The following is a 55,499-nucleotide window of genomic DNA, read 5'->3' on the forward strand; positions in this document are numbered from 1 at the left end:
TGACAGAGAAGAAAGAGGAGACGGCCCAAGTGGACATGTTGTCTTTGAAGGTCAGAAGCTCAATCATGTCAAATGCAGGGTTTTAATATCATTGTCCAGAGGATGCACTGGTGTTAGCTTAACCACTTAAACCCTGTAAACCTTGTTGTACGACGAATACCTAAATGAGCTGATCTGTAACCTTGCAAGTAAAACAACCGCTGGTTGTTGCATGTAACTGGCATGTCCACCGCTATCAAGATGGTGTCCTAGTGTCATAGAGAGGTGGCTGATACATGTTTTTTTATGTTGTAAGGCAAGGGTCTTTAACGTTTTTCAGTCCAAGGACCCCCTAGCTGAGAGAGAGATGAAGCAGGGACCCACACTACATATTGTATAACATTGTGTTGCAGATTAAACTTTTTCATAGATTTCATATAGTTTCATAGACTTGTTTGACAGTACTGTCATTGGATTCATGTTAATGTGTATTTTCAGACATTTAACACTTACACTGTCAATATAGTAAACTTGACCTTTCACTCTGTACTTGGTCTGCTCTTGTTTCCCTCTATACCACACCCTTTTGCCCAAAATAGCAGATCTACAAGCTCACAACGCCTCGCAGTGTGAGACGTTGTGTGCTCGTAGATCTGCTATTTTCGGCTCCCCTGAGAATAGGGATGCTAGGGTTCAAGTGGTTAATGTAAAATAAATGATCCCATCACACAAAGATTTAGCGCCCCCCCTGTAGTAACTCTGAGGACCCCTTAGGGTCCCCTGTTGAAGACCCCTGTTGTAAGGTGATATGTGAACTGGATTTGAAACCAGTGGAATGGGTCTATAATCAATGTCATTTCCATGAGTAAATGCATGGACACATCTCACACAACTTCATTTAATTAATGACAATATGTGTTGTCTTAATCCAGTGGTTGAGGAGTTTGAGTATTTATTCTTGTTTTGGCCAACAGGTCTTCCAAAACAGCTGTATGTCAAGGGTCTCTGTGAGGAAACAACAGATAGGAACCTCATGGATGCATTTGAAGGTGCCATTGGAGCCAACATAATCACAGACATACAGACGGGCTCCTCTAAAGGGTAAAGCTTAACTCTTCACTAGCCTGTTCTGTTATTCTTCTCATGAGCTCTATGCCGTCACACTCATTCCCCCCGACACGGTCAAGGCAGATGGCCGCCCACCCTGGAGTCCCGTTTCCCCTTAAAGAGGAAAGCTTGCTCATATCAGGGCAGGAGGAATAACATCAGGTCTCTGCTCTATATGTAAAGTGTCTTGAGACAACTTGTTGTGATTTGGCACTATGATAAAATAGAATTGAAGTGATCAGTGATGCATATTGATTTGCATGAGATTGGAACCAACCTCTCAGCTTCTGTTCTCTGATGTGAAACAAAGCCTGAATGTAATGGCACGTTATTTGATAATTAACAATTATTAATTATTGCCTTCATACAGATATTTTTATAGTTGTTTTTTGTTTGTTTGTTTTAGTTTTTATAGTTATTTCTTTTGTGTTGTACATGTTGTAGTTTTCATTGAACCAAAGCATCTATGGTCATTGTGAATGCCCCCACCCCTCTGTGTTGTAGCTTTGGCTTTGTGGACTTTGAGAACGAGCAGGCCTGTCAGGCTGCCAAAGAGGCCATGAAGGACGGTATGATCAATGGCAACAGGGTGACAGTCGACTACGCCAGGGGAAGGGCTTTCAGCAGAGGCAGAGGACGTGGTGGATTTGGTGGCCGGGGAGGAAGTGGACATGGTGGAGGTCAGTGTTTTAATATCATTGTCCAGAGGATACACTGGCGTTTTAGCCCCAAAACAATAATATTTCCTAATAGAAAAAGTAATCAAACCATCTACTGTGAACTAAAGAAATGTATGTATTTCTGATAATACAACTTGAAACCACACAGAGGATAGAACCAAGTTCAAGTGAATTTGAACATTTGTTTCCATTGTCTTGCCATAATGCCTCTTTTGTCTATTTTAGCACAAAGACCCTCCCAAAAACCAGTGCTTAAAACCAATTGTTTTTGTTGTCGTTCTAGGAGGAAGAGGAGGTGGTTTATATCTGTTTTATTGAAATATTTTGTACGTAAATAAAAAAAGAGTATATCCTTTTATATTTGTTTGCCATTATTTGGGGGAAAGAATAGTTTTGATGACCACAAATGACCACCGATAAGGATCATTGTACTGTCTTTAATTCCACTGTCCTCATCAACTGAAAACGATATGCTATAATGCCCTGCTCTAATGAAGAGACAGCTCCTCTGGCCTCCTTTCCAGCATCATGATACAGAGAGTTGGTGACTTCCCTGCAGCCTTATTGACTGACTGAGCCAAATATGTTTTGATCCTGTAAAATCACAGCATTTTCTTTTTTTTACTGCACGTACAGAACAAAAGGACACGCTCTCCTTTCAGTAAATGGATAACATGCCACAGTTGGAGCAGAGAGAGAGAGAGAGAGATTGGTTGAGCAGAGCATTCTACTTAAGTTGTGCAGCTACAAAGTGATCAGCTTTTTCTCCATGTTGGTCTCTGCATGTTTTGATTAAACTCTAGGACAATTCCATACATTTGCTCTCATCTAAAGGTTAAAACTCGTCTACAGGCAAGGCTGAGCTTGGTACATCTCAGTGGAACTAAGTGGGAAGTCACGTTTCTGCTCTGTGTGCAATAACAAAATGATGGGAAAAAAGTGGTTTTCCGCGATGATATGCATGTCAAATGTAAAGGTGTTGAAGGGAAACATAGAAAAAACACTAATAAAGTTTAAAGAAATGTGTCAAACAGCAAAGAATTAATCTTCCATAAACCCCAAATGGTCTCTGATCATTCTTAAAAGCGATGGTTAAAGTCTCAAAATGCAGGCTGTGAGTTATTTTTCTTTCTTTTTCCTTTATTTATTCAGGGAAGCCCATTGAGAGCAAGCTCTCTCTTTCAAGGACGCCCTGATAACAACATATAAAATACATATATAATGAGAAACAATGACAAACATTTGAATCACATTACAATGTCACAGATGCAAATAAACATAGTGTTTCATGAAACTGGTGCAGTCACTATGTAGTGTGTCCTCAAGACCAACAGGACCATACGTTCACTGCAATTATACCAAAGCATCATCTTACATCTTGTCCTAATTGTTTAGGAGACCGAGAACTAGTGTGTTGGGTTCATTTCGTGCTGCTTCTCAAATCGTAGATTAGGACTGTTTTTTTTCTTTTTTGCTCGAATCACTGTTTACTGCAGGTGTGGCGCCATCATATTTGTCCACAGTTTTCATATTTTCAAACCATTTATTGTTAATGTTCATTAATGATGCCCCATGTTATGTTTTTTTTTTTTACATTTTAGTGGTTCATACAGCTCACCAGAAATGGTATGTTGTTGCCAGTAAGCGACACTCTCTCTTGACATAGCATTGAATTACTCATTTTATTCTGATCAGGTGAGCTAGTGTAGCAATAGTCTCTCAAGGAGCATGGACAGGGCACTTAACAGGGCAGATCCTTCTTATACCCAAGCTCTTCTTCATGACTTGAATTCCTGACAAGATGAGGCAGGACTTCCACACAAACACAATGAAGGTATTATATGTGCTCTGCCCAGGGTATGTTTAACATCCAAAGCGCATTAAGCTAGTGCAGCTTTAGTAATAATGCAGCTACAGTACATATTCTGGAAATCACAGCAAATATAGGTCATTAATTAATTGGAGAACATTAGGCTTTGCACCCAAATTAACATCAGTCTACTGAGATCTGTTGGACAAAGAAATCTTGCAGGCTAACAGGCCACACAAACCGTCTGTTATCTATAAATCTATCCTGAACAGTATGTATGTGCATAACCACCACTTAACTCACTCTGAGTCTAAACATTGTTAACATTTCACAGCATTATGATAACAGATGAGGTTGTCCTCTGTGTAATTCAAGGCCACTCCGTTGCAAGCAAAAGCAGGATTTCAGTAACCTGTATGGGAATAGGTTTATGTCTTATATAGGCTAATTATGCACAATACTGTACATCACACAATGAAGTGCTGCCATTAGATCCACGTTTAACCCCTGGCCTGTTAACTTGCAACCGCACCTGTTCCCTCAAATTGCATTGTAGCATGTTAATCACCTGTGCAGGACTCTTCTCCCATGAACTTTCCTCTCATATCACCATTAGGCCAAAAAGTACGCTTGTAAACATGGAATCTCAAAATCTACTGGGTGGATTGCTATAAAACATGCTGAGCACATTCGTTCTCCCCAGAGGAAGAGCCCTAGTGCATTATGGTCACCCCATGGCTTTTCCCCCAGCGCCACCCTTTGGCCTAAATGTCCACTTCAGATGTCAGATGTATTGAAAGGATAGCCCCTTGAGATGCAGCATTTCATTTTCGGGGGGGGGGGGGGGTCCCATAAAAACATGAACTACATAGACTTGCAGACAAAATGTAAAGGGTGGATAGTTTTCAGAGGTTGCTATCAAATCCCTAAAGCCAATACAGTCTATGAAGAGCACGGTGCTGTATAGAGCCATGGCTGCATGCATGGAACACACTGCCAGATCCGATTTCTACAGAAAAAACAAAATCAAGTTTCAAAAGACAATTGAAAAGGCATCTAGAAACCCAAAGATTGTAATTACACAAGCTGCAGACATGTTATGGTAAACACAGCAGCAGCACATCCATTCATATAGGTAGGAGTTTTTAAACACATGCAGGAACATGGCACTTTGGCTCACACAGACACACACACATCCTTTCACAGTTATGCTAATGGAGATCCTAATAAACTCAAACACACACACACACACACACAGACAGACAGACAGACAGACAGACAGAGTTTTAAAGTTATAATGAGTATAATGAGTGGCAGGTATAAATTGGTCATGGAGTTGTTATAGTATAATAACTGGTTATTACATTTGTCATATTGACATATTATACTGTGTGTGTGTGTGTGTGTGTGTGTGTGTGTGTGTGTTCCACTGAACGGACGGAAAGACAGACAGACAGACAGAGGAGTGATTCTCCAGTGATTTTCCGCTGGAATGTAAGTGTTGCCAAATTCTGTGAGTGAAACAACTAGCGACCAGGTCTATGAAAACGAGCCCAACAGAAGCAACCAAATAAGCCCAAAATAGCTTATAATAAGCAGACCTGGCAACACTGATTCTACCAGGTTCCATAGATCTATACGTCACGATTTTTGCACTGTGTGTGTGTGTGCGTGCGTGCGTGCGTGCGTGTGTGCGTGTAAAAACAACACCTCTCAAAACAAACTGGTAAGACAAAAAGGCATTCTATACTATACTGTGACCAAAATGTGGAATGCCTTACCAACAGCCACAAAACTTGGCCAATTCCAAAAGCAAACTGACTTAAGATATGATATGGATGTCCTCAAAATATAATAACTTGTTCATATAATAACTTGTACAAATGGTCATAACTCAGTGACCATTTCTCTGATCAGCGCAATATAGGACTGGATTTGAAGGTCGCGTATCGGCCTGAAAATCGAGTGTGGTAAAATGGTGAAATGGCATGAATTTGCAAAGAACATTAACAACGTAGTAGTTTAATGTAAAGTACTGGATGTCATGGTCGTGTGTGTGTGTGTGTGTGTGTGCGCGTGCGTGCGTGCGTGCGTGTATTGTATTAGCATACTCTACTATACAGACGGCACCACCCTCAGGCATGTTTATTTTTCCCCACTATGGACCATAATCGGGGAAGTCGGTGCTGTTGGCCATACGGCCCCGGGTCACACGCACGCCCAAGCCGGGGGAAAACCCCAAGACTCTGCCAGTACCCGCGGTAGTTCAAAGCATATGGAGGAAATACGGAGAAAATGGCCACCGATCGGATTAAAATGTTTTTTATTGAACAATACGGAAGATACGGATACTTAGACCCGCCCGATTCAAATTGTAACATTCGTGGCCATGGGTTTAGTACTTTATATTTGAAATGAACATTTATGTATGTACGGGTAAATGAAGAAAGTGCCAAAAACAGGTTTAAGCTGCACGACTGTCAGTCATGTTTCAGTCCTCCTGACCACAAAGAGTGGTGGCCACCGCTACTCATATCATATTGTGCGTGCGTGCGTGCGTGCCGACAAAACCACAACACCACATATAGTATATATTCACTTCTCAAGGGCCAAGATGATCACATTTGTTTTAATGAAAAATGGTGCGATAGGGATCAGGACTTGTGTGACAGAATAAACAGGCAGACAAGTGCTGTGTGTAAATGGCAGTTGCTGTATGCGTGAATGGAAACGGCTTCTGTGCGTCAGCCTACTATGATAGTAGTACTATCACAGTCTGTGGAACTGTGTTTCTTTATAGGCTATTATGGGGTCTTCAACGTTTTCAGGCCAATGACCCCTTAGCTGAGAGAGAGATGAAGGAGGGACCCCACTATATTTTATAAAATTGTGTCATAGATTAAACCTTTTCATAGATTTCATAGATTCATATAGACTTGTTTGACAACACTATCATCAGTGTTGTGTAAATTAATGTTGTGTTTTTGTTTTGTTTTTAGTTTATACATTATCTTCTATATTAATATGTTGGGTTTATGTGTATTTTCAGACATTTAAACCCTTGACACCTCTTCGCTGAAAATACTGTAGAAGATCTACATGCTCACAACGCATTACAGCATGTGTTGTGAGCTTGTTTTTTTTTGGCTTTCAGGGCAACTCTGAGGATCCTATAGGGGTCCTCAGAGTTGCCCTGATGAAGTCTGAGTGCCCGGATGTCCCATTTTTTATCTGATGTCTTATCCTGTTTGATCCAGGAGCACTTTTTCCAATTTTAACTTTGTTAACTTTTGCGTCTCTGGTGAGCATAGCTCTGGTCCATAGCGTTAGAAGGAGTTCTCCTTAACACTATGGTACTTACGGGCTGTTGCCCTCTCACCCCAGGCTGCGCAGCCTCTCGTCTTCAGTAAAAAGAAAAGAAAATATTTCACCGTAAGGAAAAAAATGTTTTGGCTACTCCACTGCGCCCTCTACAGATCCGGTCAATGGAATTTTTCTATTGACCAGATTTATCCTTCCGGTGAAACGTTTTCTTTTCTGGACAAAAAGTGTATTTTAGACGTGAGGTGGGGGGCTCAGAGTGTTCCCATTAGGGAAAGTATGCTTTCAACTCTATAAAACCATCTTTGCTAATCGAAAATACACTTTCGGTGAATGTGTAGCAAATGTGTTTTTGTATTTTTACTTAAGACTGTGCGGGCAACGGCTTGAAAGTCCCATAGCGTTAAGGAGAACTCCTTCTAACTCCTTCTACGGTGAGCACCTGGTTGTCTCGTTCTCTCTGTTTAAAAAATAGTTAGATATTTCATGGAACTCAGACAGCGAGGATCAGTCTCTCTCCCATGTACTTTACCCACAGTGTGTGGGTATGTTCGTGGGACGAGCACAACAAGTTTCACAGGATTGCGTTTACTTGTCACTCCGCCTGTCAGATTGACCCCACCTCTCACCTCTCATTGAACATGAATATAGCCTACTAGGCACATCACTCACCCCCTGGTCTGAACTCAGGCCCAAGACAGAGGCCCACTGTGTGTGGAACACACATACTTTGGAAGTGAGCTGTAAGCTGCACACCCAATCAGAAGTTAGAAACAGCACTCTTTATTTTCTCTGCCATTATTATTATTTTCTTAACTTTTCATTAGGTCGGATGGACATTAATGGGCTGGGTAGGATGTTCTTCCTTGCCCTACTGGGAGTGTGGGTTCAAAGTTTGATTCTGACAAGTCGGCTAGTGTCTGAGATTAGCTGTACACAGACGGACAGATGGACATAATATCCGCCTCCCAACCTGTCAGAAACAATAGCATAAATCATAATTCAGAATGCCCCATTTCACAAGCATGTTATTGGACCCATGAGATTGTGAATTCAGAACGTTGGTCCAAAGTAGTTGACAGCACTGGAGCCCATGGATATAAGGCAATCAAGTAAATTGTATTCACAACAGACGTTTGGACACATCAGAGTCAAACATAACGGAAACATTCTCTATTATATATACATAATATAGGAGCTAAAACACAACCGGCAAATAATATATACAAATTTAAACAGGTCTCCGCCAGGTCAGGTAGGTTATTGTGGCCTCCTGGTGGCATTATAACAGGCCAATGTGAAAAGGGTGGCATTTCTTCTAGTCTGGGCGTTTCGGGCCATATTTTGATGGAATCGTGCACTTTACGATAAAAGCATCAAATTTGGCACACAGTTAGGGCATGCCATAAGGAACATTTTTGGCTATAGGGCCATCGCAGATTTGTCCTGCCATGGCAGCCATTTTCCAAAATGGCCTCCATCTGCTGTTATTTTACCAATAACTCAGGTTATAGACCACCTAGGATCTTGATTCTGGTGACTAATCAATTTTCAAGGATGAGGAATACAGTGGTACTATTTCGATTTGTCCTGTGGTAACCATGGCAGCCATTTTCCAAAATGGCCGCCACCTGCTGTCATTTTACCAATAACTCAGGTGCTAGACCACCTAGGATCTTGATTCTGGTGACTAATCCTACATAATACAGTGGTACTATTTACAACATGCTACTACCTAACTACATATATCTGGCATTTAGTTAATGAAATAATAGTAAACCCATCAAAATATGTAATGATGTAGTACTGTATGTTTTCAAACTGTGACACGTGAGAGTCAAGAATGCAGTACTTCACTGTTTCTTTTATTAGTAGTAGTATTGCACAATTATTTTCAATGGACTATAAGACACAACAAAGGCAGAGTACTCATGAGTCATAGCCTAATGGCATATTCATTAAAGCCAGATAATCTACACAATGTTAGTTGCACAGTCCACCACAGTAGCAAAGGGCAGTACACTGAAGTGGGGGTGGGAGTTCAGGTGCTGCAACCATCGCCTGTCCCCAGCAGTGTCCAGCTTGGTAGGCTGCCCTCTTTGTATGTTGAATCAGTGCAGCTCGTGTTGGGGGGAGTCCATCAATTGTTCTGCCTTTCTGGGTGAATAGCTGCTTACGTGCCTGATTCACTGATGCCTGGCCGCTAGTGCGGTCATATATAGAGCAATACCACAAATCGCTCCAGAGGCTCCATCCAGTCATCTATTTTGTCTGGGGTGGCAGCTAAGGAACTGAAGGCACTTCTGACGTCACCATAGGTTTTCCAGGTCTCCCATGCCGTCTTCTTGCCTCTGCCTCCAAAAGATGACACTGTGTCACATCCAGTAAATGCATGGAACATGGGTAAGACTAAGCATCGATCTGGGCTTAATGCCCTTGCCATCTCATGAGCTGCTAAGTTACGGAAGCTTTTCCCAGTTCCAAAAGCAACCCACAGCTCAGTCAAGTGGAGGCGTTGGGCTGCCGTTACTGCCAGGACCAGCACATCCGTGTCTACTGTGCGTATTGTCACCTTGCTATACCCTTCCTTCACAGCATCTTCTAGGTGTAATATGAAACGAGTATCAGCCTCCTCATGTACTGTAGTTAGTTAGGTAGTTACTAGCATGTTGTAAATAGTACCACTGTATTCCTCATCCTTGAAAATGTAGGATTAGTCACCAGAATCAAGATCCTAGGTGGTCTAGCACCTACCTGAGTTATTGGTAAAATAACAGCAGATGGAGGCCATTTTGGAAAATGGCTGCCATGGTTACCACAGGACAAATCTGCGATGGCCCTATAGCCAAAAATGTTCCTTATGGCATGCCCTAACTGTGTGCCAAATTTCATGCTTTTATCGTAAAGTGCACGATTTTTGCCCGAAAAGGCCGGACTAGTCGCCCCATAGATACAATTTTGTACTCTCTTTTGCTTCATTATTTGAGATGGTGTCATAACGTGTGTTTATAAGCAAGCTTCAATTTCTCTTCCATTTATATTTCATAGAACTGGCTGCCACCTGGAACTTAACGAGTGGTTTCAAGACGCGCTGCACCCCTGTGACATGGAGGGTCAAGTCCCCCAGATCAGGAACAGGCAAAAGGGTTATCTACAAGGTAATGAACCATACAGCTGTGCCTACCTATACACAATAAGCGCTGAAAAAGAATAGAAACCACACCACAATTTATTCATATTTTGAGTTCATTTGCATTGCCGTATGGCACAAAATAATTTCATATTTATTTTGGTATGACAGCCTTAATGTAAACACAATTATAGAAATGTACAGGTATTTGAAAAAAACTGCTCTGAACTTGCTTACAGAATAGGGATGATTGGGTTCAGTTGGTTAAATGATACATTTGATGAAGTAAGCTGCAAGCAAATTCTTTTCAGATGGATTACAAATGTCAGCACAATGTACAGTACACGTGAGGTCAGACACAGCAAACAGCAGAAAGACATCCAAAAACACCAATTGTCCAGCAAAACTCATTGTGATACTAAAGCAATTTCGTTGGAGAGGGTGGTAAAAGGATAGCCTGGTATCCAGCCTGCTTCGCTACGTTCGGCGGACTTTTTTTTCTCTCTTCGCTTCTCAGTCTGGAAAGCCTCCTATCTCCAAGGGAGGCGGGACATGCCAAAAGCTTCGAATCGAACCTGGGGCTTCTGATTGGTCTGTGGTGGGGGGCGGGACCAAAAAAACAGTGTGACCGTTGTGATTCGTCATTCGTTTGAACAACATCCAATCAGCAACGACGTTGCCCAACGTAACATATGTAGTTCCAGTGTAGTTCTGCAAAACCTCCCAATGGGAGGCTTTCCAGACTGAGAAGCGAAGAGAGAAAAAAAGGTCCGCCGAACGTAGCGAAGCAGGCTGGATACCAGGCTAGTAAAAGGATGCAGTGAGTTTAAAAATAAATAAAGAGCCTTTCAAACCAAGCACGATAACTATAACGATAATTCTGTGAGCATCCACACTGATGAACGCTAACGTTCTGGGGCACCAAACACACGCAGTCTAGCTGTGTCAGAGCCCACATGGAGCCAGAAAGAGAGCGAGAGAGAGAGATCTCTCTCTCTGTGGCGCTGAAAGACACATGCAGTTGGTTACGGATAATCTGACTCTGATTATGAATTATAAATAGGTCCGATGTACAAGCTCAAAACGCATCGCTTTGCTAGCTTGTAGATCTGCTATAGAGCTTCCATATTCACAATATACTTCCAAATTATTATAGTAGCGACAATCTACAAGCTTGTAGATGGCCAATTTTAGGTAGCTGCCCAACTGCTCCTAATAACTAAGTGGTACTGCACACATACTGCATCACAGTACAAGCTGCTTTGTGTTATTGCAATTATACTGCAGTTTAACTGCAGTTTGTTAGTACATCTGGTGGCGTGTGTTGGTAAGATAACAGATTAGATAAACCAGGTGGGTTTGGAGAGTTATCGGCAGATATCATCACTCCGAATGCCTCTTAGCCAATCATCAAGGTTGTAACTCGCTGTGGTATAACAAATATTACACACTGTGTGTGTGTGTGTGTGTGTGTGTGTGTGTGTGTGTGTGTGTGTGTGTGTGTGTGTGTGTGTGTGCGCGCGTTTAAAACGAGGCAGGTCACGCTGTCAGGACTAGAGTCCCCCCGAGCGAGCCGTTAGTCAACTTCTGATGACTCGCCACTGTTCGAGTTGCATGCCGATAGGCAGAGAATCATAAAATATTACGTCCTCGTCAACAGGTGACGTGCCAGGATATCCTGTCATGTCGTCTGACGCAATGGACTCCCGGGCGAGTCAAAGCGGGTGACGCATGGTCAAATCCTATCCCAACCCGTCACCTGTTTGAGGCAACGGCTGTGAGAATGTGTTGGTTTATTGGGGGAAGTTAACATGGGCAGGTTGACAATAAGCATGGGTTATCAAAGCTTCATTTATGACTGGGGTGATCTCTGGAGAGTGAACATGTTTCAAGCACAATATTAATTTTGGCATGTTTAGTTCACTGTCTAGAAGTGTGTATACTTTACATTACTGCTGACAATGTTTTTTCTTTCCCAAGAAGCCGTTCATATCCATTCATTTCACTGTGGTATGAAAATCAATTTGCAGAGACTTATACTGAGACTGAGACTAGATACGTTAAAATATTTTATTATGAGCAAGGCAACAGCCTGATCAACGCGTGTCGACCATAGGTTTTCATTGCGGTCATCAGACCCTAAAGACAGAGTGCCTTGGAATTGCTTTCCTTGCAAGTGTACAGTCCACACCACTTGGGAGTCAAGCTGTACTCATGGATTAAAACAAAATAAATTGAAAACATTTGTATAGCCAAGTACTTTTATGCAATGTGTGAAACAGTGTGAAAAGAGCCCCCCACATTTGCGTTGTTTCCTTAGCAATTAACACAATATTATGTTTATCAAATGATGATGTTTTAGTAATATTGTTCCTACATATTGCCAGTTTGAACACTTCACATGCTCTAATCTATTAAAACAATTACCAAAAATACAATCATCTACAAGCTCTCAATGCGTCTGTCGAGAGTCTGTTTTTGCTGCGCAACATGCTTCCATAGAAGACATGCGTCGTGGCGACTGAGAACCTTCATCCATGTGTACTTCTTGGACTTCTTTGTCATGTGATCTTACCTGTGCCACCAAAGAGCACCTGTCTATAGAACCACTGACCCATGCAGTGCTTCCTCCTTTTGTTTTAAACTGTTTTAAGTTCATATTTAGCTATTTAAAATAGTAATAGTTCTTTATTTCCCCGTGACTCTCTTGCCTTATATTATCTCTGCCAGGCCAAAGGCTGGGGATGGAGAATATATTTTCACCCCTGTGTAGTAAATCCGGGGCTCTCGTGTCAAACTAATCTCAGTAACTAGACCTGGAAATGTTCAAATCGGACTCATGATGGCGCTATGACAGCCCACTTCACATTTTGGCCTATAACTCTTAAATAAAAATATATTTTTCCATGGATTCCAATTTTTGCTGCTACTCCTACAGACGTTATCCAAAATGCATCCAAATGGCTACACATTATCTGTGGAGTCATGTGATAAACATATACTGTAGGCTAACACAGGTTCTTTATATTCCATTCTAATACAGGCCAACATTTATTTCACTTAGACTCATAGATAAGTGTAGCAAATGCCACTGCTTGTTATAGAAGCATGCTTTTTTTATTTATTTGTTTGTTTGTTTGTTTATTTTACAAATCTTCATCAAAGTAGGTACCCTCAATTCACACCGCCCTGGGTAGGCAACTCAGCCTGGCAAAGATAGCAAGGACACAACTTTCTAGTTCAATATCTTTTCATTATGTCCCTACATCCTGACCTTTACTGTCTGCAGCCCACTGGAATAAAATCCACGGATGCACCGTGTAGCAAGACCATGTTATAATCCATTATACCAACTGTTATAAGTTTTACTTTCTAAAGAGGTTTGAAGGTTAGAAATGAAACCACAAACTACATGATCTGTTGTCACTGGTACTACTGTATAATCCGGCACCAAACTCAGCAAATGGTTCTGAACTATGATACGTTCCAGAGACATTTGAGGTCACAAAGAAAACCCTTATTTTAACCTACGGCTTGCATCTCATTCTGAGACAAGTGACAAAACTATTTCTGTTGAGAGTTTTACAACTATTGGATAATAACAACTGAAGAATCCAACTTAGCATTGCTCAAATAATGACCTAAATGTATCTCTGGCAATATTAAAAGCACATTATAATTTTTCAGAGCATTACAATAAGACCACCTCACATGCACCGGTTACAGTTCTGGTTCTGAATCTTCATCCATCCTTGGAGGGGGAAGATTGGAGGTCTTCAACAGGAGCTGATGGTTCATCCATCCTTACAGGGGGAAGAAGATCTTCAACAGGAACCAACACCCGATCTGTTGAAATCAGTAGAAAAGTACGTCCTATAATTGTACATTGTAGAAAGGACATACATGCTGTGGAAAGCGTATGCAGTGGAAAGCAAATATATGGAGATCCCTGATGTTATCAGTATATGGGCATATATGGGCCTGCCCAAATATGGGCATATGGGGGGGGGGTCGGCAGTTGTAGAAAGTCCTTGTGCAGTGGTAAACGTCCGTGGAGAATGTGTGGAGAATGCCTGAAGAGTGCAAACTGACTACATACATACATACATACATACATACATACATACATACAGTATACTTACGTACGTACAGAGATTCGGTGCATTTATTGTAAGATAAGAAAAAAACACTTTATTAGATTAATTAATGTAGGATGAAGGATGTAATCTTATCTATGTGTCATTGTGTGCAGTAGTCTTACTTTGGCGCAGAGTGATGCGTGCTGCAGACTTTCTATTGTAGTAGATCAATCCACTGAACACAAAGACCAAGCCAAGCAGCAAACCAGTTGCTCCAACAACCATTAGATTCCTCTCTGACGCAGGAAGGGAAGGGTCTGCAATGTTGACACAAATGTTGTCTTACAAACATCTGATACTGTTTTCTTTTTTCTTTTCTTACACCGTGCAACTTCACTACCTCTAGGAAATGTACCTACTTTGGTATTGTAGGTTGAAATGTATTTCTCTTTTCTTTCTTTAAATTATTCTTTTAGATTCTTCAGTGTACTGACTCGGGAGAAGCAATTTGTTTTATTTCGTTGCACATGCAATGACAATATAATCATTGAATTGAGTCATACACATGCTCATTCAGTAAACACAAATGATAAAATACTCTTACCCCAGTGTTGAAGCATTGGCTCAGTGAGGTTGGGATGTTCCACCATACAGGTAATTGTCTCTCCTGATGTTGGAGTGTACTCCAGGTAGGAATGGAATTGATAATAGAAATCTCCACTAGCCAACACCAGAGAGTAACTGACGTCTGAAGTGATTTCCTGGCCGTCTCTCAGCCATGTGACTATGATGTGTTTGGGGTAAAAATTGTATGCACTGCACACAAGCATGGATGGATGTCTGCCAACGGGCAGCTTCACTGATTTCACTGTGATGTTTGGTTTAGCTGCTACTGCACCTGAGACAAACAATATGATAACATATTAGCGAGCTAATCCTTTCAGCATAATATGCCCTGATATTTATTTAATTAATTATACATAATGCATTATGTACACACAAATGGCGTTTTTTTCCCCCATTACCTAAGAGTATTTTTGTGGTTGCTATGTTGTCATCGCACAGTAGTCGCTTTTGCCAATCTTTTAATTCTTTTTCATGAGGAGTGCTCCAACGTGTTGCTTTTTCTATACCACAGGCTGTGCATCCTGTCCAGTAGCCTTGGGTGCTGTTGTAGGTCATTACTAATTCCTTGTTAAAATGGTGAACTATGCCATACTCAACTTGCTCAAGATCTTGACCTTGACTGAATAAACAGTAAGCCACTGACTGCAAGAAATATCCATTTGAAGAAACTGTAATAGAAGGACACAAAAGTATAGATGTCAATTATAATAAAATAAAACCATCAAATATAAGCCTGTGTAGCCCAATGATGTGTATATCTTAACATAACAAAATAAATGTTGCCATTTGATATTTCATTATTACATTCAAAGTAAGTAATGCCACTCACCCAGACCGAGAAGAGAAAAATACATTATAAAAAGGAAATTGTTCATGGTTTCAAATTAAAAAAATAGCATGTTAACTTGTACAGTGGAGAAGGAAGGGAAGTCTGTGTCTTAGCTTCCAGTAGAAAATGAATTAAGCTTGACAACTTTTCAACCCAAACGGGTCTTCATCAGGTCTTTGGAATCTATTTCAACTTGTACAGAGGAACTCAACATTAGTTTCCTGTTAGCACCACGAGATCAAGTAGCTTCCTCCTTTTCAAAGCCTCACCCCATGTATGAATGAGTTACAGTAGATACTGCAGCACACTTTAACAAGAAGAAATAATGTACTTTGAAATTATTCTCCTTTTGTCTGGAGCTGTTTGCACCTGTGAACCAAGTAAGTGCATGATCTTTTACTATCCCTGATTTAGTGTATTAGTAGTTTTGAAGTGATCACTTCAGTGAAGCTCAGTAACATACAGTACTAGCATCTTATGCTTCTTTTAAGTGTTTAGATGCAGTTTCCAACATTTGAATTGAATTAAGTTGACTTGATTGATTGAGGGCCTGATGTCAGGTCACTGACTTCATGGCCTATAGGCAAACCCACAATGCAATGCTTTGTTTTCAAGAGTGTTGCGGGCAAACGTAAGTAGTATTCCAAGTGCTATGTCTTAAAGGAGCTACACCATGAATTTAAAAAAAATATTTGATATTTAATATCATATGGTGTATGTCCCTCAAACCTTTTTCAAAAGGTTTGAGCCTAAATCATCACTCAGATATACTCATCCCAAGTCAATTGTCTCTGGCTTATACAGCACTTTCAGCTGCAATACCAAAACGTCCTCTTGGGCAGGGGGGGGCTACTGAGCAATTCTGTCTGTTAATAAAAAAAAGAATTTAAAAAAAAATATTAAAAAAAGGAAAACTTCTGCATAAAAAGAAGCATCTAAGAAAAATACAAAATCGAAAAAAAAACACTTTGAACATTTTTGAACAATTCCACCAAGTGTTTGAGGTGCCTGTTTCACCCACTTCCGGGGGGCGGAGCCAAAATCCGAGCCCAAAGTATTTGTTCGTAGACCCCCACTTAGGGGGGGTAGAAAAAGTTTCGGAGCGATTCGGGCACTTTTTATTTAACATTGGGTTTGCCATCAATAATGTTTGTGACATCATAAACATTTCCATTCTGAGATCGCCTGTTCAGACACGCCCATTCTGGAAATCCATGAAATGAGAAGGAATGACTGAATTAAAAAAAAAAAAATTTTTGGGTACAAGAGACACTGGGGACCCCAAAAAATACAAAAAAACAAGAAAAAAGTGATTTTCATGGTGTAGACCCTTTAAGTAACTCCAGCGCCGCTATTCCAAACCCCTCTCAGGTACATTTTCAAAGTATTTTCAGCAATGGGATAAAAAAAATGGGTTGGTATCTTGTTGAGCTGGTCATTTTAAAAGTAGTTCTCAAGTCAAAAAAGTGTGGGCACCCCTGGGATAAGGAATAGGGGGTGATCTGCCTATTGACTACTGTCAATATGGATGTTTATTTTACATGATATTTTATCGCATTCTTTATCAACAGTTCTATGGCATGTGTGTTTTGAGCACAGTGGACTGACTAGAGTATACTATATATATATATATATATATATATATATATATATATATATGGAAAAAGACGGCAGCCTCCCGACAACCCAGAGAGGTTCGACAACTAAAGCTGTGTCCTGGATTCTGAAGGCTTTACCTCAGGGATTCACAGCTGGGATGTTGAGGTTGGAGACAACAGATCCTGCAAGTAGGTGTGTTAGCAGAGTCTTGTCAGAGGAAGGGAGACAGAGGGGGTCAACTGTGGAGAGTGCGATTATACAACGGCGAATACACGACGGAATCCTCGCCAGGGTCAATCACCGATCTCTCAACGAGGCAGAAGCAACCCTGGAGGATCAGAGTCCAGCTGGACTGGAACAGAGGAAAGCTGTCCTTCTCTGATCTTAATGCTAACATTCACCTCCACACCTTCACGTACACTTTCGCTGACACACTTTTCCCATAATGTTATAATAACGATACGCTCCCTCTGAAGATGTTACCGAGCAAGTTCTGTGTCATTGAAGGTGTTCCTGAGGAGGGAAAATGCTTCGGTCTGATCCAAGAGTTCCCAAACTTCTCAGCTCCAAAAAAAACAAAAGACAAATTTGGTATCTCCCCAGGACCCAAACATACAAAAATACGTTATGAATTAATCACTTGAAGCCCATTAAAAAATAAAAATAAATAAATAAAAATCACTTAAAGGTCGGGTCCATAATGCATCATAATTACATTTATAATGCATTAATGTGCTTATGATGCATTACAATGCACTTATAAATGCTTATAATCATGTATGACAACTTATAACAAGGTTTATGAAGCATTATAAGCTCATTGGAACAGCACATTATAAGAACCTTAACTTAGTTAGTTAAAAGGTGTCTTTGTTATGCATAATATAAACATGTATAACAAGTGTTATTGTCTCCGCCAGGCCGAAAGGCATGGCGGGAGTATGTTTCACCACCGTGTGTGTCCGTCCGTCCGTCTGTGGACAGCTAATCTCTGGCACCGTTCGCTGCGAAACTGTGTCGCTGCGAAACTGTGCACACACACTCCCTGGATGCCAATTCAGAACCTCTGCCCCAAATGTTTCACATGGGCCTGTTATAGCGCCACCAGGAGGCCGATTTGTGCAAAACCATTTTTTAATATTACTCCTACAGATTTTATCCAAACGTCATGCAAATCGTTACACAGTATCTCTATAGTCATGTGATGAACACGGATCTGTCCGATTTCCCATATTCCATCCTCATTGGCTAAAGTTGGCTTCCAAAGTTTGCAGGATTGCTCCGTTTTGAACAAAATGCCTCAAATTATGCACTCAGCTTGCGATTTCGGTGAGATTTCACACTTACATTCCCACTAGGCTGAGGAAGAAATGCCACCCCTTTCACATTGGCCTGTTATAGCGCCAATGTGCCAGCGCAGGTCTAATTTAGCTAAATAAAATTTTGGAAAAAAATGCCTCAAATCATGAATGCAGTGTCCCATTGCCGTGAAAGGCCTAAGAAGAAACGGGCACCCTTTTCACAATGGCCTATTATAGCGGCACCAGGAGGCCACAATATCGTACCTGACCTGGCGGAGACCTTTTTCTAGTTATAAATGTGATTATAATGCATTATAGACCCAACCTGACCCAAGTGTTACCTGGTAGTTATAATGTGCTGGTCCAGTTTATAATGCATTATGACCAGAACTTATCAAGTAAATTATTACAAGTTATACTACTTCATAAACCTTGTTATAAGTTGTGTCTTATATTGCCTTATAAGTGTATTATAACGCATAAAAAATGTGGTTATAACACATTATATAGACCCGACCTTAAAAAGTCTTGATAAAAAAACTGTGAAAATAGCTGATCTACAAGCTTTGCGATTGTGCTGTAGATCTACTATTTTCTCAATTTCTAAAGTCCAATGCAAACTCCACTAGGAGAGCCGAAAATAGTTGAGTTCAGCTTGGTCCAGACTACAATATGGCGTCATCCAGAGATTCAGGTGGACGAGACGCAAACAAAATTTGACTGTCCGGTGCCTCAGGGATGTTGTGACTACCCAAACTTACTTCCGCTACGTTCCGCACAGAGTGTAGCAGTGGCCTGTTTGGCACCGGCGCTGGAGTCAGTCAGAAGTGAAAATCCCTTTCATTTTCGCCTTAGACAATATTTTAAAGTGGGCCCTTATCCAAAAAGAATGTGGGGACCGCAGTTCTATGGAGAAAATAAAGGGATTTTTTAAACCTCCAAATCCAAACTGCTACGCTCTATTGTTTCCTCATTCATTCAGCAAAGCTTCAAGTTCATTCTGTCAGCACTAGCAAGTGAAAAGCTGGGGTAGTTTGGAAGAGACAAGAGCCAACTTCCAGGAGGAACAAACACCTCTGAAATCTCTGTGGTCTCGTGACCATTCATAAATGCATCGCTAGAAAGGAAACACCTCCACACCTCCTGACAAATTCCCCACAGCGTGTCACGGGTGTGATATCCAGGTATTAGCTTAACCACTTCCAGCAGTGCTGCTGGCTGTAGTGCAGCCTTACACACTGCTTGAGCGAGTCTCCACTTGCCACCAACAGCACGAGCTGTGAGTGGCGAGCGCGAGCCACAAAGTGTGAAATCACATTTGTCTTCCCGGTTCGGGGAGCCCAGCCAAACCGGACGTTTTTTAAATTAATGTATTTTCTTTAATTAATTGAAAACTTCTGAATTTCCTTTGGAGAATGTAGACTTTGTTTAACTTCTGAAACATTTCTATTTTGCAGTAATTAAAAGAAAATAGTAGGAAATGTAGGAAAAAGGAAACCACTGGCCTAATCTACCCAGACTATTAACAGACTTACCCATAATATTTGACTCTGTGGAGCAAGCAGTGTGTTAGTTTAAGAACCACGGTGCTACACTGCATGGAACAGAGCCTTAATTGGTATAAGTGATAATTACTGAGTCAGTTAATCCACACCAGGTGGATTAACATAGGAATGAGCCTAGATGCATATCAATTGTCCATTGTGTGACCTGTAGTGTAGGTGTTAAGCGACGTGCGCGTCACGTCATTAAAATAGAGTGCAACCACGTTCCAATCATAGACTGTATAAAAAGAATTGACAGCGTCACGCCATTGGTTTCTACAGACCGAAAATGAAGCCGATTGCTCAGCTGTGCAATCCGCCATCTTTCAATATCGCGTCATATCCTTTGCAACCGGAAATGAATGCTATTGGTTGGGTAGCTTGTCAATCAAGAGCGGGGGCTCCTAGAGCATAACCTACTTTATCGTCAATTTTAAAATAAATGGAACCATAGTTTACCAAAACGCATATCATGATGATTGAAAGGAGACTTTAAACTAGCGACTGGAAGCATATAGTATTTATGACCAGGGCCGGACTGGGACCAAAATTCAGCCCTGGCATTTTGGTCCGAACCGGCCCACCACCCCCCGGGCCGTTTTGGGCGGGGGTCAGCCCGACTACCCTATGTAAAGCTTAGGCCACCACCTAGGTTGCACATGAACTCTGCAGCCGCACTGAGGCCACTGCTGGAAAGCAGTAACTTATAATTGGGCCGCGCGACACGGAAATGACCGTAATAATCCTGAAACGGGAGCAAAAAAAAATATTTTTTTGTTTTTGTTTTTGGCCCAGCGGCCCACTGACCCAGCGGGCCACCAGGCTTTTGCACGGTATGCCAAATGGCCAGTCCGCCCCTGTTTATGACAATTTTTATTAAGGTAAGAAAATCTAGTCTAAAGTTTGTCAAAAACCCATCCGCTTTCATTGAGATAAATTCTTTCTGACACCAGCAGGGGTAAAACAGCGAAACTACAGGCCATTCATATGAACTGTCTCTTCCGTAGTGGCGTCAATGTAAAAATCTCAGGCTGGCCCCTTGGTTCCAATTCAGCATTGCAACACTGGCAGTAAGTGAAGAAAGGGAACTTGGAAAGACACTTTCTGATAAACCATACATCATTTTACCGACCATTTATTATTGTTTGATGTGCATTACAATTTTTTTCATAATTACACACATATATTTATTATACAAACTATTGATTTAATTTCTCTTTGCAGTATTTGAATTAGGGGTCTATAATAAGGTGGCTGACGAAAAGGCTGTGGCTAAACAGATCTGCATGCCCACAATGAAACTGTGTGTGTATATATATATATATATATATATATATATATATATATATATATATATATATATATATATATATATATATGTATATATATGTATATATGTTAGTACAAATGAGTAAAAACATGAGTAAAACATGTTTTGTCAGATTTCACAACAATGATCCATCTGGACACAAGAGGAGGAAATGAAAGAGGGCTTTTCATTGTGAGTGTCAAAACGAAGCTATTGATGGGAAATATAAATATATTTTCGGCTGACCACGCATGCAACAAATTCTTGGAAAGACACTTTCTGACAAACCATACATCATTTTACCAGACCTTTTATTATTGTTTGATGTGCATTACACTTTTTTTCATAATTATACATATTAAACTATTGACTTATTCTCTTTGCATTATTTGAATTAGGGGTCTATAATAAGATGGCTGATGAAAAGGTAGTGGCTAAATAGATCTGCATGCTCACAATGAAACTGTTGGGGCACAGAGGGGGCCCTTCTGTTCTACCCTTCTTGAATTAGCACTCACGTCACGTGTTTGGTTGTAGATCGTTTAATTTTTTCCAGAATATAATTAATGTTTTTTACGGTTCCTTTTGGTTTCCATTTGTACACGCTCAGAGTTGACAGTCATTTTGCTGGGGACCCCCTGAAACGTCCTCAAGGACCCCCTGAGGGTCCTCGGACTCCACTATGAGAACCACCGCTCTAACCACTCCAGCCATGGCCGCCCCCTGTGCTCTCTGAATCTTACTTGACTTTTTAGAGTTGAAAACTCTTAAACTCTCTTAAAGGCAGACCTATCATATCGCTCATTCACCAATAATAAGCGAGTTGTGGTATAGCCCGATAGGGAATCCAAGCTAAAATAAACTGCAAGCTTTCTCTTCCTGGAAAGTTGGCATGATATAATTGTGAAGCCATTGTTCTTGCATTATTAAAAAATGTGGAAAGACAGTAAGGTCGGGTCTATTATGCGTTATGACCACATTTATAAAGCATTATAATGCACGTATAAGGCATTATAACACTTGTTATAAATGTTTATAAGTGTTATAGTAATTGTTCCGCAGAGACCTGCTAGGCCATTGATGAGAACTGCAGGGAATTCTGCGCTTCATTTTAAAAAGCCGGATGCTTGCCGCCTGGTTTAGGCATACAGTAGTTATTTGTAAGGTTAAGGTTAGGGCTTAGTTTTAATGTGCACATTCTGACCAATGGTACTTCAGAACAAAGGACCGTCTGATTAATGCCACGGCTAGAGTCCTTAATCTGTCTACGTCACAAACTACCTCCGTACGCAAGCTTGTGAGTCGAGCCCATGATCGAAACCCATTTTGGTATAGATGCACGCACAACAGCTGTGACGTCACCGTGACGTTCACTCCAAACTGGTCTATTTCTAGCGAACCCAAACCAGAGAGCAGCACAGTCTTTCCACAGCTATACAAGGTAATACTGACCAACTTGAACCTCCTGTCATCAGACTTTAACAAGAACCAGGATTCCCAGTGAAAATAAACTCCAGTATTCATTCTAGAGGGAGGGAGTGTTACCAAGGCTGACTGTGAGCAGAGAATTTAATAATAATAAATTGTATTTATATCACACTTTACATTTGAAACAAATCTCAAAGTGCGAATTTGTAGCTTCACTCAAATTAAATGGCTTCCCAGTCGTCTTTTTCAGAAGAGGATTTTTCCTGTCCCGTGTGTCACGACTTATTTAAACAACCTGTTGTCCTGCCCTGTAGCCACAGCTTGTGCAAAGCCTGTCTGCAGGAATGGTGGAGGCGGAGTTCAACAAAGCAATGTCCGGTTTGTAAAAAATTATCTTCAGTCAACGATCCACCCTGTAACCTGGCTCTGAAGAACCTGTGCGAGACCTTCTTGCAGGAGAAGCGTCAGAGAGCTCCGAATGGGTCAGAGGTTTTCTGCAGTCTGCACGCTGAGAATGAGAAGTTCAAACTCTTCTGTCTGGAGGATCAACAACTGGTGTGCGTTTTGTGTCGCGATTCCAAAAAGCACTCCAACCACACTTTCAGACCCATCAATGAAGTCGCCCTGGATTACAAGGAGAAAGTCCAGAAATCACTGAAGACTTTGCAGAAGAAACTGAAGGTTTTTAATCACGTCAAAACAAACTGTGACCAAGCAGCAGAACACATTAAGGTCCAGACCTTAAAAACAGAGAGGAAGATTAGGGACCAGTTTAAGAAGCTTCATCAGTTTCTACAAGATGAAGAGGAGGCTAGGATCGCTGCACTGAGGAAGGAAGAGTTGAAGAACAGTCGGGCGATGAAGGAGAAGATTGAGGGTCTGAACAGAGATATATCAACTCTTTCAAACACAATCAGAGCCATAGAGGAGGAGCTGAGAACGGAACACGTCTCATTCTTGCTGAACTACAAGACCACAGTGGAAAGAGTCAAGCTCACACTGCAGGACCCACAGCTGGACTCGGGAGCACTGATAGACGAGGCCAAACACCTGGGCAACCTGACCTTCAGAGTCTGGGACAAGATGAAGGACTTTGTCTCCTACACTCCTGTCATTCTGGACCCCAACACTGCCTATCCAGATCTCGTCATGTCTGATGATCTGACCAGCGTGAGACGTGGAGAGGAACAACAGCTTCCCGACAACCCAGAGAGGTTCGACTGCTACTGCCGCGTCCTGGGTTCTGAGGGCTTTAACTCAGGGACTCAAAGCTGGGATGTTGAAGTTGGAGAAAATAGATACTGGTCGGTAGGCGTGTTAACAGAGTCTTTCCAGAGGAAAGGAGACAAAAGGGGACAATTCTGGGCTATAATGTTATATGATGGTGAATACACAGCATGCTCCTCTCCAGGGTCAATCACTGATCTCTCAATGAAGCAGAAGCTGGGCAGGATCAGAGTCCAACTGGACTGGAATAGAGGAAAGCTGTCCTTCTCCGAGCTTGATACTAACACACACATACACACCTTCACACACACTTTCACTGACCCACTCTTTCCATACTTCAATAATAATTATACTCTACCTCTGAAGATTTTACCAAGGAAGTTCACTGTAATCAAAGAGCAGGACCACACATCTGGTTCTTAGAGGGGAATAGCACCTGCATTTTAGAAACCATGGGTGACGAGTAAGCCTACAGCAAAGTGGAGAAAAGTCAGAGGAGAGTCATCACCCTGCTGAATGATGAGACAAAAATCATTCCATCACCCAAACAGCTGCATTCAAAACGTCCCACAAGGGACATGAGGGAGACACTCTATCGTATACGTCTCCACTCTTATGCTGATAAGTGTGGAGAGGATAGTGATAGTTGTCCAGCAATGACAAATCTGAGGAGATCAATATCAAGTGGATGAGCGTTGCTGATGCTTCAGAATGTGGCAGAGATCGTAAATATCCAGAAGCTCTGTGCTGCTCAGCTCCTTCAGGACTAGAACAAACTCACCAATGACCTAAAACAGGAGGTCCATCCAGTCCAGTGAGGAGCTCTATGAAAAGGACGTGAAGAAGTAGCAGGTTAACATGTCGATATAGGGGATGGAGGAGCAGGTCAGGACAAAGGTTATCAGAGTACACTGAAACTAAACTAAAAAAGTAGAGCTAGGTGTCCTTTGTTTTGGTTAAAAATAGACTCTAGACAAAACAAAATACTAACACTAACTGAAATGATATTAACTTACAAATTACAAAAACATTACAAATAAAAATACATTAAAAATATACAGAAACTGTCTTTAGTCTTAAATTAGTTAGTTAAATGAGACTTCTGGTTATGTGACAGAGTGACATAACTACCTAAGCAGTGAGAAGGAACGTTTTTATTTTTGCCAGATTAGATATGTAAACTAGTCATGGGTTTAGAATCAATCACCACTTAAGCCCACAATAGAAGGACGCTAGCAAGATGCCTCCCAGAGTAGCAGCAGATATCGCCAACACTCCACATGCTAATCGGTGAGCTTTATTATCTACGTAAAGGTGCAAGAGATTAAATTACAGACTCTGAACCGCAATGGCCCCAATTCATAGCGGATCTCAAGGCATCACTCCAAAAGATGACAGTCACCGTGTCCTCACACACGACCACCCTCCCAAATGTCTCTCACTGCACATTCAGATGCCATTACTTATAGATGACAACCTACATGAAAGAAATAATTGCAGCTTACTGCCTAGAAACTGGTTTCTCGGTCCAAGCGACAAACCCTCTGCGTTATCGGCATCTTGGATGGAGCGGAGAGGGAATGACACTCGACTCCTCATTACTACGTTGTTCAGAGGGATGACAGGAGACGTTCTAGATTCTGATTTGGAACTGGACTTAGTGGTCAAGTTCACAGATGACAGAAAATCTGGCTCCCAGCGTAAACAAGACCAAAGAGCTGATAGTGGACTAGCCTCGCGTAGCCAGACTATATCACTGCGTGGATATGAGTCTGGTGCTTCTATGAGGACGTTTTTTTTCCAAGGGGGCGGGATCAAAACAATGGCTCTCGATGCAATTGGTTATACCTACAACCAAGTACCAATTACAGACTCCCATATTTGAATACTGGGCCCTGATTGGTCACCCCAGACATTAGAAAACATTAGAAAACTTTCTACTTTTTTTGCTCAAGTAAATTTTGAATTCCGGGCTTTTACTTGTAACAGAGTATTTCTACATTGCAGTATTGATACTTTTACTTAAGTAAAAAAAACATAGTACTTTTTCCACCACTGCTTTGTTGAGCCTATTTTGGGTCGGGAAGCTGTGCGTCGCCTGGTCGAAGAAAACACATCTCACTCTCAAGTGAAACCTATAGGGCGATACTATGCTGAAAATAGCCGATCTGCAAGCTCCTCGGCTGCAAACTTCTAGTCCGTTCTAGTCTGGTAACACACGTGTGTCAGTCTGAGCAGTCAGCCTGGACGATTTTGAAGTAAATTTTCTTTGCTCACAAAGCTCTCAGTCTCAATGGTGGAAAAAGTACTCACAGTTTTTGGGTGGTGAAACCGCCCCTATATGTGAGGTTTGGATATTTGCACACCAAATCCTGCGCTGTGATTGGCCACAAATGTACCCCGCTAACCCTGCACCGTGATTGGCCAATCACAGTCTATTCAGGACTGTGATTGGCTAGGGAAACATGACACATGTGCATAGCCCTATATAAGAAACCATAACTTTAAAAAAAACATAAATTGGTTTTTTTAAAGTTATGGTTTCTTCCATCACTTCTTCCATCACTGTGATGACCACTGTGACCACACCGCCCACTTCACACTGGGTGTGATTTTTTCTTAAAAAGAAAGAAAGGGGACTGTGGCGGCTAGAACCCGCCACAGTGGTGTCCGGTAAGAACTTAACTGAGATGTTGAACTCTGCTGATTAAGAAGGTTGGATCGGATGATCCCTGTGTAACGCAGAGATATTTGGGTTGTAAGGCCAAATATCCTGACTCGTATGGAAGGTGATGGAGTCTCTCCGGTCAAGGTACCCGAAGGTTGAAGGCGAATATAGTCTTGAGAAGTCGTGTCTTAAAGGTAGTCGAAGAGTGGGGTGAATACCGCTGCATCTGAGCTCACTGTGTTATAACCACCCTTTATATAGTGCTAGTGGCTGGATGCTGGATAAGTTAGCTATCTCCATATGGAGTTTACTAGGATAGGTTGGATAACACCGTATGGAGTGCCAATATGAAAGTGAAAGCCTTCGTAAACAAGTATGTGTTTGGGCACCATTTTGTTTTTATATTTTATTTTATATTTACATTTATAAATGAGGGGCCAGAGTTCTCCTGTGCCCACTCTTCTGGTTACCGTATTTGCTTCTGACATGGAATGGAAACGCTATTCATATTTAATACTGCTGCAGCATTAACTGTATTACTATTAATTGTGACTATAATTAACCTTTGCTGCTGTCAGGTGGAAACCTCATGTGTCCATAACTGTTACTTTTCAGGATTCAAATATACAGATCTACAAGCTGAAAACATGAAGATCTGCAATTGTTGTTATTTTTGTGTGACACTGTAGTATAACGAAGTAGGGCATTGATTTATGAAAACAGAACAAAAAAGTTGCCTGCCCGACAGCAACAGCATGCCACATCTACAATGCTTATCGTTGCAGACAGAAACCTCTTAAAGGAGAAATCCGGACATTTTAAGTGTTATCTTTGATGTGTCGTTACTCACCTACCGACGTAGAAAGTGGCGTTGTTTTTTTCCAGCGATTCCCCTGTCGTCATTTTTTTGACCCCCTCCGTTGGCATAATGGGAGCGCGTGGCTAAGGGAAATTCGTCTATTATAACCGATGCAAAGTTATTTTTTTCTCTACTACTACTCATTGTAGAGTCTCATGATACTCAAACATGCACTGAAAGTCCCTGAGAAGCTATCGCTAATGCCGAACGAGCTAACGCTGGTTGCTTGTTTCTCTCCCAGAACCTGGCAACTCGGTGTTGCCAGGGAGAGAAATAAGCAAACAACGTTAGCTCGTTTTTCCCTTAGCCACGCGCTCCCATTATGCCAACGGAGGGGGTCAAAAAAATGACGACAGGGGAATCGCTGGAAAAAAACAACGCCACTTTCTACGTCGGTAGGTGAGTAACGACACATCAAAGATAACACTTAAAATGTCCGGATTTCTCCTTTAAGTTATCTCCATACACTTTTTGAGTTTTTTCATAAATTAACGCCCTACTTGATCATACTGCAGCATCATCACACAAAAGCATCAAAAGTAGCAGATCCACAAGCTCAAAATGCGAGTTTGTAGATCTGCTACTTTCTCTATTTTTGAATTTGAATCCTGAAAAGTAACAGTTTTGGACATAATGAGGTTTCCACCCGACAGAGACGATTATGTTAAAGTTACAAGATATAAACATAATGAAACAACAGGCACTTACGTTCAGAATATCATAGGCTACTTCATAACAACAGAAGGAAGGAATAAGGATGATAATATCCAGAGGTTAGTTTCTCGACTAAACTACAACTGGAGCACGAATGACTCTTGGCCAACCCTCTATCGAAGAAGTAGAGACATATAATGAGACAGTACACGATGAGGATGTAAACACTTTACATTGACGTTCACATCACTACACTTTCACTTTGAATTACCAGAGAAAGTAGGCTGCATTTACTCAAGTAATGTTGGCTGCTTTTAGAGACAATAGAGCAGGGGTGGGCTATACTGACTTCAATAAAGTGAGTGAAGGGCCACATATTGTACAAGTGAATTGAAACTTGAAACACATAGTGCTGAATTATGTTAAAACTGCATGAATTTGGTAGACATGCCAGACTATCTTTACACATTTTTTTCAGCTGTACTGTACTGTATCACTCCGGTGTACTCAAGGTTACAATGAAAAGATCACTTAATAAAACAATACACGTCAATGCCGTATCAACTTTTAAATGAGCCTATACATTTATACAGTATCTTATCTGATATTACGCACCACTCCATAGGTCACTGATAAAACACATTGCATTATGTTATAAATATGGACTCAAGGCTGACTGCTTCACTGTTACATTATAAACATATAACATTTGAGTACATACGGATGGAATATGGAATGCAGGTATGTACTCAAAGGTAAATATTAATTCATATTAATTGGAGTCGAGTTAAATTAATTTGTCTCAAAACCATTAACATATTGCAGCCTTTTAGAATGTAGATTTTTCAGGGGGGTCATCTTGTTTTTCTTTGAGGACTTCAAGGGCCGTATTGAGATGGTCAAAGGTCTGGGTCCGGCCCTCTGGCCATATCTTGCCCATGTGTGATTTAGAGGTAACCTACTCTTATTTTACTACTACTCCATTTTTCAATACTTTGTACTTCCACTCAACTACACCTCAAAGGCAAATATTGTACTTTTTAACTACAAAACTTTAGTTGTATGTTACTTTGTAGTTATAGATTATTATTACAAAACAAAATGAAAAAAACAATTTTATACTTTGAGTATTAAAAACTAGCAGATCTACAAGCTGTTTTTGCTTTTTTTTGCCTTCATTTAGCAACAACAGCAGCGATATGCATAATAACTGAATTTAAAGTTAAGTGCTTACTTACTTGTAGGCTAGGGGATGGCAAGATACCCCAAATAACCCCCATTCATCAGTGAAAGCCCTGTTCTCCCTCCCACCCCCTTAGCACAAACTGACTGTCCTCGTCTGCCTGACGAGCACCCACCCCTACCTGTGACCTCTGGACTGTAGAGCTCACAGGTGTAGAGTCTACAGTGGCTGTGTCCACCAAATAGTTAGTATTGAAACTCTCTGCATGCAGATGAAAACGCCACACGTGAACGCGCAAGCTCAAAATAAACGCTCAGTGTCTCATCGGGCTGCCGGGTTTTCCAAAAACAGGGTGCTACCATTGTGAACAATCTAAAACATACACTAGTGTGCTTAGGAAAAAATAAATAGTCATGTTGGACACGACACCCTTATCGTTGACCAGGTGAGAAGCAGCTGAGGAAACTCCACTCTGGTAAGGCTGCAGGCCCTGCATGTGTTGTCATCCTCGGGGTGCTCAAAACCTATGGGTGGGTGCTCAGAAAGTCTAGTCAAAGTTCAGTGTGACTCACTATGCCACAATGCACCACTGAGCAGCACATGAGGGCATTCCTGCCTCTTCAGTCTGCGACCATTAAAACATACTTAATTTACTTAGTTGCTTAAATGATTTGATGGTGCCCACTTCACATACATATTCCTTATGACGTGTACAGCTGGGTCACTGGTAGCCCATCGACTAGCCCCGGAGCTACCGGAGGTCAGGTCACAGAGGAGCCACCAGTGGTGACATATTATAGCATGTACTGTAGGTAATAGGAGAGGCAGTAGGCCTATCAACTGAGAACGAGGGTGTCTATTCCCAGCAATCATCCCTTGGGAGATGATTGCAGGTGGAGAGCAGAGCAACAGCTACCATCAGCTCCCAGTACTCCCAGCGCACGACTTAACCCAAAAGCTGTGCTACTCACACAATGAGTTGGCAGAGCCCGGGATCGAACCCAGATTGCTCTACTGGATGAGGATGACAGGTGTGAAAATAAAGTGAAATATGCTTAAGAACTGTGCTGTTTGACATGCATTCTCTCATTGATTCACCCATCATGCATCAACAAACCGCAGGATTGAATAAAACATATCAAACAATTATTGAATGTGTAAGTGTTAGTGATATATGTGATATTTCACATATACGTTTATGAGGGTGCAATTTGTGAAAAAGGGCCTATATGGACTACTTATTAAAAATAAAGACATGGCTATTGGATATAGCTGAACTAAAACAAACCTGTATTAGTCTACTGTATGAGCTGAAACTTGCAACTACTACTAACTATAGAATGAACCGTTTCAACTGTTGTATATAGACAGTGTATATAAATTCTCTTCCAGTTTAATCACTCTAATAGTGTATCAAATCACTGACAGACTGACAGTGTAGTGTAAATCATTAGCCTTGGTTCTAACCATCAATAAACACGTTTACATTATTAGAATAACAAAATGTTTCTTCAGCGACAGACAGCGAGTGTCTTGGCTTTTGGATCCCATCTCCCACACAGCGTCCTTTAAATCCCATAGCTAGGGATGAAGGTCGGCTGCAGACAGTATCCACTAACTAAACAGTGCTGATCAGTTTGTCTGCCTTACCCCCGACGGAGGAAGAGAAGATCTACACGTTCTCGATGGGGTGTTCCCATCAAGGCGTGGACGCGTTGTCCAACCTCACAGGAACATAGTAGAAGGTAGACACAGGCCTTTATTGATCCCATGAGGGAAATTCACTATCATGGCAGTTAGAAACACAGGACAGATGCAGAAAAAATTGATACAACTAAGAATACATTTAAAAAAAAAGAGTGAACAGGTTAATGTACACAGAGATTCAGGATCCTGCTTAGCCTTATGACACACTTGGACCACCAGGGATTTGCATGTTGTATGAGCTATTAACAGGAATTAATATACAGCAAATGTGTATAAACATATACACATGTATGAATGTATATATAAGTGTACATAAACAACATAGCATACCTATGAAAACCACTCTATTGAAGCCAGGAGAGATGTCTTCCTTGCATCTTGTTCAGGTCTGGGCCTGTACTGCCACACTGTGGCGGTACACTGTAATGACCTGAGTGTTACAGTACATTTATCTCTGGGTGTTTGAGTCCTTTTGGTTCCACTTGTACACTCAGTGTTAAATGAACACTCACAATTTTGCAGTATAAAGATAAGAAGCATTTCACACATCATGGAAATTAGAAGAAAATAACTCCCAGTATTATACAACATTTATTATTTATATCAGGGCTATTAATGGCATTATCAAAGTACATCTTAGACGTTAAACTTATAAATCTGCATGTACATAGTTACAGTTATGCTTTAGAACAGTCAGAGTCAAGACCAACCATGGTGATTCAGAATGCACAGGAAAACATGGAGTGCTAATTTGAACCTTCTCAGGGACACTTGTAGAGTTTCATTAACACTCCAGTTGGACAGTTCAGAAATGTCCTGTCCACTGGAGGACACACAGTTCAGAACGTCCTCTTCAGAGGATGGGTGACAGTTCAGAACTTCCTCTCCAAAGGGTGAGAGACAGTTCAGAAGGTCCTCTCCAGGGGATGGGAGCAGACGTAGGCTCTCTTGTCCAGCACCTGCTGGGCGATCTTCTTGATGTTGGCATCGTTGTTCTCTGGTGAATCTGGAACGAACAGAGATCATCATGTTACAAAGTATGCCAGACCTTAATACACACTCAGCCATGTTCTTAAATAGAAACTTTAATGAAATCTAGTTTGTTTGTATTTTTTCGACAAAATAGTGGGTAATCGGTGGTCTAGGTCTCTCCTACATCGGGATCGCCATTGGACCCCAAAAAGTGGCATTGGTTGACCAGGTGAGTGCATGAATGCTTCATGTTGTACTCACGCTTCTGCAACTGAGTCATCAGGTAGTTGTTCTTGAAGAACACCTCACTGCAAAATGTATTTGCAAGCAGCACCTGGACGATTGGAGAAAAAAAAAGGAAGTTTAAAATTCACGTGAGTGACGTGTTTTGGAAATGCCATAAAATAGAGGTATTTTGGAAAAGGATAAACAAGAAAATGCAAAAGATACTGGGATATGAGGTTAGAATGGTCTGTAAGGTACTGTATTTGTGTAATTTATTGGAAGAAATGTACAAAGGGAGGACAGGTATTTGGTCAAGGCAGGTAAGAAGACCATCACAAGGAAATGGGGTAAGGTAGAGCCACCAACCCAGGAACAATGGGAGACTACAGGAATAGCAAATGGAAGAAAAATGTACTAAATGGATAATACATAAGAACTCAAACAGTGATGAGGACTAGGGTAAGGTCATCTGAAACAGATGATAGAGCTTGTAAGGATGTAAGACTAAACTATTGAGACTCCCAATCGAGCAGTTGCCTTTTCATGTTTTTCTTTTGTTTTTTGTATTATTTTGTTTTGTTTCGTTTCGTTTCGTTTTTTGTTTTGGACTTTTTGTCTGTAACTAAAAAAACAACACAACTTTAAGTGACCAAAAAAGAAGAAACCTTCACGGGAGTGAAACTATTGCTAAATCCTAGCAGGGTGCACGGCATATCGAGCTGCTCTGGATAAGAACGTCTGCTAAATGCCTACATTGTAAAAGTGTAAATTGGATCCTGGTTCGACATGAGCCATAAGCTTAGTGAAGCCCTCAGCTTCCATAATAGAGATCAGTTGCATTAAATTTGGAAATATGTTCACAGATTCAAATCTACGCGATCAATAGCTCATGAGCAAAACATTGTTAAAACACAGACAACACATCGTAGTTACTGCATATTCTTGAGTATCTCTTTTCATACAGTCCCTGTGCTTTTGTTAAGGAGCTACAGTATTATGTTCATCCTTACGAGCAGTACTACAGTACTACTCTGAGCTAGATAAATAACACTGGTCTCTAGGTACAGTCTGCTGGGAGACCATTGTACACGGACCACCACATCACAAGATGAGTTCGTTTTTGATGTGTGTGTGTGTGTGTGTGTACCTCATGGTCGTGGTCTCTCAGTCCTATGCTGATAGATCTTGTAGCTCTGGACAGCACAGCGGTCATGGCGTACAGGTTGATCAGAACGTCCGCTACTCTCTTCAGCACCAGCTGCTCGTCTACGATGGTCTGACAACACAGAAGATGAGGGAATTAATATACACACCGTCAGTCAAACCAGGATTCATAAGTAACACGTCCATACCCACATTTCCATCCAGGCTGCTGCGACTACAGATCCCATAGCCTATAGAGGGATGATGACTAATAGATCCCATAGCCTGCAACCACAGATCTCATAGGAGTCTGTGGCTAAAATGTTAATACAAAGCTTAAAATTGGACAAAGAGAAAAATCCTTTCTCCCTGCTAATGATCAATGCACAATTGCAAGTTCAGATCAGCTGGTCTACCCACTGAGGAGAAGAAAATGGATGAGGACAGAAGGACAGAGAGTTTCTTAATTTTATAGTAGAAATTATGCATCGGCTGAAACAACAAGTCATCCCAGAGGTCTACAGTACGTTTATCTGATAGCATTGTGGTTTTGTCACACAGGGCATTTAACAGTTTTGCTCGATGTTTATTTTACATTCCCGTACAGCGCAGTGGACACCTACTGCACACCTGCAAGGTTGTGAAATGAAACGTAATCACATCTTTTTCATGTAATGGAGCGAAAGGTTTGACTTCAGAACTTATGCCCCAGGAGCTGAATGTTATACAGCCTTTTTCTCTTGTCCACCATAATAAATTGTGAGAAGTAAAACCAAATCAAAAATCCTACCTTTCCATATCGGTAGAGCAGGCTCTCTGTGGTTGAGCCAAAAAAGGCAACATTCTGTTCCAACTTCTTCGCACTGTCCTGTAAGCAAAGTCATATCAAAAGCATATCGTCAGTCAGTCTGTCGGGTGGAACCCTCACATGTCCACCACTGTTACCTTTCAGGATTCAAATAAAAAAACAGCAAAAGTAGCAGATCTACAAGCTCAAAACGTGTCGCTTCGCGCCACGTTTCCAGCTTGTAGATCTGCTACTTCTGATGCCTTTGTGTGACGCTGTAGTATGATCGAGCAGGGCATTAATTTACAAAAAAAACACAAAAAGTTAGAATATGGAGATAAGAGCGCTGCCCGACAGCGACAATATCAAACTGGAGGACCTTGACAATAAAAGGGTTGGGACCCACTGCTCTTCAACACCCAGACGGACGGCAGAGATCAATGTCTTACCGTCAAGCTGGGATGCACCACTCCATCCTTCCCTGTCAGACCCAGATCCACACTGCCTCCCATAGTGTCCTTCAGCTTCTTCCCCAGCATGCCCAGAGCAACGCCGATATTCCCCTTCTTCATCTCCCTAAAAGGAACACAACGTGTACAATAACAATCTGAAGCTACATCCTGACGGTTCAGTCAACTCTATCGATGTACACACGTTAATAGAAAGAACAGGTGTGTTGATACAAAAATCAACACAGAAAGAGGTAGAAGTCCCACACATTGTCTTCACTTACACATTTGTATTATCATATGTATTTATATATATTCTAAATACAGAGCGTTTCAGTCCAACTGATCATCATAGCTGATGAAGCAGTGGCGTCCCCAGGAATTACATTTAGGGCAGGCGAGATTGTTTTTTTGCACCTCCCCCCCTCTATTACCCCCAAAAAAGAAATTTCAGCTCAATCGAAAATCGGCGATCGAAAACCGGCGAAAGTGCCCGTTTTCAAGATGTTTTGGCCATTATCTCTGGAACGGGAGGTCCAATCTGCTCAGTTCAAAGCTTGTTGGATGCGTGACTTTGAGGACACTAAGCACGCAATGACATCTTTTCAGGTTATTTGGGTTTTCTAGGGGAGGCGAGATCTTAGTTGGGCAGGCAACCGCCTGTCCTGCCTCTACAGTGGGTACGCCTCTGTGATGAAGGTCAGTTGGACCGAAACATCTTTCTGTATAAAAAAATATTTCGTCTTTTTATTTGTAAGTGCAGACGGTGTGCTACCTCTTTTTAAGTCTGACAAATGTACAAAGGGTCCGTTTAGTTTGATGTTTAGTCAACTGATTAGCAAATCCTTACTTTATTTTCCCTGTCAGGATCTTGCCAGCATACTGCATTCCAGTCAGTGCGATGTACATCCTGAGGATTTCATTGGTCCCCTGTAGACAAGCAACAATCAATGCACATTACATGGCTTGCTCATGTTACTTTCAGGTGACAATGTGTATGTTTATATCGTGACTGAGGGTCAGGGTGACCCTGATAAAAGGTTTATTTCTCACTATACCATGAACAATCCTCGAGTATAAATATGAAGTGCAAACAAATATTTTTAGGGGAGCTGAGAGTGTTTCCACAGCGGAGAATAGGATTTCCGTCTTAGGAGAACCGTCTTCGCTATGATGAGTAGCGAAAGTGTATTCTTTATTTTTACTCAAGTCGAGAGGCTGTGCTACCGCCGGTAGCACTTCACTCTTAACTAGACCTGAGGCCCAGTCTACAAATGTCTTCAAAATGTTACAAATGTTTGGTTAAATATATATATATTCTTATACATTTGCTGTATATATTTCAAAAATAGCAGATCTACAAGCCCATAGGTGCCGCGCTATGGGCTTTTATATCTGGGGACGGGTTGCAAAGCAGCGTGCCAGATCTCAACCAATATAAATAGTTTTGGGGAGGAACGCGGCCGCAAAGCCTAATATTTGATTGTCAGACATCAGCGCTACACAAAGCGCCGTCACTCGCGGTACGGGAGAACAGTCTGGTTGAAACGCGTGTCTTTTAATGACTTTTTCTCACTCGCTCGCGTCGCCGGCAGTGAGGACGGGGTGATAGAAGGACAATATCAGTCACCAGTTACCAGGGTGTTTTCAATGAGTCTAACTAAATCTAAATGATTAACATTAGAGTTGCTACGATACCAGTATCAGAAAAGCTGCCGATACCGCCTAAAATACTGGTCTCAGTATCGGCGAGTATGCCAGTCTATGCCATTCTGATACCATGTAATTTATCACAATGTGATATTTCATTTACAGTCATATTTGGAATGTTTCAGTTGATGTTGCACGACTGTTTTATACTCTTACTGTACTATTTACTTTATTATTTTACTAACTTGTAGCTGCACATTAACAATTATCAATGGAACTTTGATTTATTCCTAGATCAGTCGTTCTCAAACCGTTTAATTCCAAGGACCACCATAACTCTGAGAGTGTACAAATTAGTTAGTTCCATGTGTATACTCTCAGAGTTACAGACCTGTAAGGGTCCATTTGGAACCCCCTCAAGGAACCCAGATGGTCCCTGGACCGCACTTTGAGAACCACTGTCCTAGATTCGTTTTAATTACAAAATTCTATCGGATCGGTACTACTCGGTACCGGTATCGGGAAGAAATAAATGGTATCGGTACCTCACTAGATCTACAAGCTCATAGCGTGGCACTCTGTGCCGCGCTATGAGTTTGTATATCTGCTATTTTTTTAATAGCCAAAATGACACAGATGCGTTCCCGGTCTTAATCGGTTATTGTCATAACAGTGTTGTGATGGTACCTCAAAGATGAGCAGGATGCGACAGTCTCTGAGGTAGCGCTCGTACGGATAGTTCTTAGTGTAACCCAGACCCCCGAGGATCTGCAGAGCCTCACTGCAACAGATCCATCCCCCTTCTGAGCTGAACACCTGTAGAAACATGGGACACAAATGTGATCTAAACACCTGAACGCACACACGGGTGTCCTACATGTTGTTCTCAAGCTGTTTTTGGCTTCAGTATTTGTTTCCCCGATTTATGGATTGTTACCCGACTACAACATTCTGCTTAGAAAACCATAGCTAGCATTATGAAGCTATGAATGAATAATTAGCCACCCTTTGAACAATATAATATAATTAGACATAAGAAATGTAGTGAAACCTGGTGTATTTTAAACTGTGGCCATAACATTTCAGTAAGTGAGTCCAGTCTTCACGTCGATAAGTTCAAATGTGCAAATAAGTATAGATTTCTATACATTAACAGTTGTGCTAGTCAAGTAAGTTATCGATTTGATTTGGTTTAACACTTCCGCATGTTCACATAAAGTTGGTCAATGTTTGATCATTAAACATCACAGTAAAATGTATTCTTCCTCTTCTTATATTTTCCACTTTCTCTCACGTACCCCCCTGTAGTGCCTCCACGTAGGGATACACGTACCCCAATTTGAGAACCAGTGTCCTATGATTCTGTAGGACCAACAGAATCATGCCATTAACTCTCTCAGTGCCAGACCCCGAGTTATCCCGAGTTTTAGGGTTATACCCTCAGTGCCAGAACGAGAAATCCCGAGTTTTTAAAAATAAATAAAAAAATAAAAATAAAGTTTTTTTTTTTTTTTTTTTTTAAGTGTTCAGAACCCAAGATATCATTATCTGAAGATTTGCAGCTCCATCCACTCTTTGTTTAACCTATAACTGAAAAAGGCTGTATCTCGCTTCCTAAGCACTTTTTTTTTTACTTTGAAAAAAAAAAAAGAAAGAAGTTGGCATGGTTCGCAATAAAACATTTTTTTCATTGGCACTGAGAGAGTTAACAGGCGTTTATGTAGAAGCAAGGTGTTCAGCAGGTGTTCTGACCTTGACCATGGCAGCTTCCAGAGAGCAGTCAGGGACACCTGGCCGGTCCATCATGCCTGCTGTCAGGTACGCCATGCTCTCCATCACAAAAGCATTCTGGGCCATCACTGCAAACTTCTCCTACAACACACACACACACACATACGCCACAGCATTGCAAACTCCTCCTATGAGTTTCTACGATGAGTAGAAATGATATTATATTTCATTCCTTTTTTTTGTATTTCTACCACTTAAACCCTTTGCACCAGAACCCTATTCTGGTGTAAAAAATCCTGAACATTTTAGATTAACAAGCTCAGAACAAATCGCGCTGCGACATTTTGTGAGCTTGTAGATCGGCTATTTTCTGCGAAGAAATTTGGTGTGTGCAGGAAAAAATCTATTCTAGAACATAAGCCTGGGGGACCCCAGTCAGTACAGGGTGTAAGTGGTTAAATGCCCTTTTTTTTCCCTGTGTGGCTGAAATAAACATTAAACATTATAAACTTGCCTTACCTGAATCATGCCGAATTCACTTAGTTTCTTGTTGAACTGTTTTCTAGTTGCGGCATATTCTGCTGTCAGCTCTACAAAGAGACAGTTTCATCAGGAGAGAGAAATTACATTTGATCCCCTCCTTTAAAGTTTACACCATTCATTAATGATTGAATTATTAATGTACTGTACATGATAGAAGAAAGAGAGAAAGGAGCACATCTGTTTGTAAGGGTTACAGTAAAAATCCCACAAGGTGCTCTTTGGTACAAATGGGTGACTAAATCGATTGGCAAAAAAGGGAAGAGGCACTCTTGTGGAAAAATATAAAAGCAGTGGTGTAAAGTAACTAGGTACAACTTTGAGGTATTTTTTACTTTACTGGAATATTTCCAGTTTTCAGTACTTTTACTTCTACTCAACTACATCTCAGAGGCAAATATTGTACTTTTACACTACAATTATTTGAACACTTTAGTCACTAGTTACTTGGCAGATTAAAGTATTACATTATAAAACATACATTAACCACTTCAGCCCAATTTTACACATAGGCTATTTGAAAATAGCCGATCTACAAGTTCACAACGCGACACGTTGTGAGCTTGTAGATCTGCAATTTTTCAAACATTTTAGTACTTTTACTTTTGGTACTTTAAGTCTATTTTGATGCAGATATACAAGCTCATAGCGCGGCACCGAGTGCCGCGCTATGAGCTTGTAGATCTGCTATTTTTGAAAAATCTTGAACTTTTTTGTTGTTGATTTTATTCAAAAAACTGTTAGGATTTAGAAAACATTTTTAAGAATCGCCTCAGGTCTTAGTGGGTAAGTACAAAATGTGAGTACTTCTTCCACCACGGTATAAAAGTAATTAAAAGTCTAGCTAATGCATGGCAAGAATAAAAAAATACACATACGCGTTGCGGCAACAATGCCTTCATCAGGGTGACTAAAAGAATGTGCATGATGTTTACCTATGAGTTTCTTTATCATTCCTGCCCCAGCACTGCCCATACTGAACCTCCCTGAGTTCAGGATGTTCATGGCGACCTGGCAACAACAAATATGAGGTCAAATGTTGATGTTCTGGCCCGTATCTTGTAACAATTGTCCAAATCTGACAAACAGTATGGTGTCATGTGTCGGTGTTCTCATTTATTTTCATAAGAGACAGCCGGTTACCTTGAATCCACCACCAACTTCTCCAATGACATTCTCCACTGGTACTGGCACATCCTCATACGTCACTTCACAAGCTGATCAATAAAAATAAATACAAGGTTATTAAGCATAAAACCAGCTCTATACTGTAGTGTAGTCTACCAATGGGCTCTATGGACATCTAAGCAGTCATATTGAAAATAAATTGGGCCTCTTCCCTGCTTCCGTTTGTACACTGCTTCCGTTTGTACAATTATTGGGGTCCTTGAAATAAAATAAAAGTTTGAGAACCAATGTGCTACACTAAACGGAACAGAGCCTTAATTAGTAAGATTGGTAACACCTCTGAAGCAAGGAAGAGGCCCAATTTATTTCCAATGTCTGCTGTGCATAGAGCCCATTCCTACACAAAAATCGGGGAGTCAGAGAGTGTAAAGGGCCAGTCACACCAAGCACTATTATCACTATACCGTTCACCATTGTCTTTGTTATAGTTGTGGTGTGAACTCTGCCATCCACTTGAGTTAGAACTAGGTATTGAGCTCAGTGTGAACGGCCCTTAAAAATGGATCAGTGTGTAGCAAATTTTGATTTAGTCATATATTTGATTTGACACATATCATTTAGTCATATTTTAGTCATTTGAAATGTTTTAGTTTTAGTTGAATTCATATTATAAGATTTTTTTAAATCTAATTTTAATCTGCAGTTGATTTAGTCAAGAAAAAAATATTTTGGCTGGCATTGATGGCGTCGTAATGGATGATTTATACTTAGCTGTGTGTGCCGGAAACAGCTGATCTACAAGCTCACAACGCGTCGTATTTGTCGATCGGCTATTTTCGGAGCGTGACACCCATGTGCAACCAAGCATAAAAATACTTGTCTTAGTTCTACTGGATCTCTTCTCCACTAGTCCCTCCCTAACATTTTCATCTAGCTTTTATCTATTGATGAAATTATCAATATATGTAGTCATCAAAGCGTAATTTTTAGTTACTAGTTTTTATTTAGTTTTCGTCAGTGATAAAAGGTAGTCGACGAAGATTTTTCGTCATTGTTTTAGTCGACGAAATGAACCCATTCAATCCGGGAAGGCATCTGCAAATGTCTTCTAAATCCAAATAGGTTTCTGAAAAACTCATGTTGCTAAATATCAGTGCTGCTCAAACCTTTTTCATGTCAAAGACCCCCAAAATTATATGTAACTGGCCACCGACCCCCATCTCAAAATATGTTGTTCCAGGGACCCCCAGAAGCAAAGATTTGAGTTAAATGTTCGCTTAAATTTTTTTAATATATATATATTCAAAGATTTGTACACATTTTCACGATTTAAAACAAAAAATAGTAGATCTATAAGCTTGTATATCTGCTATTTTTGAATAGCCAAAGTATAAATATTGTTATAGCTAAAATCTAAAATGACACAGATTGAATGGGTTGACGCTGGTGTGTAGTTATCTTACTGTTGGATCCTCTGATTCCCAGCTTGTCCTCAGGCTTGCCACTGGTAATGCCGCCGTACGCTCGCTCCACGATGAAGGCAGAAATCTTGTCTTTCTTCACGCCGTCCTTGTCGGTCACCTCTGTCCTCGCAAACACCGTCATGATGTCTGCCATGCCGCCGTTGGAGATCCAGATCTGATCAATACGCAAAAACACAAAACGACAACGCAGAATCAACACCTTGCAGAGTTCAAGGCAAGTCTAAATCATTTCCGAGTACAGTACGTGCTGTGGCCCAAAGTAAATGCACCAAAACGACAATAAAAAAATAAAAAATAAAAAAGTTTTTTTTATTTTTGCTTAATATTTTTATATTTACAAGAGAATTGTGTGAGAATCGTGTGAGAATCGTGATCTCAATTCTTATGGAGGAAAATCGTGATTCACATTTGAGCAAGAATCGTGCAGCACTAATATATTATTGATTTCAGCTGTTACAATTCCACACATGACCCGCTTTAATTACTTCAGTCTATATTAGAAGCTTAATGACTAGTATTAAAACTCTATTGTCTTTTTTATGTCCAATATATTTGTATTTAAAGTTGTACAATGCAAAATCACAACTAACGATTTTTAGCAACCTCTGCTGGTCACTACCGTCACTGCATAGAATTTCCGTAATCCTCGATTACCCAGAATTCCATTCGTTTTCACCGGAAGCCGGAAGCGTTTCAAAAAGCGATCTTTTAATTGTTTTATACTATCTACGGATCGTTTCTCTTAGCCAGTGGAGCATTAGTTACCATGAGCTGTGCTTTCTTTTTCTGTTCTTTTTCGATCTTCCAATCCTACATTACAGTATCTTAAAATCAGCGTGAGGTTCCTTTTTGTTAATAGCGCGGTAGTTCCTGGCCAAACAAGAAACCGTTGCGGTAGTTCCTGAGGACGTCGGCCACGACGTCATGACGTTGGCCAGGAACGTCATTTTCCCGGGAAAGTCCCCCCCGTACACGTTCAATAGAAAATATATAAATAAAAGGCTTCCGGGGGTGAAATTCACGGAGTGGGTGTTGTGAAACTTTTGCCACTCGCAAAAGATATACAATTTAACTTTAGTTTTGTTGAAAACGTTACCTAGTATTACTTTAAGTTCATAAAGTTAACATAAGTATAACTAAATGCATTTTAAATTAAATAAAAATGTTACTTTTCAGGATTCCAAATAAAGTTTCAAAAAAATCTGGATTCCAATTCAAAAATAGCAAAAATAGCCGATCTACAAGCTCAAAACGTTTTGAGCTTGTAGATCTGCTATTTTTGCTACGTTTGTGTGACATAGAATGGCCCAACAGTATATGCAATGTGGCCCTCTGGAGTGAGTGTGGAAATATAGTGGCCCTCTCCATCATCAAAGTTGACCACCCCTGACCTAGACTATGTTTTTATTTGTATTTATTTTTCTGGGGAAACCCAGATCGTCCCAAAGCAGACGCCAGTGAAACAGTGAGTCTTACTTTAGAACCGTTGAGCAGGTAGTGAGTCCCGTCTTCAGACAGAGTGGCACGGGTCTGGATAGAGGCTGCATCACTTCCACTGAAATGGTCATTAGTGAGAAATAATGAGAAATGACGCTCATTGTGTGCCATACAAGCAATGCAGACAAACGTTCCAGCACCAGGTTCTAGATCAGGGGTGTTAAACGTTTTTTTTTCAGGCCAAGGACCCCTTAGCTGAGAGTGAGATGAAGCAGGGACCCCCGCTACATATTGTATAAAATTGTGTTTCAGATTAAACTTTTTCATAGATTTCATAGAGAGCGTCATAGACAGCACTATCACCTGTAGTGTGTAAATTCATGTTTTTTGTTTACACGTCATCTTCTCTAATAATATATTGGATTCATGTTCATTTTCAGACATTTCACCACTTAAACCCTCAATACTTGACCTTTGGCTCTGTACTTGGTCTGCTCTTTTTCCCCCTCTACACCAAACCTCTTTGCCAAAAATACCCGATCTACAAAATCGGCTATTTCCGCTTGTAGATTTTCGGCTACTGTTCCCCTCAGAATAGGGATGCTAGGGTTGCTATTGGTTAATGAAAATCAAAAAGTCCCATCACACAAACATTTGACGGCCCCCTTGCAGTAACTCCGAGGACCCCTAGGGGTCCCGGAGGACCCCCTGTTGAAGACATGCGTTCTAGATGTTCGTTTACCTTCCCGGTTCAGTCAAGCAGAAGGCTGCTACGTGTTCTCCTGAGGCCAGTTTGGGCAGATACTTCTGCTTCTGTTCCTCACTACCAGCTATCAGGATACCCTGGAACACACAACATGTTTGACGTTATATTACTCACAACCTCACTTCAACCTCACACAGCAGCATACATGCTAACAAGAACTGTGGTTTCCTCTAGCCGTGCGTCATTGAAAACACTCAAACGGCGGTTCTCAAACATTTGCATGTCAACTGACTCCCTAATTGATTAGGCCGCGGACCCTCCACCTGAAAATATTTTGTGCCAGGGACCCCCAGAAGAGAATATTAGGAAATAGGTAGCTGATATAATGCACTTTTACCTTAGCGCTAGGTATATACTCTTGGTTGCTTTTTTTTTTTGCAGAAAATGCACTTAAGACTTCTGGTGATTAGTAGTTTTCGTTCCCTACCTATGTTGAATAAAAGCGTCTGCTAAATGACTGTAATGTAATGTAATGTAATGAAATATTTGTGTTTAAAAAAAATCTAAATTATGCAACATTCTCCAATTTCTCCCCCAGATTTTTGAAGATAAAAAAAGCAGATGTGAGCTTGTACATCTGCCATTTTTGGATAACAAAAGTATAAAATATGGATAAAGTGGTTAAAACATTTTGCTGGGGGACCTCCAGGGACCTCCAGGCCCACTGGGGGTCCCCGCACCCCACTTTGAGAAGCCCTGCACTAAAGGAGAGCAGGTTTACCTTCAGACCGATGGCTTGGTGAGCAGCCAGAGTGACAGCAATAGATCCATCCAACGAGATGATCTCTCCTAACCGGGCATACATGGTGTTGGACAGACCAAGACCACCTGCAGACAAAACAAAATATGTTATCATTGATGTCAAGCTTCTTAATAAATAAATGGAGTAAAAAGCCTGATTTATACTTTGCTGCACACAGATCGGCTATTTTCGGCAACGATATAGAGAGCGAAAAACAGAAAATACATTAGCATTAAGCCCTGAGGGACTCCGGACAACCATATAGGGTTTTAACCCATTTAGACCTGGAAAGCCTATTATGTTGTTATACCTTTCAATCCGAGGAAGCATCCATGTCATTTTAGATACCGTTGCAGTCGGGCAGAAACCCCTTATCTCCATATTCAAACCTTTTGTGTTTTTTCGTAAATTAACACCCTACTTGATCGTACTACAGCGTCGCACAAAAAGCATCAAAAGTAGCAGCTTGTATATCTGCTACTTTTGATGCTTTTGAATTTCAATCCTGAAAAGTAATAGTTTCGGACATATGAGGTTTCCACCCGACAGAGATAATGTGCTATAGCAAAAAAAAAAATTTGAATACAAAAAAAACGATTTTCAGAAAACGGTTAGGATTTAGAAGGTGTTTCTAAAACCGTCCGGAGGCTAAAAGGTCTTACCATACTCCTCAGGGACCTGGATGCCAAACAGGCCCAGCTCCTTCAAGCCGTTCAGGGTCTCTGCAGGGATCTTAGCATCATGGTCGATCTTCGCCGAGTCCACTGGAACAAACAACATGACTGTCACATCAACGGTCGTGTTTCTCAACCACTGGTCCATGGACCACTACTGGGCCACAGCATAAATTACAACTGGCTCATAGGAAAATGAAAGAAAATCGTTGAACTAAAAGGTTTTAGTGTGGCGAAGAAGTGCTTGAAAAGAAATATTAGGATGTATGAATCAATGGAGGTCTTCTCTCTCACCCTCCTCGTTGAAGTACTTTTCTACCGGTGCCACAAACAGGTTGATCTCCTCCAACTCCTCATTTGAGATTTCTGGGTAGGGAAAGACCTCTGCCTGGAAGACAATCACATTGTTTAACAAACAAACACACACAACCACACACACACACACACACACACACACAGTATGTTCACAAGTATTCTTGTGAATCTGTCAGTCACAAGTAAAGTACTTGTGAAAATGCCAGTGACAGTAGGTGTGCGGCACAAAATGCACGAATGACATAATTATGGCTATTATTAGCCATAATACTCTACTCTCCCACCCTGCATTGACCACTTTCAACCTGGCATCGCTTTTAAATACATTTTTTTTTAAAAGAACCGATCCACAAGCTCACAACACACGGTTGGTTAAAGAACTCCAGACAGGACCTCTGCACCTCGGTTTTATAACTATCTGGCCGACTATCACAATCAACTGACTGACTGTCTGTCTGTCACAGACTCACAGTGATAACTGGGACAGGTTTAAATCCAGTTTGGATCAAACTTGACAGCTGAGTTGGGGTGAATTTAATGTATTAATTTATTTATTTTTGGCAAATCCGTCAAAGGTCAAAGTTACAGCGCAAGACGAAAGTTTCACCCTATATTATTGTACATGTCATGTATACATGTAGTATTGTGGGGGTGTGGTTTGCTATGGTGTCAGCACACAGTCATGTCAAAACCGGTGCAGCAGGATACTGTATGTGAGGAATTTACTGCAGATGTCTACTAGTAGTCTATTTTTTTCCTTCTTTTTAACCACATTACTCACATGTGTGTGTTGTCACTGTATCCTACTGACTCACCTACCAGTGAGGAGCCCTTGATCTGTACTCTTATGTATGTTGGGTTTGTTCTTGACTCTACTCTTACCTGTGCCCATCTACTGATAATCTTTTTCTCCACAATTTAGTCATTTTTGCCAATTTGTGTGTCGTCGCCTCTATTAGTATTCTACTGACTCATCTGTCAGTGAGGAGCCCCCACTGGGAGGACGTAGACCCTTCGTCCTAATCCTCCCGCCCAACACTCCCTGCTGACAGGTGCCGCCCCCAGCCCGTAGGAATACATGCAATGATATCGAGGACACTTTGACACTAACTCTGGGGGAGCCCGGGATCGAACTGGGAACCTCGCGGTTCCCATCCGGCCGCTCTACCGGCCACCTACTGCTATGACACCTACATTTTCCCACAGGGATCAATAAAGGTTTAACGCTAACTGTGTCATTTAGGTGTTTCTGTCAGCTTCTAGTGTCCATGCTGGCACACACAGTAACGCCTAAATGAAAACACCCACAACCCACAATACCTTCAGCTGTGTTTATGATGCATCAACAATGTGTTGATCTCATGACACAGCAAGACAGCATGTAGCATCTCCTCTGGTACATTTCTATATTTAGTTGACCTCATAATTTACTGTGGATGTGTGTGCGCACGTGCGTGAGTGCGTGGCTCTTGTTTCTATCATAATGCAAGTTGTTCAATGTTACGTCAACCAGAAATGGGCTTAAACATTTCCACGAAAAGGTCAACAAGAAGTTTCCTAGGATCTAAATATGATTGTCTCTACCCATAGTCTGTAACATACACAATAATATATATATATGATTTCTTTTTTTTAATGGCCTTAAGTCATGTAAAGTATACATGATTTGAGCTAGTACCCTTCAACTTCTTGTTTATGTGATGACAATGATTGATGGACAACTGCAGACATTTTACTGGGGTCACATTGCATACTAATTATACTGTGCTAATAGTAGCCTACTACTGGACATGAATCTATTAAATAACGTTATACTAGTGCGGACTACCTGAGTACAGTAACAACAGAGATATGATCACATATTTCCAGTTTCCACCCAACAGCAACAATATATCGAAATGTGTAATTAATATATATATATATATATATATATATATATATATATATATATATATGCATACAGTAATGATAATGATCATTATCAAAATAACAAATCATTATATAGTGCTGCTTACCTTGTTGATATATGAATATACATACAGTAATGATAATCATATTAATAATAAACCATTGTAATAGTGCTTAGTGCTTACCTTGTTGATATATGAATATGCAATTCATATGTAATGATAATCATAGTAATACTTGTTGATATATTAACATACATACAGTAATGATAATAAATCATAATAACAATGCTTACCTTGTTGACTTGTCCCAGGAACAGATCTTTAGCATATGCTAAGTGTCTGGTAGTGGATCTAAAAGTCCTCCTGTGTTGTTGTGAATGAAGGGCTGGGCTCCCGGTGTGTTTCACATGACAACTCAATGCTTTCAGACGCTTACACACCAACACAACTCTGTTTGTATTCATTATGAATGACTACTTATTATTAGTATTATTCTGACCTGATATCAACTCCTCTGACTGTCTGTCTGGGGCTATCCCTCTATGGTCTGGGGACCTTTCGCCTACATCTGTCTCATGATGATGACGTCATTTATACACACATTGAGTAACCCATAGACACTGGGGAACAGCGGCGCCCAGCGGTGGAGTTAAGTAATGGAAAAAATCTTCACCAAGAGCTAGTTCAAATTCAAGTAAAAGTATCAATACTAGGGCTGTCATTACAAATTTAAATTGACGATTAATTATCAAATAATTGCGATTAACAATTTAATTGTGTGTTTGGCATATTGAACATTGGAATATGAATATGTGGATACGTGGATATGAATAAAAACGTAATTTCTCTTTGCCTTTTAGGCTCCATAATAAAACATTGCAGACCTGGGGCAGATATGACTAGCCTGGTAAAGCCCCTCCCTCCGGAATTCTCATTTCCATTTATACAAATGAGATTTCTGGAGGGAGGGTTTACCAGGCTAAGATATGACAACTAGCTGAAATATACAAAGAAATTACTGACTTATTTAATAATTTTCAAAACAGTAGAAATAACTGATCTACAAGCTCACAACGCGTCGGTGACACGCTGTGAGCTTGTAGATCAGCTATTTCAACTATTTTTTGGAAACTGTTTGAAAATGTATGGACATTTTTCAACATGGATACGATTATGACGATTATGCAAAAATAATTGCGATTATCTCTTGCGATTATGTAATTGTTGTGACAGGCCTAATCAATACTGTAATGTAAAGGTCCAGAATTCAAAATTTACTTGAGTAAAAGTACAAAGTACATCAAAATGTACTTAAAGTGCATCATTGTGCATAATGTCCCATTTCACAGTAGATCTTTTGAAAATAGCAGATCTACAAGCTCACAATGCGTCGCATCGCAACGCATTGTGAGCTTGTAGATCGGCTATTTTCAAATGGCTGAAATGTATTTAGGGCTGAAGTGGTTAATGTATGTTTTGTAATAATTATCAAAATCTACAAAGTAACTAGTAAAAAAAGTAAACTTTTCAAATAATTGTAGTGGAGTAAAAGTACAATATTTGCCTCTGAGATGTAGTGGAGTAGAAGCAGAAGTACAGACAATTGGAAATAATCCAGTAAAGTAAAAAATAACTCAAAATTGTACTACAGTAAGTAGCCTACAGTACTTGGGTAAATGCACTACACCACTGAAAATCAAGCAGATTAAAATAAGATAGTTTAGCCTATATTCATAGTTCACAATTTCTAATGTTTTTGCTTTTTAATTTCCTTTTTAATTTTTTTTATGAGCTTCTAGGCTCTATGCACAGCAACTCATTGGAACGAAATTGGGCCTCTTCCATACTTCTTCCTTCACTGGTCTTACCAATGATACTAATGAGGCTCTGTTCCATTTAGTGTAGCACACTGGCTCTCAAATGTTTTAATTTCAAGGACCCGGGGACCCCCATAACTCTGAGAGTGTACAAATGGAACCAAATGGACACATTTGGTTCCACTCTCAGAGTTACACACATATACATAGGTAGACGCCTCCTCCGGCTCTGAGGCGTCTATCTCGGGTGCCATTTTGGAGAAGGCAAGCTTCCTGACTACTGGCCAATCACAGCGTGTATTTTCCAGGCAGAATCTAGTTGTCTAAAAATATAACAGGATATTGTTATAGAGCATCGCAGTTCCCGCCCCTTCCGGGTTCCACCGCAAAATACTCAATGCATTTTTCCCATTGACATTTCCAAAAATATTTATATCAATTAATTTAAGCCTAGAATCAAGCCATCCAGGGTCCTGGTGAATCATGACCATAAAACGTTTGATTCTGTGATTATTATTTTTTGAAAACGGCAAAACAAAGGGTATTTATTAAATATAGTATATCATATAATTAAATATAAAATAAAAAAAATCACAGAAAAAAACGTTTTATGGTCATGATTCACCAGGACCCTGGATGGCTTGATTCTAGGCTTAAATTAATTGATATAAATATTTTTGGAAATGTCAATGGGAAAAATGCATTGAGTTTTTCCTTCCGGCACCAGGAAGTGGGCGGGAACTGCGATGCTCTATACAGCTAGATTCTGACAAGTCCCGGTAAAGACGCGCTGTGGTTGGCCAGTAGTCAGGAAGCTTGCCTTTTCCAAAATGGCCGCCGCGATACAGGTCGCTCCAATGAACGCAGAGGCCAATGAGGTATCTTTATATATCTATGGTTACACAACTCATTCAACCTTTATTTATTTTCTCGGGAATACATTGAGGGCAGGGCCCTCATTTTCAATGATGCCGAGATTACATGTGAGGGACCATTTGGAACCAGCTAAAGGAACCATGAGGGTCCCTGGACCACACTTTGAGACCCACTGGTGTAGCAGAGTGTTTCCAGTAAGCCAACATGCACAATATCAGCACCCTGACTCTGTCTCTGTTTGAACAGAGCCTTCAGTATCATTGGTAACACCTGTGAAGGAAGAGGACAATTTATTTCCAATATATTGCTGCTGTGCGATCATCTGTTCATCCCCTACCCCAATCATTGCTACTACTCGCTTACGCTACAGTGGTTCTCAAACATTGTCATGTCAAGTCCCAAAACTTGACCATAGACCCCCGTGTGAAAAGGTTTTTGTGGTTGGAGTTAATGTTTACTCTGCTACAGGCCTACTCTGACCTAACACTTGTAAGATAAGCGCATCTGACTCACTGTAAACATACTGTAGGCTATGCGGCCTCCTCCATTTGACAGATCACGTTCTTCATCTTCACGTTTTATTGTCTCCGCCACTGCCGAAAGGCATGGCGAGAGTATGTTTTTTGTCTCCGCCAGGCCGAAAGGCATGGCGATGGCGAGAGTATGTTTTACCCCTTCTGTCCGTCCGTCCGTCCGTCCGTCCGTCCGTCCGTCCGTCCGTCCGTGTGTGTGTGTGTGTGTGTCATTCTGTCTGTGTACAGCTAATCTCTGGCACCGTTGGCTTGATCGCAGCTAAACTGTGCACACACACTCCCTGGATGCCAGAGCAGAACCTCTATCCCAAATTTTTCACATGGGCCTTTTATAGCGGCACCAGGAGGCCAATTTGTGCAAAACACATTTTTTGACAGTACCCCTACAGATTTTGTCAAAGAAATCCAGCAAATCGGTACACAACATCTCTATAGTAATTAAACAAAACAGGTCTTTCAGATTTCTTCATATTCCATCCTGATTGGCTTCCAAAGTTTGCAGGAGTACTCCGTTTTGAACAAAATGCCTCAAATGAACACAGAATGCAATTTCCGTGAAACTTTGCACACACATTCCCATTAGGCCGAGGAAGAAATGGCATTTGATTTTTCATTTTTCAAATCAGCCTCATGGTGGCGCTATAACAGGTTGATTCGTTTTTTTTAACCTATAACTGCACCGATCTGTGTAAAACTCTGTATGCACACTCTCTAGAGGCCAAGGAAAAACCTTTGCCCTGCATTTTTCACATTTGCCTTTTATAGTGCCACCAGGAGGCCGACTTATGTAAATATATAATAATATAATATTATTCACGCGAATCGATACACATGATCTCTATAGTCATGTGATCAAGACGGATCTGTTTGATTTTTCATATTCCATCCTGATTGGCTAAGATTGACATCTAAAGTTTGCAGGAGTGGGCCGTTTTGAACAAAATGCCGCACATTATGAACGCAGCGTCCGATTGCGGTGAAACTTTGCACGCACATTTGCACTACGTTGAGGAACAAATGTCACCCTTTTAACATTGCCCTATTATAGCGCCACCAGGAGGCCTATTTTTGCACTTTTCTTTTATATTACTCATACAAATGTTGTCCAAACATCATGCCAATCGGTACGCATTCTCTCTATAGTCAAGTGATCAAGATGATTCCATCCGATTTTTCATATTCCATCCTGATTGGCGAATTCCGAACATTGCTGGCCCACAATAACCTACCTGACCTGGCTCCAAGGAGCACTTTTTCTAGTTGAGTTTGTTTTTAATTTCTGTTTTTAACCACACTGTGTATTCAAGTGGTACTGGGCTTATTTGCCCTACATTTTGTACATATGGCGTTATTGTTATTGTGTAGGCCTATGTGAATATTGGTTTGCATGTGAAAATTGGGTTTTCATACATACAATGGTACATGTTGACTTATAGGGCCTCCATCCCCCTTCTTTAATGCATTGATGTATTTAATCATACCAAATTGGCCATTGGTCATGTGTCCTTGTGTCTGATGTCAACAGCTGCAATGCATTGTGTGATCATGTTGTTTTTATAGTATGGATGTCTCTTTGTGTTCACTTCAGTCTGAGGAAGGGCGAGAGCCCGAAACGTCACAGCAGCACTCAGGTGCAATGAAAAAAAATCTAAAACTGGAGCCCACAATGTGCGAGCATTCTGTTTTAGTTTTCATGATATATTTGTTCGCTTAACACCTGCCCAACTTTGGGTATGGATGTGCATGTCTTTCCTGCCTTATTATTGTGGTAATCGTGTACCTTACCGTGTGTGTGGTCTTAATCTAGGATCATAGCAGGTAAACCAAGAACCTATCATCAGTCTGTACAGTATAATATCAACAACAACAAAAATCTGCACATTGAAACTATACACACTATACACTACAAATGAACCTGGCATCTGTCTACATAACATGCTATCTAAATTACATTTTAGCTGAAAAAAACATAATCGGTCGATCACTAAGGAGTACACAAGCCAACTGTAACGACAACAAAACACGCACGCACGCACGCACGCACGCACGCACGCACGCACACACACACACACACACACACACACACACACACACACACACACACACACACACACACACACACACACACACACACACACACACACACACACACACACACACACACACACACACACACACACACACACACACACACACAATGTGCCTGCATACCCACAGTACAGCAAGGGCGCCGATACTGTGGGTGCCTCGGGGCTAAAGCACCCACTGTGGGTGAGGAGCACCGACTGGGTGCTGATCAAAAAAAATTAAATAAAAAAAGTTTGGCCTGGTTCAGATCGCCACTGAATAAACCGAATTAACCGAAATAAAGTTACAAAACCCCCCCAAAAAAGTAAATTATCCGGCCAGTGTACAGTGACGCTATGTTGACATCATCCAGGCGGAAGTCGGGTGGAGTAACGTCATCGGGTATTCTACGTGATGGCATCATAATGTGCTTTAAAATGAAATTTAACTAAGCAAAACATCATTCAGCAACTTTTAACCACAATTCCAGCTGTTTTGAGTAACTTCAGAAGTTTAGTTGTCAATCCTGCTGAACAGAGTGTCTGCTGTGAAGCACAGAGGATTGCCACAACCTGCACGGACTGGGATTACGCTTGGCATCAATTGGCCTTGTTTGGCCGACCCAACTCATCAACTTTGTGGATTTGTCAAACGTTTTGGGACATTTGTGCCACTGAACTGAAATGTTCTGCTGGACGCTGAATCTGAGTGGAGGAACTGAACGATACTATCATGCTGCTGTTGTAGTGGAGAACAAGGTGTACTCCTTTAAAGCAGGGGTTCCCAACCTTTCTGATACCATGGACCGGCTGCCAGCTCTTGAAAACTTTGCGGACCGGCAAGGAAATATATTAACATATGTCACATATATGATAAACATATATGTTGCATATATAAAAAAAGATATGTCTCTACATATATGTACAAATATGTACATATATGTGGACATATATGGGACACATATGGACATATATGGGACAAAACATTCCTGGGTGTCTTCACCGTGGACCGGTGGTTGGGAACCTCTGCTTTAAAGGATCCTATCCTGGCAACAAGGCTCAGATTGATGTGAATGTCTTCAACATAGTGTCTTTGCGCTGGATGAAGTTGCCCCCAGTGACACCTGGAAGAGGAGAGCATCACCTTAGGGTTCCTTCCTCGCGCTACGGCCACTCAGCTGTGCTGATACTGTAGGAGATGTCATCTACATCTGGGGAGGGTATCCTTACTGCACCGTGCATTATGCATTTGATGTCGACTCCCACAGATGGTTTAAACCCAAGGTTTCTGGGACTGGTCCAGAGGGGAGGGAGAACCACTCAGCCTGTGTCTTAGGGAAGGTCATGTATGTCCATGGAGGAAGGACACAGATGACTGGATGCACTAATGACATCTACAAGTTGGACACCACCACGATGGTCTGGTCTTTAATTCACACCAGAGGTACTCCTCCACCTCCTGCTTCAGAATGTCACTCTGCCACCATCATCGGACAAAGATGTTTGTATTCGGGGGTGATGGGCACCAGGACCACAACATCAGAGTGTTTGACACAGAGACCAACTTCTGGCTGAGCATGCCTTCTGCACAGCTTCTTTCCGAAGGACACGAGGCTCATTCAACATTTACCTACAATGGAGAGCTGTATATATTTGGTGGCTGCTACTGGGACCAGACCTTCAATGATCTGTGGAGATTCATTCCAGAGACCTTGTGGGAGATTGCATCCTCCTCCTTGGAGGCAACACGCACATCTTAGACTTAAGTCCTAGTTTGAAGATGTTATGCAAACTATCAGTTCTGCAGTACGGTCTGGAGCTGTCTGAACTACGACATGACATCAGGCGGGAACTGGCAGCCATGACAACCAACAGCAACAGGAGAAACTAGAAAAAGTGCTCCTCGGATCACAGGTCTCTACCAGGTCAGGTAGGTTGTTGTGGGCCATTAATGTTCAGAATTTGCCAATCAGGATGGAATATGAAAAATCAAACAGATCCGTCTTGATCACATGACTATATAGAGATCATGTGTCATTTGCGTGGAATTTGGATAATATCTGAAAGCTTAATATAAAAAGAATGGTTTTACATAAGTCGGCCTCCTGGTGGCACTATAAAACGCAATGATTCATGATTTGGGGCATTGTGTTCAAAACGGAGCAATCGCGCAAACTTTGCACGCACATTCGCACCAAGTTGAGGAACAAATGCCACCCTTTCAACATTGCCCTATTATAGCGCCACCAGGAGGGCGATTTTTGCAAAACTTTTTTTTAAATATTACTCCTACAAATGTTGTCCAAACATCACGCAAATCAGTACATATTAGCACTCCAGACAGTAGCACTGCTGGAAGTGGAATAGGTTAAAATAGCCGAACGGTGGCACGGTGGCGCAGTCGGTAGCGTTGTCGCCTCACAGCTAAAAGGTCCTGGGTTCGATTCCCGCCGGGGACGCTGTGGGCGCTGGGGGAGTGTCTTCTCCTTCGCGTCATCAGTGCCCATACCCTGGGTGTGGTTGGCGAAAGGGCCTCTCTGTGTGGAGTTTTCATGTTCTCCCTGTGTCTCCTAGGTAGTTAATACCCTCACAAAAAGGTGACAAGAAGGTCAGTTGGCTCTCATGCATTGAAGGAGGCATGAGCTCGGCCCTTGGCTCCCTAGGCTGGTGGGGGGAGTGTAGCGCCCAGGATCACTTGGAAAATTTGCACCGGGTAAAAAAATAATTGTTACAAATTCGTGGGATAACATTTTTGAAATTAAAGTAGCCGAACTGAGCTCGGGTATAGTTACAACATCTCGGAAGCACCGATTCACCAAACACCCGAAATTAGTTCTGTTCCCACCCAGCCGAACCTCTGAATGACGTCATAGTGTATTTTTATTTGCATTTCTTTTGACGTCATAGTGTAGTCTGGACCCAGACCGAACCGAATAAATGTCGACTGTCACTGTATGTATGTATTGGGCTTAAGTTCGAAAAGAGCCAAATGAGTTTCAGGCCCACAAGCCTGCAGACCAGTTTAATAAGTGCATCATGACCAGACACAGATTTGGTTTCATCTTCTGGTGTGGCGATAAATACAAAAATTAACTTTAGTTGATTTGTATTTGATTAAGTCAGTGCTAATATGCTACCATTCATATTCCACAGCTGTCCACAAGAACACTGATAATAGTTTTGGGAATATACAATAAGTCAGAGAATAGCCTC

The 55,499-nt window shown here is 41.1% G+C and overlaps 2 protein-coding genes across 2 annotated transcripts; one reads left to right on the top strand and one right to left on the bottom strand.

Moving 5' to 3' along the window:
- Positions 1 to 22,968: 22,968 nt before the first annotated feature.
- LOC308082045 (nuclear factor 7, ovary-like) lies at positions 22,969 to 24,393 on the top strand (the record flags this gene model as incomplete). The annotated part of the gene is made up of 1 exon (XM_080423655.1): positions 22,969 to 24,393. The coding sequence occupies one exon, from the start codon at positions 22,969 to 22,971 to the stop codon at positions 24,391 to 24,393; it is 1,425 nt and encodes a 474-aa protein (XP_080279781.1).
- Positions 24,394 to 31,115: 6,722 nt separating this feature from the next.
- acad9 (acyl-CoA dehydrogenase family, member 9) lies at positions 31,116 to 47,551 on the bottom strand. Its single transcript, XM_080423155.1, has 18 exons — positions 47,288 to 47,551; positions 45,064 to 45,157; positions 44,758 to 44,859; positions 44,075 to 44,181; positions 43,330 to 43,430; positions 42,627 to 42,705; positions 41,130 to 41,304; positions 39,682 to 39,755; positions 39,474 to 39,549; positions 38,518 to 38,588; positions 38,020 to 38,139; positions 36,955 to 37,083; positions 35,468 to 35,547; positions 34,618 to 34,744; positions 34,172 to 34,249; positions 33,386 to 33,514; positions 32,275 to 32,347; positions 31,116 to 32,047 (listed from the first exon to the last, which is right to left on the bottom strand). The coding sequence occupies exons 1-18, from the start codon at positions 47,456 to 47,458 to the stop codon at positions 31,947 to 31,949; spliced, it is 1,887 nt and encodes a 628-aa protein (XP_080279281.1). The 5' UTR covers positions 47,459 to 47,551; the 3' UTR covers positions 31,116 to 31,946.
- Positions 47,552 to 55,499: the final 7,948 nt, after the last annotated feature.

The sequence above is a fragment of the Gymnoscopelus braueri genome (genome assembly GCF_963280865.1).
Source record: "Gymnoscopelus braueri genome assembly, chromosome: 3".
Taxonomy (NCBI): domain Eukaryota; kingdom Metazoa; phylum Chordata; class Actinopteri; order Myctophiformes; family Myctophidae; genus Gymnoscopelus; species Gymnoscopelus braueri.

Bases quoted from the DNA above. Each gene is read 5' to 3' on its own strand.
- acad9 (XM_080423155.1), bottom strand. From the start codon at position 47,458: ATGAATACAAACAGAGTTGTGTTGGTGTGTAAGCGTCTGAAAGCATTG. The intron at 38,140-38,517 runs GTAAGGCAAGTT...TGTGTGTTGTAG, and splicing joins GTGAATTCGGCATGATTCAG to GAGAAGTTTGCAGTGATGGC. The intron at 32,348-33,385 runs GTACACACACAC...CCAATCGTCCAG, and splicing joins TGAGAGACCACGACCATGAG to GTGCTGCTTGCAAATACATT.